We start from the raw sequence: 72,089 nt of genomic DNA, 5'->3' as shown, positions 1-72,089 counted from the left end.
TATTAAATGTCATAGTCTAGCATGTTGTTCAATTAATTAGGATCCTTGTAATTTATTATTAGTCCCAATGTTCAGTTCCCATAATTTATTCTGATTCCAACACTATGGAGGAGACTTGATAGATCCCATATATATAAATATATTATATTTAATTATGTTTTGTTTTTGTGTAATTTCATGTTTTACTTTAATTATTAATCACAGTAAATAGTGAAAAAAAAAATATTTTTTTAAAATTTTTATTATTAACTATGCTCTATTTCTGTAAATGTTTTATTTGTTTATCTTATAAATGTAGTTGTAAGTATTTACTTTATGCTGACAATGTGTAATAAAAAGTAAAATAAATGCTTAAATATAACAAATGACAAGTTTTTACATACAGGTTTCTTCCTGTTGTCTAATCCTACTCTGTACCATGTCTCCTCCTGGTCCCAATATATAAGTATCCTACTTTGGGTTAGTTTCGAAAACACAAATAAAGACCTATTAATTATTGTCCTAAATCCAAAATACTTTGGAATTATTTGTCTGAGGTAACTACATATGTAATTTTTCCCGGGCGTTGCATTATCTTTTAAACTGTAAAACTTATGAACGTTTAAAAAAAAAAGATTTTTTGTTACCCAAGTCACCTATTAACGATGTTGCCAAGACTTTCAAGGGATCTGATGAATCGGGAACACCAGCAAGGAAGACTCATGATCGTTTTGTGAGCAAAATAAAGCTCCAGACTTCCTGAAAGCAAAGGAAATGTAGCCTCCTAGCTTGTCGGATCTGAACCCTTTGAACTAATATGTATGTATGTGTGTATATATTAGTCCAATAAACGTGCACATAAGACTGTTGACTCCTTGTGGTCTTCCATTCTCGAGGCAGTGGCCAAATTGGACAAGGAGTTCCTCATCAAGGCCTGTGCCATGCCAGGTTCAAGGCCAGGTTGAAGCTGGAGGTGGTTGGTTTGAGGTATTGACTTCACTATGGACCATACATGTACGAGCAAAGGATTTGTGGATTGCAGCATTAATTTTGGGAAATAAATTGTTTTCCAGATTTAAAATCCTTAACCTGCATAAGAGTTAACTATAATTGCAACTTGTTTTCCTAATTAATGAAAACACATACAACAGCCAAATTTTCGGTAAAGAAGGTCACGAAATAAAATGCCATTACTTTGTTATCAATTAATCAAAATCTTCAGCAAAATAATAACATTTTATATATTTCTACGTATAATTTGAAAAAATAAGGTAAGATTACAATTGCAATTTGTTGGGTGGTATTGATAAATGTAAAAAACTAAAAATTACAGAAAAGATCGCATTATAATATTTATGAAGAACGCAAAGAGAAAAAATTGCTTTTAAGATAACGCAAAAATTATATTTGTTGCCTCTCATTTAATAGGAAACTTTAAGTAGTTTAGAAAAACAATTTTATTCTTTACAGCAGTATTTCATTACTGCGGAGCTAATTTTGACATAATATTTGGGTCGATGATTTCTTTTAAAACTTTTTTTATGAAGTATTTGTTAGAAATTTTCATGGCGTGTAATTAGAAAATACATTTCTTTATAACCTCGCAATAGCCTGTGGGTCTCAACACCAATGCCAAGGGGTCGTTAATTGATTTTGAGCGGAATGTGTTATCTAAAACACGGTGAAAACATATTACCACAGTTATTTAAATTCATAGTATGAAACTAAATCTAACTGTTTTTTAAGTAACTCAACAAAATGTCTGAGCCAGTATCGAACATGTTTTATTTCGGTGGCCCTACTGCTGTTGTTCCTCTCATCAGTATTTCCAAATTAACCAATTTTGGACTAGATTAGCCAAATTAGACAGTATATAGGCATTTTGTTACTAAGTGGCTTGATTTTTTGTAAGAAAATTAAGAATACCGTGTCAATGGGGGTCAAGGATGTTGGTAGGAAGTCAAAGAGGTTTGCGTTAGAGGCCATTCTTGACTCGAAAGCATCAATGATTCCGTATAAAGTGTTGTTGGAGTCTTATTTATGACCTCAAACATCATGGCGGCCGGATGATTTTCTTCTTTGATGAAAAAATTACGGAATTTAGTTACTTAATCATAGTCGCAATATATAGGAGTTTCTTGTACAAAGAAATGACTATACATATATACAAGATATTTTAAAAATTGATGTCGTTTCCTGATTGCTTGTTCTAAAATAGATGGCTACATTTGAAAGATTGGAAACCACTGGTTTAGACGATACCCCCTCCCCCAATATGAAAACCCTTACTATGTCCATATGATATTTAAGTTAAAAAGATCAAATGGTATTAATCAATATTATACTTCTTAAAGAATAAATTGTAATCAAACACCCTCTCAAATTCATAAAGCATAATAAATGTATTGTAGCAATTTTAATGAGAGTGAAATGCCATGGCATAACTTATGTATAATGAGATATTTGAAATGAATGAGTTAAATTGTAATAATAATTTTTATAAATGCGCCAAGCAATGAATTACAGCTGTTGCCAAAGTTACAGTAGCTATGCAACATACTTTAAACTTTGACTGTACCGAAACTTCATTGAAATATTATATTAATCATCCCTATTTTTTATAGTCGAATACACAAACTATAAAATCCTATGAATCATGAAATTATCGACTATCGTTTTCTTCCATCACTTGCCACGAATAGCATTTTCTTCCTTAAATAATAAAATGCAGGCAAGAGCGAACGTTGTCAGGAGTTGCTCCTAGCTTCAATTTATATTACGATGTGTTTTTAGTTACCAAGTTTTATATTATTATTATGCGGGTAGAAATCGTGTCCCGCAGTAGTTGTTTTTCCCCTTTTGAAGAGAGAGAATAATTTGATTTATGAAGGGAGGGAGCTATTTCATAAATCAGAAGTTTTAATTTTAAAATAGCGTTTTCAATAATAAGTTCTCTTAGTATTGCTGAAAGATTCAGGGAATTACTCATTTATTCGTCAATCATGCCTTCAAATGCCAACAAGCATTCTCAGTCCAAAAAAACCAAAGAAAATCCAGGGACTCGACACAAACCCAGACTGTCTTTAGTAGCAGTGGTATTAGGTAATTGAATATACATAACGTTGCATGGTTTTTTTGTATTTTAAAATGCAGGAGTTAGGCAAATAAATGTGTTTTGAGATCAAAGTCCCAAAACTGATGGATTTAGATTCCACTCATCTGAGATTTTTTATTTGGATCTCTGACGTCATACTATGCAATGTTAACCAACAAAAGTGACGTCATAGATTGATATATACCATTCAAACTTTTTTTATAAAATGATTAATTCTTATAACTAATATCATATATGAATGTGAAACGTTAATTATAGACATGAATGGACATTAATTACTGTATTAATGTCATATTTTATTAAAAGCTTTGTTATACATTTACCTCAATGATGTATCAGTTATGTTCTAAAATCATTCTTCCACTTATGTATATTTTTGTCTACTGTTCGACTACTGACTATGTTTTATTATGATTCTTACATGTAATCTATCCAAATATGTTCTAGGTTTGATCGTTGGAGTTGTCCATAGTCTTCATGTTTCAAGTCTCTTCGAAAATGATCGACATTTTTCTCATCTATCCACGCTTGAGAGAGAAATGACATTTAGAACGGAAATGGTAATGTTTTTACCAAAAATAGATCCTTCTAGATATTCTAATTATGTGTACCATTAACTTCGATGAGTCTAGCCCTTAAAATTCTCTGGAAGAAAAACCTTTCTATATTCAGATAAAGGTAGTTCTTTTTATTGGATGTTCGTTCTTTGTGGGGATTAAAATGGCTAACTAACCAAAACTATAGTAGATTTTCACGCTCATATTTCACCTAACAGTTTTGCTACATTCTATTGCATATAGAACGATAACCCATTTATTGTTGCAGAAAATGTAATAGTGGATGGGTTATCTCTGCCAACAACTTTTAATCAATCGAATATAAACGATTTCAGGGTCTTTATTACTCGTATTTCAAAACCATGGTTGAGGCACCAGACTTCCTCTCTGGCTTGAATAACCTTATTTACAATGACTTAACAGAGTATCCCAATACTATCAACACAATGAAGAGATTTAATCTCTATCCTGAAGTAAGTTTAAGTTATCTAAGAAGGTGTAACATTTTCTTTTTTATATTTAACTAAGGTTGCTTTAGGTATTGGCTATCGAATCTACAATTACACGACGTCAAGATTAGGGATTGTGACAAAGACATGTTTCAGAATTGACCGCGGAGAAGATTTATCTCCAGTGGAAAGTTGTGAAGGTCTTGGAGAGCCCATTTACTTTTACTTACAAGGAGTATGGATTTGCTCGGGATTTACAACATTTTTCATATTTCTAATGGGATATCTCATAAGTGAAAGTAAGATCGGGGGTCTCCTTTCCGTATTATCCTTCTTCTTCAATCATGGAGAGGTAAGGGGAATATTTAGAAAGGAAAGTGTTAGATATTTAATTATATATTTTACAGTGTACACGGGTTCAATGGTCTCCTCCACTCCGTGAGAGCTTTTCATTCCCGATTTGGTTGATGCAACAGTACTTTGTTACTGTGTCTCTTCAAAAGGATAGTCAATCATCTTCTATGAAGATTACTTTGAGTAGTTTGGTCTTCATTATGACTTGGCAGTTTGCACAATTTACACTCTTAACTCAATTGCTCTGTCTATATTTTATGTACGTCTCTGGTTTTATAGTTGAATCTGTTTTTAAGAACATTTTGAAAGGATTATTTGTAAGTCAATGATTTATTTTTCTACTTATGTACTATATGTACTACTTATGTCAATGATTCATAGTTCCAAATCTTTTTTCTTTAGACTGCACTTATTGCTGCTACAGTTGTAATGTTTGGAAATGAGATGCTCATCACATCATTTTATTTTTCTGCTCTCTGTTCAGCTTTAATCATGTGCTATGGCTTTCCATCCTCATCTGTGAAATCCATCCTACGAATCCCACTACAATTAGTTCTCTTTATAATCTCTTCAGTCACTTTTAAAACACTCTTATCGAATGTCCTTAGAGTTAAGGATGACGTAAGTCTCATTGTATAGACGGATTTTGATATAGGTACTAAGTTTATCATCTTATTTTGTTTTTAGAATCATATTTTTGATATTTTAAGATCCAAATTTTCCACTTTTAAGAACTTCCACACTCTGCTATACACTTGCTCCAAAGAATTTGATTTCTTGGGAACCGAAATGCCATTCAAAATCACTCTCACTTTACTTTTACCATCTGCGGTTCTGGGCGTATGTACCTGGTTGTACTCCAATAGACATAAGTTGTTGGCACGCATCTTCAACACCTCAGATGAAGTTGAGCCAGAAGCTATTTATCATATTCTTCAATCCCTTCCATTTTTATTTATGGCGTCAATTATTATGCGTCTGAAGTTATTTCTCTCACCTCAGTTGTGTATTCTAGTAAGCCTCTTGGCTTCTAAGAAACTATGGGCTTCATTTGGAGTCGAAAGGAGGGATAAACAATTAATAATGGTTTTCATTCTTCTTGGTCTCATGAGTATTAAAGGAGTACCTAATGTAAAGGAGCAAAGAGGAACCATGGGTGAATTCTCCAATCCTGAGTTGGAACAGTTGATCGAATGGATCAAAGAGGACGTTCCAGTAACTGGTTCTTTTGCGGGACCCATGCCTCTTATGGCAAATTTACTTCTCTCCACTCGAAGACCTGTTGTAAATCATCCTCACTATGAAGATGAATCTCTCAGAGCAAGAACCAAAGAAATATATAGGATTTATTCCAGAATAACTGTTAAAGAATATCTCCCAGTATTGAAAAAATTAAAAATTCAATTTTTGGTTTTATCATCATCTTGGTGTTTAAACTCCGAGTCTGAGTGAGTTCATTACTATTTTTTACTATATTTGTCAAATTTTAAATATTGCTTATTTATATATTATAGAACTGGTTGCGCCATGACGGATCTCTGGGATATTGAAATCCCAAGGACTTCGGCATCCCCGCCACCTTTATGCAAAACGCTGTGGAATAGTTCTAAAAAGGAGATGTTTGGTCTGACGCGTGTTTTTAAGAATAATCAATACGTAGTTCTCAAAGTTATGTAAAAGCTGTGATATCAATTTGAAGATAACCTATTATATCAATATATATGTAAATATATTGAACTGCCGTTTAAATTTTTAGTAATGATTACTATAAATACAGAGATATAATGGAATTACTTTCCACTTTTATTGGAGATACAAATATAGATATTAGAAATATTGTTTTCAAGGGTTGATTGTCACTCATCGTTGTAATTAATTGAATAAAGTGCAACTCATACAAAAAGTATTTTTTCCTTCAAAAGTATTAATTATTTCACGGTTTCATACTTTTTCGATTTTGATATTAAAAAAAACAAAAATCTTCCAACTTATGAATTATGAAGTAAATTAAAAATCCTTAGTTTTGACGTGAGTTCTTCATTTATTGTAGTATTTAAAACAATTCAAAATATGAGGGTTATGTAAAATAATTGCTAGAATTATTATCAAAAACCATTTAGCTAGTATGAAACAAATTTAAATTCCTTATTATAAATATAGGATAGAAAAATCATTGATAAAAATAATTATAATTATATTATTGTAGGTACCTTTCAAAGGGTGAACCAATATAAAATTTTTAGACTTCAAATAAAATATATTTAACTTTTGCTTAAATATATAATGATTGTAAAAAAATATTGTTTCTAAAAAATAGCCAAGGCATTTTTATTCTAAAAATAATGTAAGAAGAAACTATTCCAAGTTATCCGAATATTTACTTTCCGATATACGCCAGTCGTGTAAATATAAATCGTTAGTGAAAAGTCAAATTGTACCAAAGTGGAGATAATATAATCAATTATATACTTAATTCTAACAGCTATCGAATCAATAATAATAATCTTGAATAGATGAAAGTTATAGATCTAAATGGAATTCCATTTATTGAAAAATATTGTAATATTTATAACATTTCTCTATAATTTAGTGATTTTGTAAGACAGTGCAATTAAAATAAAACTTAAAACGTGAGTTTTTTATATATTGTAGTATTTAAAAGAAGTATTACTTAAAATAATTGATAGAATTACAAATCATTGGATTTATTTCAATTAAATGAATAATTAAAATAAACATGGGCTTCTTATAGAAAATATCCCCCGTCTAGCAAAGTTCTTCAAACAAAACTAAATAACCCTGTGTTAACTTTGTTTTCCAGTGGTTTTATTTATCGATCTATTAATGGTGAGTCCTCCATAGTTATTCCAACCACAGTGACAACCCTCCAATAACAAAACCATGATTACGGCTCCTCTTTATCACTGGTAAATAATATTGTTTTAACCTTTATTCTTTTTAATCAAAGAGTAAAATCTAATACACATTTCCGTGAAATTGTTCTCTCAATAAATATTACATAGAACTATTTAAAATTAACTTTTTATCTCTTTCTTAGATTGAACATAATTTGGAATGAACATTGACACATGAAATACCGCAAAATATGGAGATGAAACTATCAAGCGAATAATAACAACTGAGTGCAATTATTTTACTTGGGTATCAAAATGGAATTTGCATATTGAATATGTCCCTTAGGGCGACAATAATTTCAATTTTTTGGAAAAGTAAACGGCTTAGGTTAAAATAAGATTCCTAAACAACATTTGAAAAAGTTTGAACAGTTTTCGAAAATATTCAGAGGTAGTTCAACGGCCATAAAGCTTTAAAAATTTAAATTTTTAAGGGCAAAACTAAGGATTTGCTTGAATATAAATCTAAGCTTTTTTTTGTTAAAATAATAAATTGAGCTTACTAAATTTGCAATAAAATAATTTTTCAAAAAAATTTATACTTATATGTCCAAAATAAAGTCAATTGAAGTTTAAATTTAAATAAGTTTAAATGACCCCTCATTTATTTTTTTTAGCATATCGTAACCTAAATATTGGGCTGATAAATATCAAAATTTGAACTGACGTTTGATCCACATTAAATTCAGCAAAAAAATGTACATTTTTAATAGTGATCTTTTTATGACTTTTTCACGGAAAAATGCCCTTTTAATTCTATGTTATAGCAAAAAACTAAACATCTATGGTGTTTAAAATATTTTCCGAATTTTTAATTGTAAATTTATAAAATTGTTAATCAGTTTTTATATTATCAGAAGCAGCTAAAAGTTTGGGGCACAATGTGGAAGAGCTTTCGCTACATAGAGAAATAATTCGTCAAAACAAACAGACTTAAAAAAATCACATGATATTAAAGTAAACTTCAGTTCTGAAGTTCCTATTGTCATACATTGGGACGGAAAAATGATTCTAAATCTTATTAGAACAGAAAAAAATGATCAATAACTGCGTTATTTTCAGGAAAAGGAGTTTCTAAACTATTATCGGTGGACCAACATTCTTCTAGGACAGAAGAAGAACAAACCAATGTTGTAATTAAAGAAATGTTAACTTCGTCAAGCCTGACTTTTATTCAAGGCAGCCTCCAATTTTTTTTTCTTTAAAAAATAGCTGAACCAACATTTTTTTACTATTACAAATTACTATTTCAATTACTGTTTATGCGACGGTACTGTAGTCGATGTTCTATACAAATGTAACAAATTGATCTTCATTTTTTGAAATTTGAATCATTCATCGCTTCGCGCCGCAACGAAATTTACAATTGCATTTTATTTTCCATCAACGTGTCTTTATACATCATAACTCAACAATAAACATGTACCTAAGTTATATAGCCAGGTCACTTACTTGAATCTTAACTGAACAGTCATAATTTAGAATATTATATTGTTTTATATTGCTTTATTAAACAAGGATTTCTATAAACCTTGTTATTAACGACCCTATATTCAGATTAGGGAATATATATATATTAGAATGTACCAAAATGATCAAAGTTGGAAATCTGGTATCACCGGATACTTTTTATTTTGCATTTTATTGTTTTAAACAAGAAAATAACCCTCAACGTTCATTTGAAAATCTGTAAAATGTAGAAATAAAGGATTTTTTGGTCTTGTTTTATTAAAATTATTTATTTGAATCCAGTTACAGGATTTTTATTTTATTAAGTATTGTATTCTACTAACTTGCCTCATGGTGTAATTATTTTAGTTCGAAATTTGTTTCCAAAGAGTATATATTATCTTATGGTACTGCGTATAAGGCGGATTTAATTTGACGTTTATCATCATTTTTATTATAAATATATATCAATATACTTTTGTTGTTAATTTATGCCAAAATAGAAAGCCTCTTTTACCAATTCATAATTTTGGACTGCGAATACTGTGTACTAAACCCTTAGAAAAACGACTTTTTATTTATTATTCCTTAATTTCTAGTGTTAATTTGTTTTTATTTAGTCATATTTATATTTTTATATTCTATAAGCTTGATATTTTTCATTGATTATGAATATTTAATTCCTTTTTTTCGATAACCTTTCAAAAAAGAAACAATGAATAAAAAATTGCTTCTAATTATTTATTTGTTCCATTAATAGGGAAAATTAAACACCATTTTAATTTTGCTCTAATCATATCCGTCCAGTTTCTTTTTCCACAAATTTGAGCTGAAGCGTTGGTTACTTCTTCTACTGCACGCTCACAAATTTGTGTGTAGCATTGTATTTTGAGATAGTAGAACATGCTCATAGTACAACTAATAGATAAACTTTTGGTAATAGAATAGTGTGTGCCACTTTTTGTCAATAAATTACCGCTATGTCACTTAATAACTGAGCTCGATAGTCCTAAAAACTGAGCTAACTCGTTTTCAGGAATTTAAGACTTTAAAATTATAAATTGGTTGTCTTATTTGGTATAAATGAACAACGAAAGTATATTTAGTAATAATATATTTCACATTTGGTATCAAAAAAGGAGATTTGAATAATAAAAAGGAAGATAAATATCAAAATACATGTTTGTAATACGGTACTAAAAGGTAATATTTATTTATTGGAAGCATGTTTGAAACTAAAATACTCATACCATGAGACAAGTTAGAGAAAAGTTGTTGAAATACTGTTGCAAAATATATGTTTCATCTAGAATACTTATTAAATATAAAAATCCTCTAACTGAATTCAAATCAATAATTTTAAAGATACAACATCCAAATTTCCTTTTTTTCGATATTTTACTGATTTTCAAATCAAGACGCGTCCATGACAGACCATTTTTTTTGGACGTTTCAAGGTTATATTCTTGTTTAAAAGGAATAAAATGCAGAATAAGGATACCTTTGTCAATTGTGTATCTATCAGATAAATTAGGATTTATGATATTTAAAAAAAAAAATATTTTACCAATCCAGTAGCTCTTAATTATATTTTTTAAATACTTAATGATGGAAAATGAGTTAATCAACCGTCTAGAAATATTTTTTTTCGATTGCCTTATTAGTTTAAATCACCTTTATCTACTGAAGATCCATTTACTGATTTAAAATTTTACAAGGAATTATTAAACTATCAAAAATTGGATCAGGAAGTCGGTATTGCTGCAGTTGATTCATTTCTAAGAAAAAAATGGTACCGTACAGAAGAGCAGTTTGCATTAGCTTTATTCAGCTTACAGTTTCTAATAGCAGGTTTAACTTTAGCCATATTGTACTGTAAAGTTGTTATAAATAACTCAAACTGATATATTTATGAAGAAAAATACCTATATTAAACAAAAATTAACCTTAAATATAAAAGAAATAAAAGTTTGAAACACTATAAAGTAAAATGTTGATTTTTAATTGTATCAGAATGAAAAAAAAGGTCAAACAAAATAATAGAATTAGTCAACTATAATGAAATATATAGTTTTCATGTGCTGAAACCATAAAATTTGTAGCAATTTTTCCCTTCAAAATTGAGTACATGTTTAAACCTCTAGGGCAAGCTGAATTTTTAAAATTTATGCATGATTTTTGTTATGTTAGTTATATATTTAAAAACATAATAATAAAACATTATAGGTTTCAAGATACAAAACATTTTTTTTTTTGGGACACCTTAGACTATTTAATAAAAGACGTAACATTAAGGATTTGTTGCAGAGTTTTAAGTATAAGTCTTTATTCGACTCAGAGTAGAATGGAGGATCAACATGGGTGTAATTTTTGCTCATGTTCTTGTTTATTTCCTTCTCCCTTGTCACAGCTGATTATAGCTGAGACACCAGCTGAGGAATAGAAAAATCATTCTTTGAATTACAAATTACAAAATAAAACGGGAGGCTTAAAAATGCCAGAGAATTTTCTTCACTATGTATATCCATAGAAACTAAAGGTCGGTTTACAGTTCGAAGTAAGAAGAGGCGTCGCGGTGTGAAGCGTTCTGAGGCCTCATTAAACTCGGGACGCGCGTCTGGGATCTAATAAAGACGCGTTTCACTCCTCCAATCAACTCAACAATTTGTCAGATATCAAATTAAGGTTGTTTTTAGAGAAAGATCTTACTTATTATCCTTATCAAAATCATAAGAAGCCTCCAGTGTCAAAGTTTGTGTATATTGTGAGGTCAAATTAAGTTAAGATTGTTGATACAATTCATGACGTCATAGCTTATTTGATAGGTAGAAAGACTATAATGTGGAACCAAAAGAGATGATTACGAAAATTGAGAAATTGATTTCTTTTAATGTCTCGTATACCAAAGAGTTAGAATTTGCAAATTTTACTCTCCACCATCAATAAGTATAGAAGAATATATAATTGACCTTGTTTTTAAGTGCTATATTGGTAGTAAAATCATATTATGATTTTTAAATTGATTGAATTAATTGATTAGAAAACGTTTAATTTCATAGTTAAAAGGTATGGTCTCTCTTCTAATGCGCAAGAAAATAGTAAACACAAGATACATCCTGATCCTAGAGGAAATAGAAGTGTGAATAAACTGTCTAATGTATTTTGAATTCATTGTCCAAAATTATTGTATTTAAGATTATGATAGTATTTTATAATATTGATGCAAGTAAATGTGCATTTCATTTCTGTATTTAGGGTGTGATATTTTTTTTTTTAGCTTTTTTTTTTCTATGAGGGCATTTAAAAGAATCAAATGTATATTTTTAATTAAACTGGAGTCTTGAATATATTATTATTGTTTTTTATTGGTTTATATTATGTACTAATAAATTATTTTCAAGATTATAGATGTTGTTTTATTGAAGTCCTATACTCGTTCTAAGTTTATAATTTCCATGTATATCAATAACTTCATTTTGTTCCTTGGCTTGACTCCAAATCATGCCAAATATCAAAGATATATTTATTGAAGGTTTCTCCACAGCAGAAACGAGGCTGTGTGATTTCAATTTCCCTACTTCATCCCTCTTCATTCTATACCAGGTCATGACAACTTGGGTCTTGAAGCTATAGGACGCACGTACACTTTCTTTTTTCATACATAGACATTTGTACATAATATGATCCACTCTGCCAATATTTTCCAATGCAACGGTACTGTAGTCGATGTTATATACAAATGTAACAAATTGGTCTTCATTTTTTTGAAATTTGAATCATTCGTTGCTTCGCGCCGCAACGCCTCTTCTTAACTTTAAGAGTTATTTATAATATAATATTCCTTAACAGCTAAGAGAAAGGAGCGTAGCACAATGGAAACGCACTCGAGTATCATATCATTTACATACTTTAATGTGTAGGTTTGGTACTCGCTCGTACTTAAATGTTAATAAAATTATATAATTTTTGGAAATTGAAGGCAAAAAACAAGTGTTAACTGATACTCAAACAATAGAATAATTTGACATATTCAAGGAACACTAAGGAAAAAAAAAATTAAACCCATGAAAATAAACACATAAGGTAGATTGTTAGTACAGGTCATTAGGGATTAGGGGACCTGGGCCTCTATTTTTTTTTCCAGTAGTAGTATTTATTGGTTTATTAGTTGTTTGCTATCCTTAGTTACTCTGACCAGCCCCTCCCCCCTTAAAAAAACTATGATTACGGCATTGTAATACTAATAATACTTTTTTTATGATACTTTGAATCTTTAATAATAATTAATTAATAAAGCAAAGTTTTTTGTATGAATATATTTATGAAAAACGTTCACTGAGTCACTGTTTTTAGTGTTTTATGATGCATATCATCTAAATTTTTTCATTTAAGAAATAACAATGTAGTCCGTACTAATAAAATATTGCAGGTGCATGCATATAGCATGGAACGTGTATACAGATTGCACTTCACTGTATATAGACGTATATCATATAAATATGTTTTATATAAGAAATAATAATGAAATATTGCAGGCGTATGGGTATAACAAGAGTGGTTTTAATTTATTGGCCCTTTAAAATTTAAATTTAGTAAATTTAATTCATGTGCATTTTCAGTATGTGTTAAGTTTGAATTAAATATAAACGCTGTTATATTACTTTGAATTTTGTTTGTTTTTATTATTGAGCTCTCTAGAGACTAAAATACTCATAAGTCATCCCATGATTCTTTTCTCAAAGTATTCATGAGGAGAGAACATGTAATACGAATTGATATGTATTAAGTAGTTACGTGTGACTGTACTCATGAAAAGTGGAGAGTAACAATAAATGTTTGGTGGAGAGTTATATTTTATATCATTAAAGGGAATTTTGTCTTTTAGCCAACGCTTTATTTCCGGCCAATTAAAAAATAAAATAAAGGGAGTTCATTTTTTTTTATAGGGAACAGGACACCTACTACCTGGACGACTATCCTCGTCCTTTTACTCCGAAGCATTTCACTCCCCGCATCCTTTGCCCGTCATTTTTTATATAATTAATTGTTATAAATAAATGTTATGATTGTTAGGAGCGGTTTTTAGGCAATACTATTTTTGAGTTCGAATCAAAAAGTAATTACTAATTATAAAATGCAAAAATGATGAATAAATATTTTCATGTGAGGCGAAATAATTCGACTCCGAGTGTACTTTACCAAGTTTGTGACTTCTGAAAAGGATTGTTTATATTTTACACCAAGCGGATTTAAAAAGTGTCATTACGACACTACTTTTTACAAATATTGATCATGTGGTCTTCGTAACACCATTTGATTTATAGCTTTGTTTCTCCTCAGATACTCCTTTCGTTAGATAAATAAAAGGACTTGAATTCTTGAGTCTTGGGGGATCAATTTTCTATTAATGTCTATGCAGCGATGAGTAGTGGGCATTTCTACTTTATTAAGTCATCAACGGACGAGGTTTGTGAGACCAATCACATCTTCACTGCTTTTTTACAGCTTATTTATAATAAAAGAGATAATAGGTTAATTCTATCTAAATCTTTGGGTAGGTCACAGTATAGTATACTCTTATTCAGTTATAGTTGCCTCTACAGAGACGAGCATTTCCATGCACAAACAAATTAAAACAGGAAAAAAAAATGTTAAGTAAAAAAATATTGCTCGTAGCATGAGTTGGATTTGAGTCTTTCTAGATCTTAGATAAAGTATTACAAAATTGTCAATAAATTGTAGTGACAAGTGATAACGTCAAGAAAAGTTCGATACATCACTAATATCTACGTCATTAGTTAAAGTAATAATTACGTTTGTTGAAAGATTGTATGTTTGGCTGTATGGTTCCAATTTATTTTAACAGGGAATACAATGCTGGAAGGTAGATGGTTCATGGTTAGATTGTTTGGAGGAGTGAAATCCTAGGCGGTTTACTCACTGAGGGGTGAAATAATTGGGGGGGGGGTAAGTGCCCAAGAATCATCTTTATTATGAAAGCAAAGTTTAACTATGAGCAATGACGGATACTCTCACAACTCACAAGTAACTAGAGGATTCGGAATGGAATCGACTCAATAATGCTGAACAGGTTTTTTTTCTTGCCTAACGGCATAGATTTATTTACAAAACATTTTATACACTAACATAGGAATGAATTTTTTGAACAAATTTAAGAGCATATATTGATACATATTTGAAATTGAACCAATTATGTAGAACAATTAAAAACACAGTAAAAAATTCAAACACAAAAATTTAAATCATTTAAAAGAGAAAACAAAAATAAAATAACTAATCTGAGTTCCTTTGCTATATAATTTGATGGAGGGATAACACCTCGGAGGTGTATGTCTCCTTGGGCCCTTTTCGATTATATAATTTTCTGTGCCTTTGTTATGATAAGGTTAATAAAATATTCTTCTTTTGCACCATAATAACCTAAAAACTTATCACACCTGGTCTTGGACCTTAAATGTATCCAACAGAAACTGTGAAACTCTCCCATACAGATGCTTCAATATCTCACACTGCCCAAAGAGATTCACTAACTAAATTGAAAAAAGGACAAAAGCCCCTCCGATCCTTATAAAACTTTCAACCCACCTCCAGTGTTCCTGAAAGTAGGCGATACTTAAACCATTTTTTTTTTGTAGCTACTTGCAAATATTTGTTTTTTATAGCTTTAATGCTACAGGCTACATTTTTTATTTATTTCTTTCCTCTCCAGGTATCCAACAAAAGGGGACTTGTTGGTTTTTTAAAACATCATCTACTTTCAGAAGTAGACATCAAAGAAGCTTTCATCCGGAAAGGGACTAAAGGTCTTTGAACACCTCCAAATTTTGCACAAATATTATGTTCCGCCATCTTATTTATTAGTAGGTTAGAACCCAAGACATTTGCTGCGATTTCTACAGAGATTGTTTCCACTTCTGTGAGGCTCAGATGTTCTTTGATGCGTAGCTCCCAACCAAGAGATAGCTCCAGCATTTGGGTCATATCTCTCACTCCTTTGCATAGATGCTCAACTGTCATAGCTTAGAATATTAGATTGTTTTTATATTGCCTTACTAAACAAGGATTTCTATAAGCCTTGTTATTAAAGACCCTATATACACATGAGGGAAATATATATATATATATAAATACAGGAGACCCTTATCAATTGTATATCTATAAGATCAATTAAAGTTTATAATATTCTATATTATCCTAATTTATTTTATTAATCAACAGAAAATATGTATATTATATAAAATACGAGTTTAAATATAGAAGAATAATACTTATATATTATAAAAGTGGCTCTACATACTCTAGTTAATGATCTCATTGCAAGTGATTCCATTAAGATCCCACTCTGAATTTTTGATATATTGGAAAACAGATACTGAGACGTGTTTTACCAAATTAAAACAAAATATGGTTTGCTGCTTGGTAAAAGCGTCATTTTGAAGGTTGCACCAGAACCCAAAACTATTATTTTCAATTAAAATAAGATTTTGAATGAATATAAACTATAGTTTGTGTTCTTGTGCATCTTTTGAGGTAATTTTTGTAAAAAACGAGCTCTATGAGAGTAATTATGGCCTTTTGAAAAACACTGTTCCAACACATTAGGCCTAACTTTGAACGACCCAGGTGAGTCACAGAATCCTAATACTCCACACACTCTCTTTTTTCAAATAGAAAAGCCAGCTCACCAAAAATATTCAAAATCAGTCATGGTCATACCTAAAGTTGATAATATTGTAGAGAAAAACGCGTGCAAGGAGAAGGGGGAAATAAAATACATATGGTATCATTGTTTAAAATACTGATGTGATTATCATCTGCCTGCTTTATTATGATTTTTGAGGGTATAACGAAAGTGTTTATTAGTAAAATGTTTAATGAAGATATACTACGTATAATTGCCTTAGACGTTTTTTATCCGTTACAGTAGATTTGAAAACGTCACACTCCATGAAATTGTAATTCATTATGAACCTTATTCTCAGAATAATAACTAATGAACAGACACAGTAGAGTATTTCGAAATATATTTGAAGTTCCAAATTTAAAAAAGAAGGCTTTAATTAAATATAATCTACATAATAAAAAATATACCATCATACATTTATGTTAACATACACAATTAAACAATTGAAATCATATAACTAATAACAATAAATTATATATACAGAATATTGAAATTATAGATTGATCCAAATAATATTTTCTTGTTCAGACACCGGAATCCAGTTAAATATGTCATAACTTTAGGTTGCAAAACACAAGCGAGACGTGGAGTTTAATCAAAAAGATAATCACCCCTCTTCTTCATGTGGAAATTGCTATATACAATTGTGCACTGGATATATATATCTCTACCGATGAGATCTAACTAATTATTAATAATAAAGTAAATATCAAAATCATAAAATTAGGCAATAAATATACTAATAAAAAAAATGTTAGAAATAAATCCATCTTAAAGATTTAGAGCAAAAGCTAATTATGTAGTAATGTCCGGCGATATTAATCCGTATTAATACCATCAAAAAAAGATATTTTCCCCGTTATTTATGCTTATATAACAACCCATGAAGGATATACACAATTGCTAATTTTAATGCTACGCCCAATGTAACTACTCCCCGTTGTTGTGACTATTTAAGCAGTTGATTTTACCTTTTATGAGTTTTCTGAACACTATTTGTTGGAGCCTATCAACCATAGCTAAGCCTTAAGTGATAAAAAAAGTAATATTTATTGACTATGTAATATTGGAAACCCCAATGATCATACCCAAGTGCTTAAGTGAAGAAACTAGTGTCAGGCAAACTAATTGTGAACCATCCAAAGCTACTACCCTCGTTGTTGTGCCCATTTAAACACTTTTTTTGCCATTGAATGAGTTGTGTATGATAATTCTTGATATGTTTAGCTAAAATAGAATCATATTTTAGGGTTAGATTTAAAAAAAAATTGCATACTTACTGTTAGATAGTACAAAATTCAGAGTTCCATTTCGAAATTAGTAAATATTTTATACTTTTTACTGATAACTTGATCGTCATTTGGTGTAGATGACTCAAAACATTTTTATATGTATTTCTATAAGTGAAATCAGTACCAACATCCTCCATTAATTTAATGATGGTTCATCGGGAAGGGATAGGTATACCCGTGTATTTCTCCATAATTTTTTTGAACGTAGATGATTAGCAATGGATAAGGTTATATTGCATGCAATAAACATCTTTGTGAGATCAGAGTTCAAGTCTGACTTGATGTATTCATCATTAACTTGATTTTATAGATGAATATCCATACTCTTGATATGAGATGAGGATAATGAGTGGCGTGTAATTCTAAACAGGGGACTAAAGGCACATTTATATCGACAAATCCGACAAGCCATCTGTTTCTCATCCGGTAAGTATTTTCCAAATTCCTGGGCCTCCATTTTTAGAAATCCAGATAGAAGGCGACGTTATTTTAGGCATTTTATTCAGTTCTGTATCGACTATCAGCATCTAATATTATATTAATATTGAATAATAAAGGCGGGGATGATAACGTTCTTGATTGATAGAAGAAGAAGTATATTATTTAATCAATGATACCGTAAGTATTTCTTCTCTTCTCCTCGCACGCTTTTCTATTCTTAGCAAAATTATCACCCTTAGTCATACCGTGTGGGTGTGTACACTTGACGTGGAATGACCCTTCTGCCAACTACCTTGACCACAACCTTTGGATGCATGTCAAGGGGAAGGCCTACAGTGTTCTTCATCCGAACCCCGAGGCCATTAAAGTCACTGCAAGCTAGCACTGGGATGTCATAACAGAGAACTACATCAACGACATTATATAGCGACAAAAAATATGAAATGGTCAACCAATAAAATGAAGTGAGGATTAGATTTACGGATAGGGTCTTAGCGTATTCCACCTTTAGGGACTCAGGATAAAATTATTTTTTCTTCAATTTTTATTTTAACATATAAGATGTGCAATGATAAAATATTATCATCTTGATAACAACATTCTGCGCATGACATGTCCTTGGTCTGAAATCACGTTTATTACTGACGTTGTAAGTCGCCAAAACAAAACTGACCTTTAAAACCTTTTACACTACCAGGCTTGCCCTTTAAAACATATAAAAATCACATTTTAAGATATTTTTATAATTCAAAGCCAATTTTACCGTGAAAAAATAATATACATACTTATAGACGGAAATCAAATTTAATAGCGATTGATCAATAAACTTATGTACAACATTAATGTTAAGTATTAATGTAGATTAAAATCTTTTGAATATACAAATTTGAATTCAACCAATAAATTATCAGACCCCTGATAAGGCACGTCGTCACTTTATTAAATCACGGAACCTTTATACCAAAATAAATAGAAAAACCCCCAAAATTAGTTGGTAGTTATCCAATTCTAAGGCAATTCTTCCCAATTATAGAATTATTATTCAAATATTGTTTAGAAGTGAAGAAAGATTAACAAGAGATAATTCTAATTCAACAAAATCAACATTTAGAATACTGACTAGAGGGGAGGAGCAAAAACATCGACAGCTACTAAAAAAATACAGTGGATATTTTTGTGTTACCATTGAAGAGGAAAAGGGGCAGAAAAATATATAGCTGACGTGATTATTCATAGAATACATATTATGATTTTACAAATTTTTATATAAGTTCTCAAATCTATAATACTCTTTAATTCGTATCAATCAATTTTGTGTGGTAAAACAAATAAATGCTCACTTAATTCATACGACGCTAATAATTTTGTTAAAGAGAGATAATCCTTTGATTCATTCTGATACAGACCTCAAACAGGAATAAGCAGCTAACATTGATCATAGGAGCAGAATAATAAGATTGTGAATTACATATATTCAAATTTCTTTTATTTTATTAAGAAAAAAATATGATTTTGGGTTCATTGTCTTCTATAAATGCCTGTATGATAGCTTCTACATGGTAAATGTTAGAATTTTTTCACAGTCATCATTTATCACGAACATGGGTAAATAATGTTTCATAGTAGATACATCTAAAAGCATGCTTATTTAATGCCTAATCTGAAGATTAGGCACGACACAAATGAGTACTTGAAACCAATTAAGGTCTTATTTTTTTGGCATTCAACAACTAAAAAAAAATTAAAAATTTGGGAACAAGCTGTACTCCATGTAAAAAAAATATATTACATTAACTTAAATATGATGTAGCAAATGTAATGTAACGATAACATGGATATTATTTAAAGGAAGTCAACCTTAATATTGACGAATTAATTTATTAAAAATATATATATCTGGCATCTTGATCAGAGCCTCATTTATGATCTCCTATCTTCTTAAATTCTCAATGTATGGATATCTACTTAATGAAACTTTTTCATGGGAAGACTACATTGTTGATGTCAAACATTTTGAGGGCCTAAATATCCAAGTTTTATAAGAATGAAAATCCTTTATTTAATTCCTATTATCCAAAATAGTGAACTATTGGATTTGAAAATGAGACCAAGGAATGAAAAGACTTTAGCTTGACTGTCTATTACAAATATATTGCCTTGTTTTATTACATACTATCAGTTGTACCCTGCATTTTCAGAGTTGTTAGGGGTTGACGAACATACATTTTTTTCCATAATAATAAAGAACACAACACAAATCCTAACCTACGTTTTTCATGAGCACACTCACACGTAACTACTCAATACTTATATCAATTCATATGACTCATCTCCTCAGGAATAAAAGAATGATAATAAGAGAATAAGAAAAAAATTAAGAAGAGTACTTTATTCTTTAGAGCGCTCACTAACATAAACAAACAAATTTCAACATACCAGGTCAGTGTTTATATTAAATTCAAATCTCAAACATATACGTACATGAATGATGAATATAATATACATATGAGACCAATAAAAAAAACCCAAAAACAATGCTCTTGTTATATGTACACGCCTGCAATATTTCAAACGTCTAAATAGTTATTTCATACATCGAAATATGTTTATGATATACATAATAAAGCAACTGAGTTACTTGTTGTCATATATTAATACAGACAGAAAGACAAACTTTGCAATATTCCTCTTTGTACACAATTAGGAGTGAACTTATTCTCCGTTTGCTAGTATTTATTACTCACATTACTGAGTAGTCTTTACACTTTCAATAGATGAAGGTGGGCATGATAAGATTATTTGATGATCGAATATGGCTCAGAATCAAAAATGATTTTGTGTATATTGATTTAAAAATACATATTAAAATAAATATATACGAAATTAATTATAATACATTTTTATCTACACTAATGCTATTTTAAATGTAGAAGGTTCTCCTCTTTATAGTAGATATTCATGTGCTTCCCCCAGAATCATATGACAGGCAGCAGATATTCACAAGGATCTTAATTCAGCAATATATCACTTCTCCTTCCCCTCTTTCTTTCATTAAAAACTACTCAACTCCAATAATTATGTATATGGAGTAGGGGTTTGTGTTTATTTCACCTAGCAGCTAATTTAATGAAATGTCATGAAAACTAAGACGCTCACCTCCACATTATTCCTCAAATTGTCAGGATAACCACTTTCGATGAAGGGCTGAATAGAGGGGAATAGAAACAAAGGATGAAGTAGGAAAAAAAACAGATAGAAGGAGAGATTTATAGCAAGAGAGAAGATGAAGGAGGTTTTATAATATCAAACCAGGCTCTTAATTACCTTGGAGGAGTACAAAATTATCATAGGAACATGCTTGCTTATTTTCTACGTCTACTTGCTAAATTTTAGACTGATCTCTTCGACCATTTTGGACTCCATGTATGATAACACCAAAAAAAGACTATAAATATATATAAGGTATGATGTAATTTTTAGGGGAGCTCAAGCCTCTTCCCCCAAGGGATTCAGTGACGCCACTTGTGACCACGTTATTGCTCAGTTTATTTTCTTGTAGCATACAGGAGAATCATATTACTTTAAACTATGTGGATTAGTGATCTCAATGTTCCAATAAAATATAGTTATTTTTATTTCTATATCAATACGCCGTGACTCCATTTTAAAAAATGAGTGTGGCAACCATAAATGCATTTGTACTGTTCTACGTATTTATGTAATTTAATACTTTTATCCATACAACCAGATCGAATTTATAACCAATTGTAACATTAAAATGCATTTAAGCGTACTATAAATCAGCGTATTTAATAGCTATAATATGCATATGACTTCATCAAACGTCGGCCATAATTAACGTCAGCACAGTTTGACGTACAATCTAACTAAATGCTAATTTATTATATATCCATAAGACATATTTATATTAAATATTGTATCTCCAGTAAATCATTTTGTGAGCGATGTATGATACACATTAAGTGTAATGACCCCTGTAACAAGATATACAATATGTAGGGAGGTTACCACATCTATCATGCGTAGAGGTGTATAAAATATATCATAGAAAGCGGGAGTGAATTTTTGTAATTGCAGCCTGAATAGGGGTTTTGATTTTCTAAAATTGTTGTTATTATTTTTTTAAATAAAGTATCGTCACGTGAAACAAACAAGTTGGATGACAATGAAAACCTTTTTTTCATTAATATTTAGCAAAATAGTGAACAATTAATGTCAAAATGAAACTGTCAAATAATATGATATTAACCATACTCTATATAAAAAATATATCCCCCCTGTTGTCTTTATTATTATAGGTGAAGTAATGAGTTCTGAGCATTTTTCTACAGTTAGGATTATCCGATTTAAGTGGTTACAAACGTTTTTTCTGGCTAACCTTCATTTTCTGGGCAATTGAATAACTCCTCACATGTCTGTCTAACTCGACGATTTCCATTATTATATTAACATTTTTGACATCCACTTTACAAGAACGGAACTGTTGGAACCACCGCTCTGCTGTTACATTCGATAGTGTATTGGGTCCATAAACAGCCCTTTTTATGGGCCGCCTACTCCTTCAGTTCACTTTGGTTGTAATAATAATGAAAAATGTATCGAATTTTCTCTTTTATGGAACGCTGTACAACTGGGTTCACGAAAAACAAAACTGTAAATGAACTTTTTTCAAGTGTACGCTAAAAATTTAAGCTTTTTTTTATGCAATGTAATAATCGAGAGATATGGTTCACTGAAGACATCTGGAGAAAAAAGCTCAGAACTTTTTACTTAACCTAATATATTAGCGGTAGTATCCGGCATTGCCCGGAGTAATTAGGAGTTGGCTAAAAGACAAATTTTGGTTTAATAATATAAGAGATAACAAATTCTTGGTTTACTCTCCGTTTTTCATGAGCACTCTCACACGTAACTACTCAATTCTTATACAATTTCTGTTCTCTTCTCAAGAATGAGAGACTAAAAATAAGAGTTTGAGAAAAATAAATTAAGATGACTCAATGACGTTATTTCTTATATTAAAAATTACATCAGGGAGATAAGTACTGAAGTAAGTGACTCGAAAAAAATAAATAAATACCGTCAGGGCATATTTTTAGAGCGCTCACCAATAAAAACATACAAAATTTATTTCAATATACCAAATCTGAACATATATTGAAAATGCACAGGAATTATGATGTACACACATGAGAGACCAATACCAATACAGTATAAAGAAAAAAAAGCGAGCGTAATTGTATACAAGGAGCTCCAAGCATCCTTTAAAATGAATAAAATCTCAAAGGCGTTATGTCCAACTCTACTCTCTAAGTGTAGATTTTTCTACATGGCTATTTGTACAAGTTTGAACTTGTAATATCTCCATGAATATTTATTTAATTTATTTGAACTTTTGTTTTTGCTAAGGACGCTCATGATGATTGAGATAATAATACCTTATTTGTGTATTTTTTAGATATGAAGTACTTTTAATATTACTATTTGTAGCTATATTCATAGGAACAGAAACAATAATGGCGCCCTCACAATTTGAACGTAGTGTAAAACATTTTTGACTTTTTTCTTTTAGACATACTTTATTTTTATTTTATATCATATATTAGACGAATAACAAGGTACAAATCTTGAGACGTGTAAATCCTTATTTATTTAAAAAAGATCATTTCGATATGAGGGAAGCTTTATGAAATTTCTTCTTGTTTAGACAACAATTAAAAGTGTCTCTTCTGTTATTTTTTTAGTAATAACTTTCTGTATGTTAATACTTAATTGTTAAGTAATAGTCAGAGAATATATATGCAAATTTTGGGACTTATCGATTCATTTTTTATTTAAAAAAAAGAAGAAGATAATTTCAAGAGAAAGAGCTAATCCAATTTAAGAAAAGGCGTAAAACCTTCGGTCTTAATGGGTTAAGGAAGAAGAAGAAATGGGAAGAACTTTATTTAACATTAAAAAAAAAAATGCAACTTTAGACAAGGTTTAGACGCGAGCTTTGGTTCCCCTGGCTCATCAAATCATATTAATTTTATTTTTTCAATCTGTTATTTATTTATTCTTGAGTGAATAATGTCTTAAGTATAGAGTGAGTAGCTACGTGTGAGTGTGCCTATGAAAACCAGAGGGATTTGTCGGAGGTGTCCTTATCTTTTATATTATTAAATCAGAATTTGTATGTTTGTAGAAGCCTAATAACTCCGCCAATGCCGAGTACTACCACTAGTTATAAATATGACAAAAAAGTACATTAACGTTTTATTGTTTACTAACCAATTCCAGATTTTCCACGTACATATGGTTTTTTAAATTGTTGCTCGAAATCCATTTAAGAGTCGACGATGCGAGGTCCCCCGGAAGTCGATCCGCGAACAAATGGTCAATACTTGATGTATTTTCCATCGTCTTTTTAACACCTATAAAAATATATGTAGTATGGGATCAATCAGGAAACAAGGATGAGATGAAAAGATTTTCGTGGTTGATAAGAGCTCTCCAAAACCATATCAACTCGTACCAACACAGACAATGAAGAGAAAATAATGATACTAAAATAATATCAAGTCCTTGAATTATTGACTTTAGACAATGACTTATTTATCAGGGAACACACACACAAAATAAAAACAAACTTGGGTGGAGTTATTGTATTCTGTATCACATTAGTTACTTGTCTCGACATGGGATATTATCTAATTTTACCTTCATCACTCCACTTGAGAAGTTTTGGATATAATATAATATATAATCAATCTCTTATAATGTTATCAAAAACTGACAAGTATTTTATTGACTTCATTCAATAATATGTAATTATTACATGGCTACATATTAAAATATAAATAAAAGATTTTAACAATCGGATTAATCATGAGAATAGTAATCAAAACAATAAAATTAAAGCATTTTATTAAAAAATAAATATTAATAGCAATACGTAAATAATGATTCTATGATCCAAGTCATATATGGATATAGACACTGCTCCTAAAAGAATAAATAAGATTGGTGTACCTATCATAATAATAATAATAATTTCTTCCTAGCTTTTAGGTTTAATATCACTCATAGAAGGTATTATTATAATAATTAAATCAATCGAGTCCTTTTAAATAAAACTTGACCAAACATTTGATTATGCATATGTGAGATAAGTTTTAATTATTTCCGTCTAGTTAAGTTCTTAATGAATGAATGAACATTCATTTCTTCACAGATGAGATCCGCACACACATGACCTCACGAAGGAGAAAAAAAGAACCCAAGAAGAATAGTTCGTGAAAAGTTAAAAACATTTCGAAGTAAACAACTCCATCCCTGGAGTTATCTCGAAAAATGATGATTTATTATTAAACAATACTTCTTCTCCGTGGAAGGATTTGTTGCTCACTATCGTTCGTCGTTGAAGAAGAGGAACTTAAAAGTTGAGAGGGCCTTCGATTTTTTATAAGAAGCACAATAAACCAAGTTGCAGCCACCGAGGCAATGATATTAAGAATTCCAGAGGCACCAAGAATCCCTGTATAAACAGTTAAGACATCATCACAGGGTAAACCAGGATATTCTAGATGAGATCCAAATGTGTTGGTTCCTTCGCATCGACAACTTACAGGATGCTCGTGAGCAAGATCAATTAATTTGCTAAACCACTCTGGGGCCGAGACGGGAAGTGGAAATTCTCGGCAAATGGGTTTGAGTAGAAGAGAATAAAAGTGAAGGCTATGAAATATGGAGGCAAAGATTCCAAACATAAGAGACACGATGGAAATTATGATAGTGATGATCTAGAAAGGATTTAATATGAATTAGGGAGTATTTAGGACTATAAATAAGCTCATACTTACAATATGATGGAATTTAACGGGAAAAACGCAACCAACTTGACGAGTCCCCGGATAATGATGTCTACAACATGTAACAAGCATCAAACCTAGCCATCCGGATAAGAGAAACTGAAAATATAAGATATTAAAAATACACTAAGTGTTTGAAGTAGTTTTTGGTAATATCAAATTTATATTTAAAAGAATAGTTAATTAAAAACTTATCTGAAAATGATCAAATTGTAAAATAAATTAACTTAAAAAAACTTCACTTCGAAATATCAAAAGGACTCTAGGGAAAGAGCGGTCAAGGGAAATATAAACCGACATATATCGACACCGAATATAAATCAACAGATGCATCTGTCGATGGATTTGAATATTTTGATATGATCAGAATCTTGATCATATTTAAACAAAAGAAGCTCAGAAATGTATTAAAGAACTTCTGAGACAAAGTAATGAGAGCATCAGTACATACAATTTCAAATGTCCATGATGGTGATTGTTGATGTATCAGCCCTTATTTATTCGATCCGGTCCAATTCAGTCTTAGGGCCGTCAGTCTTTGGAATTTCTCATAAAAATATCGATTTGTTTATTAAGCCAAATAAGATATGAAATATTTTACCTTCTTTAAGGATCAACAAGTGAGACTGGACTGGACCGCGGTCCTCAGTAAGAACCGACACAACACTAATAGTGATCGTCATACGTTTTTGGTCGGAAATAAAAAAAACAATTTTTAATTGAATGCTTAATTTTGATGCTCTTGAATCCAAAAAAGTATAACTAAAATTAAATTTGATTTTAACGCCCCCCCCATCTCACACTACAAAAATTGAGCTGGACTGGTGAAAAGCAAATTTTCTATTTTAATAATCTATTTTGTACTTTAATACAAAATAAAATTGTTATACATGTATATACCAAATTAAATTTCCTTTTTTTTTGCTTAATGCGATTATTCCTCTCAATAAATAACTATTAATAGCCCATTAAATACTGCCAAAAAGTAAATAGGAATTTAATTTATTACTGTGTAGGAATTTTACAACTATGTGCATGTGATTCTTCTTCATTTTATCACATTTTTAAATGATTGATAAATAAATGCACCAGCTAAGTAGGTTTAATGAATAAACTATTCCAGCCATGAATCACATATACCCATAATGTATTTTTAACTAGGTATTAAAAGTGATGTCTGGAATGCAAAGATTAGTGATGAATAAAGAAGGATTCAAGAATAAAAATATATGTAATTGTAATAAAGCAAACTTTGTCTGTCTGTCTGTTTTCTGGAATTTTATTTTTGAGTGATGCGTAGAATAAGTTTCGTGATGATTCATATTCTCAGTTGCTAAGATATTATTGTTTAAAACAATTTTCCTTACAGAAAAAGAGTAAAGAAAAAAATCCTTATACAGAGAAAAGCGAAAACAATATTTTTCTAAGCTAATATAATTAATCCCTACAGCAAATTAAATTCCCAACGAGTGGCAGGACTGAGTCTTTAGTTTCCAACTCCATACATGTTTTATAAAAAATGAGTTGGATGCTAAAAAAAAATTGATAGTGAAAAAATGCGGGACGGAAGTACTACAAATAATGTTCGAAAAGAAGTGCTTTAGTAGCTTTGTTTGCATTATTTTTTATAATAATGTTTTGTGGCATTCTTTATTTATTTGGTTTAGTTCAGTATAGTCTTAGGAACGATCCTATCGGTCTTTGGGAGACGAAACCCCCGTACATTACAATCCATCATAAAAATAATTTTTATCAGCTATTCATCAGCGTGTCATACAGAATAACTCTGCAAGTCACTTGAGAGACGCTCGTCATAGTTTTGCCATGACTGATATATACAAAACCAGATAAAACATTTTCTTGTGGTCATAGAAGACGGAAAGTAACCGGATTTGTTGTCGAGCTATAATTGTAAGTCCTTGTTGGACTCGGAGTAGAAGTGAGGATCGACGTCAGAGTAATTCTTGCTCATGTCCTTCTCCCACTCCCTCCTTGTCACTGCTACGTCGATGAAACGTCATGACAGCTAAGCTACTCTCCTCTAAAACATTCTTTAATTGTCAGGTGTCATAGAAATTCGTCGATCATACTCAAGTGTCATTTTCTCGACTTCTACGTAAGCTAGAGATGTCAGGTTTGCTTTGACTAGTAACTAGGTAATTGATTATGCTTTAATATATCTAAATATTAATTAATTTCAATCACTCAAATTTCATTAATTATTGAATTAGGAAGTGTTTCGAAGGACCATCCGGTATCTATGTATCTGTCTGTACCCGACGTTTAATAACTCCGAGCAATGCTCCCACAAATATACATATAATATATGTATAAACAAATCTTAGATAGTGAGATACATACACTATTTTCTTCGATTTAAAATCTGAAGAGTTTCTTAATCAAGACATTCAAAGTAAAGTAAAATAAAATGCAAAGCATTGAGATTAAAATAGATACAAAGAAACAAGGCAATTTAAAAGTAAATCATATATATTTGTACTATATTTTAAATACAATTTCACAAAAAAGAAAGAAGATATTTGCAAATTCAATTAAGTTTGAAGGCATACCTACATATACTAATTCCACAGATGACAACATAAATATATTCACATTGCTAACATATTGTCATTTGTATGTAAAAAAAAAAAAAAGTAGACCTTTGATAAGGTGCTTCAAATCTTTCATAGTAGAAAATTCGCGGTTTTGATGGAATGACAATTTGGGAGAGGTTTTCATGAAGAGAAAAATATACATATATGCATAGATTAATGCCAAATACGTCTTAAAATAAGGCATTCTCTATTTTTACGTGGAGAAAATTGTGTATTTTTTTAATTTTTTTTTCACATAAAAAATATTAAATTTCTTATTTTTCTACTGAGGATTTCATAAATAATTCCTTTCCTGTGTATCTCCATGCTATTTTTCTCTCTATTCGAAATGATAAATCACAAACACATGGAGAACTACAAACAATAAACTGTTCCTAGGAGTGGTACACATTTTTTAAAGAATAAACATCTTTCAACAGACGTAAAAAAAAAAAAAATAGTTTTATTTTATGATGTACCTAATATTTATTTTGTGCAAAAAATGCAACGGATAATGTAAATTGTGGCATTGGTTTTTATAGCTAAATAAAACAAATAATTATAGGTTAAATTACCTCCGCCAACGAAGTTGAATAGAGGTTATGTTTTTTGGGAAAAATTGTTTTACGTCAAAAAAAAAAAAAGACAAGGTCAAGATTAACCCATTACATCCAATGATTATTTAGAACAATGAGAAACAATTCATTTCAGTCGTTCCTAGAGAAAGAGTTTTATATATATACTAGAAAAACAATTCCTAGGTCAGTTAGAGTATTTGTAATACAATAATGTTAGTTTATACTGAATCAGTGGAATCAGTTAAGGAAACATTCAACAAAATTTTGAAAGGTTTAGTTTTTTGGATTCAAATAAGCAAATTATGAAAAAACAATTTATAAAAAGACCCCAAGCCCGTTTAATTGATTAACCTATTGACAGTATCAGTGACTGAAAATGTTTAAAAAATAATCCAAGACAACAAAAAGCACCACAAAAACATTTTAATTTATATTTAGACCTTATACGTATCGAGATATTCACGTTTTTCTGGAAGGAATAATTTTGAATTGAATATCACTCTCAATCTGAGACAAACACTTCAGTAATGTGACGTCCCATTAATTAATTAATTATTTTCTTTGATATGACAGATAAACAAGAATTATTAAAAAAATATTGCATGCAGATTGATGATTCATACTTATATGTTGGAGTAAATAAATTAACCTACTGGATGGAATGGGCTAAAGGTCAGTCACAAAAAAGGTCAAAACCCCATAATATAGCATCACTTCAAAAAAAAAGAGATACAAAGCAGAAAGCATCTCTTTAACAAATAAATAGTGCATGCTGACACAGCCTGTTGGCATTATGACTACAACAAAGGAATCTTTACATCATCTCTAGAGCAAATTGTTATTGTTATAAGTAAGTTTGGAATCAACTTAATATTGTTAAAAACAAATGATGGATTTTTTACACTCCGTGGCACATATATAACACATATTAAATTTCATTAAATTCAACATTACACATTTTTTACTTAAACATAGAGAAGAAATGACGATAGGCGGAGGTTTGCGCTCGTCGGAGTGCCATTCTATTTTTATAAATACTAGGGTGGTCTGAAAAGTGTTGTGTTGGACAATTTAACTCGGAGTTATTGAGCCAAAAATAAAAAAAAACTATTATTTTGCATAGAAAAACACAGGAGTACAATTTGAAAGGATAACAGAAATGGGACCATCGATGGGAGAAGTGTGTAGAGAAAAATAAAATAACAGAAAAAATGTTGTGTATCTTTGTTAGGTCGGAAACTTTTCGGACCCCCTTCGTAAACAATTAAATAAATGAATATTCCAATCATTGTAAAAATTAATAGCTTAACAATAAAAGCAATTTTTGAAATTGCAAAGACAGGCCATTATATAAGCAATTTATACGATAAACACTGTACTACCCATTTCTATAAAAACAAGTGAAAAATTATGGTATGATATTTCGTAGAGATAACATGTTTCGACTACTACCTAGAGCTGTTAACAATCTATGATTTTTTCGCCTTTTATTTTCAGTCAGTTTTATGTATACCAAGGAAATTGCTTCAATATACACACTTTCAAATCATTATTAGCACAATACTTGATTTCAAACGCATCACTTTAAAATACATTATTTCCAGTATTTTTCTAAACACTTTGTTGTAACATAATCTAACTGAACATAATCATTTGCTGGTTTTGAGTTTATTTTGTTAATCGATTATGAAGTGAAGTGTTTACAAAAATACATTTTAACTCACTGTAAGTCCAGAGTAGTGAGGTACATCCTGAGCAACGAGATGAGGAGACCAAATGAGGGAATATCCCGCTAGAGCCGTGATAATAATACCAATAATAAACTGAATGGATACCAATGTAGTTCCTAATGCGCTTTGTTCCACAACAGGGGGCAAATACTTTCTTGGAACTGAAAATGAGATAGAAAAAAAATAAAAATAACTAATTAACATAATATATTGTTATGGTCGGAAACATGTAATAAACACTATACGAAAATTTTGTTATGCTCAATCACATAACTTCAAACGCGTCCGAATCATAAAAGATCATATTATTATTAATACATAATATATTATAGAACTATTAAAGTAGCATTAAAATATGGGAGAGAAAAATTACAACACACTTATATATGTATGTATATATATTTATAATGATTCACCTTAGGTAAGTATATAATTACGTGTAGGAAGGTGAAAATAACAACAGTTTCACCCTACCTCCCTCCGCCCCCCGAACAAATCATTTGACACGGAAGGAAAAATCCTAATTAGACTTGGCTCTCTCACTCTGACATGAATTGACTTTAAGGATAATTTATTCGGGGGATTAAATATGGAGGAAGGGAATGCAAAACTTTTTGAGAGATAAAAATTCATAAAATTATTAACCTAAACAAAGTACATACGGGGTGGGATAATTAAATCCGAATCACTTTGAATTTCAAATTTCAACAAGATATAATTTATAAATAAAAAATAGAATTTTAACAAAATTAATACTATAAATAGATGTGTCTCTGAGCTCTCTTAATCATTGATGCAGTCACCATGATGGTTTCCAGGCGGCGGCGGAAGACCAGACACCCACTGCGGATGTAGTTCTATGTCATGCCGTCACAGTGGGTTTGATGGCCTACTGCAGGCCAAAAGTGTCAAAAAACAGTCATAAGAGTCTTGGAACAAAGGAGCAGGTTTTCTTTTATTGCTGGTATCAAAAGTGGCCTCTATACCCTCACAAGGCTCTTTCCACCCACTTTTATATAGCTCAGGAGTGAAACCCGAGATCTCTTGCATGGGCCTGATGGACTTGAGGAGATTGGCTTTGGCTGTTTGCTTTAACTCCTCCGGATCCAGTTTGACCTTTTTGAAAGAGCCCTTCCTCCTCTCCAACGTTTCGGACTTTCTGACGGTGGAGATGGTGGTCCTGGAGACGCCCAACTGCTTAAAGTGCGCGAATGGAAATTCGATAATCACATACATCCATCATTTTCTCGGTTTGTATGTTAGCTAAAGAGCTCAGGTGTGTCTTGTTTTGTAACTAATTGCTTATGATTTAATATGTTGAAATAATAATTAATTTCAATCACTCAACCTGAAATGACCACTCGGTACTTAGCCGCTCCCCCTTTATAAGACATGTTTTATAAACCTTTAAGAATAATATTCAACAGTTGGGAAGAATTGGCTAAAGTTATGAACGGATTTGGGTACTTGTCTTCACCTTTCTCGGGGAAAGATTAAGAGATAAAACCACATAGTGAAAGTGACACTACTTGGAGACAAACCTATTACAATAGAAATTTGTCAATTTCATCTATCTATCCATGAGAATGCATTTAATAAAATAACTACGGTGATTAAAAAAACAACAACAAGGGCTACCATATAAAAAAGTACAGTAATATAACTGTCCTAAATACTTATTATACATTTATTACTGTCGAAGATCGGTCCGAGACCATTATAATTTTAAGTGGATCGAACCAATTCTTTTAAAGAAGTTCAGTCTGGACTGGTTCCAAAGAAAAATTCGGTTTAGACCAATTCTATAGATGAATTGTTGATGACGTCAGTTGTGTTTACAAATTGTGAATATCAACCTACAATATCGTCATAACAAGTTACATGACTTGTGTAAATCCTATTCGTTCAACTCAAATCAGGAGTTGAGAGAAAATTGGTCTAAACATACGTTGGGATCGAAAAAATCGATTAACGATTTGATAAGGATTAAATTTTAGAATACGGTCTAACATCGCGGTCTAGATTATTAATGTTAGATTAATCAGTCCAAATGGGTCTAGAAAAAAACACTTAAGACCAGGTGCTAAAGACTACGTTCCTAATCAGCCTTTTTCCTAATCGTTCCGTTCTTTATCACCATTCATCAGTTCCAAGGACCGATTAGCCGGTCCTTCAGTCCTAGCTATATTTTTATTTTCTTCACTACTAGCTGGAAAGAAAGAAAATAAAGAATGCTATCTAGAACAAGTGGAGTCGCTAGAGACTTTGGGGGTAGCTCAAGCCCCCCCAAAAGTTATTGTTTATCACATGTATATATATATATAATAAAGCTATTTATATAAGTAATGATATTAGGGTCTTATTAATTTTTGGGGCTGAAACTAGTAAGGCCTCCAGCTAAAACGTAGAATATAAGGTGCAGTGAAAATAAATCCATTATTTTTATTACTTTTTCCATTAAGGTTTATGTTCTTGGCAATCAAATCAGTGCCATACATGACGGTCGAACTCGACAATTTCCATTCCACATTTTCGACAATTGGCCTTGCAAATTTGACAACAAAATTAAATAGGTATATATATATATAGAATCGATAAAACCAAAATTGCGTGTAATTGACTGTTACTGGATCAGAACCAACGATAGATTTTCAGCCGTCTGGCTTGCGTTTTGTCCTTGTCAAAAAACAACAACTATAAAATAAGGCGTATTTTCTCTTTGCTGGTGTCCATCTTTGACACGCACTCAAAACAATTCTGAGTAAAAAAAATCACCAAAATGTTTTGTTAGTATGAAATCTCATCTTTCTAATACCATCTTGCGAAAACCGATCGCACTTATACAACACGAGATATACATAATTAAAGCTATCTATTGGAAAATGATCTATTTATTTTTTCAACACCTATTACTTGAGTATAATTAACCGTTCTAGTCAATAACCTCTTACTGTAAGTTTTAGGTGTCTCATCTCCTTGAAAAAGGTTATGATACAACTTCAAGTGCTGAATTGACGTAGTTAGTATTTAGCACTTGAAGTAACCATAAAATACTCATTATTTAAGATTGGGCTGCAGTCTTTTTAGTCTATTTAGCCCGATCCAACACTACTTAAGACCCAACGAGAGAGAAAAATTTGGTCTTGGACAGAGTCTCAACACTAGTATTTATACTCCTTTCTGTTAATATTCCTTAAAAAGTCCAAAAAAGAAATCAATGGACACACACACACACATCAGTAGAGATCAACGTGACAAATGTACCATTCTCAAATACTCAGTTGACCACACAGGACGAAGGATTTATGTGTAATACAATAACTGAATTCGTTTGTACATACGTTTGAGTATGTATTGTATATATTTATGATAAATTATATTATTACATAAATACTCACAAGTCCATTATTGTCCATGAACAAAATACGAAATATTTATAGTCTTCTCTTTTTTGCCTTTGAATGTACGTGTATGCTTACAGAAAACAGTAAGATTTTGACAAATAACAAAACAAAAAAAAAAAATATTTCCCTTGATTTAAGAGTTACTCTTTTTGTGGGACACAAAAATTTACCAAAATCATGTTTAAAAAAAAACAAATTGAAAAGAATTTTTATTTTTGACAGTTTATTTTAAAAATCAGTTGCCTATGATGTTATGATTTTGGAGGATAGAGTATGACGTTTTTCTGCTCCAGAAATATTTTAAATACCACTATTTAGAAGAGTTAATATAAAAATAGTTACAATTTCAACATATTAGGAATACTTGATTTACTTTACAAAGGTCATGAAAAAAATTTATATGTTTCTATATTATAGATCTACTAGCGTTAATAACAGATATTGCCCGGAGTTTTTGAGCGTCAACAAATAGACAGCCTTTGCTTTAATATAAATGATAACTATTGAAGAAACTTGTGTGTATTAAAAAAACACCCAAAATCAACATATTCACTCTGACACTTTGAAGAATGTTTCGGAGAAGAACAGCTGAGCTGTCATGATATTTCATTAGACCGGCTACAAGCAGCTTTGACAACAAAGAAGGGGGAGAAGGAACTAAAGAAGGACATTGGCATGAATCACCCCAATGTCAATCCTCAATTCTACTTAGAGTCCAACAAGGACTTACAAAGCCTCAAGGTTATTCTCCGTCTTTTATGAGTACAAACGCATGTTCAATCAGGTTTTGAATATAAGAATGTTGTAGGGAGGGAAGTTCATTATTTAGGAATTAAATAATAATGACAGCACCTAAATAAAAGAAAATTCATTCTTCAGAATACTAATTCCAAAAAAAAAAAAAAGCCCTCCTAATGATAACTCCTGAAGAAATCTTCAATGTAATTCCTCGTTTTTTATGAGTACACTTAGTTACTCAATACTCTTCAAAAATAATTTTTTTGAAAACACAGCTCAATAATTTTTTTAAATATTTTTGTATGAGCCAGGAAGTATAACCTCATCTACAGTTACATTCATTACGACAATTTGGGAGAGGGCCAAAAATATTGATATAACCGCACTTTTAATATTGGGGAACAAGTTAGGGCTTTAGGGCATGGCTGGTCCTAGGATTTTTTTAGGGGTCAAATTTTACACCCATTTCATTTTTTCCTGCTCTGATATGAGATGACTTAAAAAAATTAGCCCTACAATTCTAAAAGGCCTTTTTTATAAATAATTTTGGTTATTTTTATTCAAATAATGTTTTTTAACACACCCTTTGGGTCTCTTTTTCTAGCCAGTGCGATATTTATTGACTTTTTTTAAAAGAAAGTATTCCATCTATTTAAAAAAGTCATTTTTCTGGAAAAAACAGTATTTTTTTTTTTTTTTTAAGAAAGTATTCCATCTATTTAAAAAAGTCATTTTTCTGGAAAAAACAGTATTTTTTTTTTTTTTTTAAAGAAAGTATTCCATCTATTTAAAAAAGTTATTTTTCTATAAGCCCTCATTTCTATTTTTCAAAGGCACTATGTTAATCAAAAATTCCGTGTGGGATCCTAATTTTCCAACTGTGATACTCTATAAGGGTTTCTTGAGGAGAGAGCACATCATATGAATTAATATAAATATTGAGTAGTTACGTCTGAGTGTGTTCATGAAAAACAGGGAGTAAACAAAGGGTTTATTGAAGAGTTATCTTTTATATTATTAAAGCAAAATCTTTTAGCCCGACGCCTTATCACTCCGGAGAATGCCATATACTAGCGTTAGTTTTACAATAATTAAATGTTATTCTTTAGAATTTGTTTCCCCAAGAAATTGACATGGATTTGAAAAATATATAAGTCGGTTGTAAATGGATTTATGTATAGAAGAGAGACACATCCTACGTGAACAAGATTTTGAAATCTTCATAAGAGTCATCCTTCATTTTCCTCTTTAAAAATAAAAAAAATGTTTGAGTAATTATTATAAAAATGAAGCAATATTAATTACTCTCAACTTGCTTCAATCCATTGAGTGGGATTAGAGTCTCTCATTATAATAATAAATTTTCACCATATTCAAATACCTACATATCAACGTGCAGATAAAATATTATTCACGTTTTCACGAAAATATTATGTTTTTCATTAATTATTAAATAATGAGAGAAATTTTAGCCAGAGGGAATTAATGGTAGTAGTATCATAAAACTTTCATAAGAAAACGAAAATCAAATCACAGGACAAAATTCAAGTGGCATTTAAGAGGGTGCTGAAAAAAGATAATTCAACAACATGCAACAGATATTAGTATTATTATCATGATGATAATTGCTCGATAGAACAACAGTTTTTAAAATGGAAGGCGATACACAAGGTAAATTTTTACAAGCAGAAGAATAAAAAAAACGTTAAAATTGTGGTGATGTATGTGAGGCGGGGGGTCAGGGGTAGTTACATATTAATGACAACATACCGGGTAGTGAATAAGCAGTGATTCATACAAAATGTCCTGCCGCCATGTAAAATAAAAGAAACCAAAAATAACCTTTGAAATCTTGACAATTATAACAAATGTTTTGGAGGAGAGTTTTGAAGGAAATGAACACAAATCTCACTCCGTATATAGGATGGAATGATCCCGGATATCGATCCTCAATTCTACTCCGAGTCCAACAAGGACATAAACTTTCATGAGCACACACATTAGTTTCTACTTCATAATTGGATGTTCCCACCTCAAGAATGAAATAATAATGATATCAGCTTAGAACAATACAAAATCATGTTCAGATTGCCAAATAGAAAAAGCTCTATTTAAAAAAATCGACATGCCAAAGCTGACAATTTATGAATGTTTTGGGGAGAACAGCTTAGCTGTCATGCCAGCTACATTAGATCAGCTGTAAATAGGAATAAGGTAAAAATAAAATAAACAAGGACATTCGAAAGAATTACTCCAACGTCGATCCTCAATTATACACTGAGTCTAACAATTATAGCTTTGTAACAAATCCTCTAGGTTACTCCTCTCAGTCTTTTATGAACACAGACGAATGTTAAATTGGGTTTTGAATATGACTCAATCCATTTGGGAAAGGATGTTCCCTTCTCAGGAATTAAATATGAATGCAACTGTGCTAAGGAAAAGAAAAATCCTTCTTCATATTTCTAATTCCAAAAAAGAGGGCAAACTAAAAAATATACATACGATTAACGTCACTATTTATACAACTTTGCTGTGATTGTTATCTTTTAAACAAGATATTGTTAACAAATATACATACATCACTTCTGGAAAAAGATGGAAACAATAAGGTAAGAGATTGCAACTTTGGTCATGACTAGTGTTGTGTTGAACCTTGTTTAGGACTGAAGACAGCAGTTCTGCCGGTCCAGTTCAGTCCTAAAGCTGATTAAGTTCGGTCTTTGATGACAACACTCAACACTATTAATTCGATGTATTAATATGATAATACCATTAGTTGATGGTGCGTATTGCCAATTCTCACGTGAAATGGTTAGTTAATCTGTTACTTCTTTTAGCGATAAATTGTAGAAAATAACCACTTTTTTCGGAACTGTCTTAATTTTGGGGAATTGATCACAGCTTAAAAAGAGCATATTCACATTCAACCAATCAACGTTCGGAACACAAGGAAAGGTTGAAGGAGTAGAACATCGATAGCAGAAAATAAAATATGTACAATGCAATGTAATTTTTTTTTGTAACAAATGGACTGAAAAGTACATGGCTTCACACGTAGATGGCGTTATTTAAAAAAATACATCGTATTTGGTTAATAACGATCTTCAAAAGAGAACTGTCCAAATTTCATGACAATCTGTTCCTTAGTTTGTGAGTTATTGTGCTAAGGTTGACACTACTTTTATTATTAAAAAAATGAATCAAAAACAATTTTATGTCTAAATCTTACACTGCCCTGTTTCTTCCAATCAAGCTAAGGAATGACCATAAAGCGAATAAAAAATAAAAGGGCCAATTTTGGACAATAAAAACAACCGTATTTTCTTTGTTAAGCCCTTGGACTCTTCAGCCCATGTTTTAAATGAGGTAGCATCGTATTATATATATATATGTATTTTTGAATTCAATCTAATTAAAGTGAATTAAAAATATAAAAATCCTTTTTCTCTTTGTTCATTTACATGTATGTACTTTCGTTTATGCTTGTTTCTCACCTATGTGCACCTAATGAACGTCTCCTCCCTTCAAAATAGAATTATAAATAAGTAAGAAATCAACCGTAACAAACTTTCTTCAAGAAACAAAAGAAATGGCCTTAATTTGGAAATAAGAATCGTGAATACAAAGCAAAATGAATCATTAAAAAAAAATCCAACCATGCGTGTCTAATATGATGATCTCTCTGTCTCTATCCCTCTCTCTCTCTTTAAAATCCTACTCGAATTAAAATTACAAAAAAAAATAAAAATGACTAATCAGTAAACAGATGTTTTAATTTGTAACCCAAATAATACATCTAATTAGAGATAGGACGGGTCTTGGATACAAAGTATCCGTGTACGGTATAACAGGACTATCCTCAGGGGCCTGTCTCCCCAAATGATTTTTTTTTAAAAGAAATATTTTAATATGAAAAAAGGGGTCTTTAAGTGGAATCTGAGTCCTTAAAAGTTTTGTACCTTGGTGTTGTATACGTCCTTATTTATTTGTTCTAGTCCGGGCTAGTCTAAGGACCGGTCCTTAGGACAGTCAGTACGATAATTGATTTAAAAAAAGAAATATAGTGACCTCAAGAAAGAACTAATAATACCCAACAACTATTGAGTAATAATTCCGTACTAGGGAAGAAATGGCTAACTACCAACTGATTTGTGGCCTGTTTTTTGTTTCTTTTAGGAAAATAGAGAGCCAGATACGATTAAGGTAACAACGTTACCAATGTTATTATAAAATCGTTATAATGATATCTAATAGTTAAAAGGTGAATTAAAAAGTTCGGAGTGTTTTTTCACTTTATTTTGACCCTACAATTAGCATAGTTAGTACCAGCCTTAATCAAACAGTTTATTTGACTAATCTTTAGTTCCTGGGCAATTGAATGAGTGTTTACATTTTCGATGATTGCCTCATCTTCAACGTCCATGTTACTTCAGTAGAATCGTTGAAACCACCGCTTTGCTGTTGCATTCGATACTCTATTGAGTCCATGTACTTTTTTGTCCCCCTGCTCCATCATTTTACCTTGGTCGTAGTGATACTCAAGAATGTATCGAATTTTCTCTTATTTTACTTCCAATTTAGAATGCTGATACACAGAACTCACTTCAACAAACATAAAACTGTGAATTAACTTTTTTTTAAGTCTACACTTAACCTTTAAGCTTTTTTTAATGCAGGATATTAATCATGAGATACTAAATACATCTAGCGAAAAACGCTCCAAACTTTTTACTTAACCTAATATATTCCAATTGTAGTAACATTGAGTTATTCATTGTTTCGGCATCAGGCATCCGAAAAAATGTAACTTTTATCCGGATCTTATTTTATATAAGTCCCAACTTGGGGCACAATGCTTAGAAAATTTGAGACACTTATCCGCCGAATATTTACGTCTAATGATCCGAAACGACCGTGATTTGAGAAAATGTTACTATAAAAAGGAGTACAAATTCAATATAATAACTATATTTAACAACTTTGTTCCAGGAATAAGTCAACAGCCCTTTGTTATATGACGTATGAAACATCTATATATTTGATACTTTTGTACATGTCAGAAGCACCTGTATTTCTATATGTATAGATATAAGAGCTGAAACACATGTGACACATGTAGAAATCTATAGCAGGATCCGTTCAATTAAGGGAAACTGTATGTAACTAAGTCATTATATTGCTTTAACAACATGTTTGTCATCTAAAATAACAACACGTACATTGAATTCAAATGAAACTATTAAATATGATAATACAAACATTACATCTCGAGAAGTCTCAAATTTTATGGCACCCTCTAGAAGGCATTTTCACTAATATATGTAGTATGGGGAAGCAAATCCTGAAAATTTCTACCTCTTTAAGTTTAGCTCAAAGTAGACAGAGTAGTTTAGCTTTGAAACTGAAACTAAGCTGAAAAGTCCCAGTCTTAACGAAGACAACACTTTTTTTTCTCTCGTTCATTTAAAAAAAATTATTATTATATTTTTATTCACTTTATGGTGTGCAGTCCCCATGACACTTTTCAAGCCATTGCTAAGCTTGAACGGTGTAGTTCAAGGACCGCTACAACACTAATGATGACTCAAAGACTGTTCTATGGGATGGTTGTTGCGTCCAATTGGGACGCGTCGTTTCGATTCCAGATGGGCCGTTAAAGTATTGGACCGCTACAAAATGGTATTATACGTTCTAATTAATTATAACTTCTAAGAGTATGAATAGTCTGATAGTAAAATACATAGTCTGAGAGATACAATGAAGCATTGGAGAAGACATAATAACACTAATTCAAAAAGTTGCATCATCATTCCAAGATGATGTTTGCCACAACTCACCTTCCAAAGTATTCATTTCTAGAAGAAAGTAGGGAGAAATCCTCCTATAAAGTATTTTTAAAACCGTTAAAAGTGTAATATGAAGCAGGGATGTAACGTCTAATCCATTAGGGATAAAGAATGAGGTCATTAAAGTTACACAAAAAGCCTATATTTCATTTCTTCTTTTTTTGTTTTATAAAGACGACTTCGTGACATGGCCAGAGGATAATTACTAAGAAAACAATATCCTTTCAATACTCTAAATATTATAACATCAATAAACATAAATTTCAATATCCTTTATTAATTGATTAATTCAATCAGGCTTCGAGATTTTTTACAAGAGTAAACAAGATACAAGAGTTTTTTTTTTGTCCACTGAGGTTATCATGAATTACTCTATAACACACTTTGTAATCTCCATGGATTCACAAGGTGAACTCTTTGAAGAAAAAATTGTATAAGTTGCGAGGATAAATGATAAAGTGACATCATCTGTAATACCTTCAAAGTGACATCTCGCATGGAAAAAACAAGTTTTTTGATTTTTAATCATATTTAGACAAACATTGAACTTGCGTAAATTGTCGTTTCGTTTAAAAAAATAAAAAAATATATCGACGAATGAGCAGGAATTTTTCAAAAAGAGAGGATGAACAGATAAAAGTGTGAGAGGTTTCTGTTAATAATTAATTAATATATACAGTCTGGGGAACTAAATTGGAAACATTTACCCCTTTGACACACGGATTCTTATCTTATCAGTGTGTACTTTTTGTGCCCACGGGTTCACGCAAATTTTACCTAAGGGCATTTTACCCTAAAGCCATTTTGCCTCAAGGATATTATGACTTCAAATACTATATATATATATGAAGTTTATACATCGTTATTGTTTATTTTTGGTAGAAATTGATGTTCCCTTTGAACTTTTAAATCAAAATATGTAATGTGTATTACTTTAAAATGTTTATTTTTTTGTTGGAATAATCTTTGAAATATGCTCTTGCCTCATACTCTTCAATCCATGAGTATTTTTTAGTATGGCATAATCCATCAATTGTAATGATAATTACAAACGGAGAAGTGATTAGTAATTCTTCAATTCGAATCAATGTCATTTTTTTATTTTTTATTATACTAATTTTATAATCTTTTTTCTCTCTGGTTCGAATTCATTAACATTGTAAAATTTTGTTGGTGTATGCATTAAAATTTTGGGGCATGATTTTTTTAATAGAAAATAACCATTTCCTGCGTTTTATAGTAATACACATTAAATCTTTTGATTAAAAAATTTCAAGGGAACCTCAATTTTAATCGAAGTAAACAAAAAAACGTATAAATCTCATTTATTATATATATTAAGGCAAAAAATCATAGAGGCAAGATGTCCTAAGGCGAATTGATTTAAGGCAAAATTACTTAGCGCCCTGCGAACCACTACTAGGCCATTTCGTAGGCCACCTGTTGAGAAACCCTAACATAGATAGATCCTTGATGTGGTCACCTAAGTAAATAGCTGTATAGTTTTACGGTAGTATGACTCCATCAAAAGTTATTTGTATCGTTTTTTTTTCTTCTTTACCTTATTTGTAGAAGTCCTCCCATAAAAATTAAATTTCTTTGATATTGTGTTAAAATGATTATGATATCAATATATATATATATATATGGTGGGAAGAAGGAATAGTACGAGGGACTTTTTTTTACATCGTCATGGCTTGGCTTTATTTTCATATATGAAAGAGTGTAATCATTTTATTCTATGAGAAAGTGAGTCCGTAAATAATTATTTATTCGATCAATGCAGTAAATAATATTTTCTATTGGATGGGATTTGATAAATGATGAGAGAGTGTATATACGATGCCAATTGGGACGACGGAAGTGCCTTTGTTCCTAGTTAATGTTTTCTATATAATATATTATGTATACAAATCATGGACGTTAAAATGTCATGAGAATTTGTTTTTGTAGCTCTTTCTCTCAAATAAAGGGAAATATTCCTCAAATCTTATTCCTCATAACTCTAAATCATATTTTGTCATTTACGTGATTAAAGTTAAAACCCATTATACAGCCTTATTATCAATCTCATATCTTTTTCATAGTTTTTTTTATTCGTCTTTTTATAAGGGTTTAGTAGGTGATGATTTATATATTTTTTTAACGTCGTTGAATCTTTCCTTGGCCACATTTTGGGTAAAGATATCTTAATTAATAATATTATATTATATCAGATGATATTTTTTTCCCAGTACGGATGAAAGAAAAATTTGAAGGAATCATGGTTTTTAATGAAGAAATAAGAAGTCATCATTCTCCTTTGTGGACGCGGACTTCTTTTTTTATTATTTAGCAAAAGTACGGTAATAAATACTTTTTATCATTCGTCTCAAAACCTTATTTTGACACAATACTCATTGGACTGTGTGGGAAGCGATTACTTGTATCTTAATACTTTTTTATTTTAGCTCATCTTTTTATGGTACCTCTTGGTAATTGAAGCACTAGAATTTAATCCAGATCCAAGCTGGAGCTTTCATGATGCTGCTGATCCAGGACACGACTTTGGTACGCACAACATCGATTCAGACCTTGAAGTTAATCTTCAGTCACTGTTTAAAGATGAAGGGCGGCATAATGTAACCCTAGCTGCTAACAATGCCAATAAGGATAACTTACTTTGAATAATTGCCTTCATGATCCTAGGGACTTGTGGGTTAGGTGACTACAAAAATGATCTGCCTAGGGTTTCACAACAGGTGGCCTGCGATATGACTTACTCTTGTCTTCACTACTTATGTATTCGTACTTAAAAAAGTCAATTTAATTGAACGATACAACAATAACAAAAGTGTATCAAATGTGGATGTCGAAAAATAATTAAAGGACTTTAAGTTTTTTGCAAGTTTCGTCTAATTAATTGTATCACATATCCTTTCCTCCAAAAAAGGAAACAGAAATTAGGGCCAAACTCATCTGGTAGTTAGACAACTCTTCCTAACTATTAAATTATTATTCAACAACTTCTTGGGAATTGTACCTTATTTAACAAATGAGCGTTCAAAATGTGCTTGCTAAAAAAAAATCATCATTGTAACCCCCGAAAATTAGAAGAATGTTTTGGAGGAGAGGGGCTTCGCGTTTCATTAGATCAGCTATAATCAGCTTTAACAACGGAGGAGGGGGAGAATGAAATAAACAAGGACATAGGGAAGAAATACTCCGATGTTGATCCCAAATCTACATTGAGTCCAACAAGGACTTACAATTATAACTCCACAACGAATTCTCAAAAAAAATACACACGGTTTACATCCCTAAGGATGTCTTTGTATTCGGTTAGGAACTACAAAAAGCCGCTTCCTCTTCCGTTATCATATTATTTTCATCTATGCTGATCATCATAATCTATTAATCCCACTTGCTCAAAATTATGATAAATCAAAGTATTCAGATAAGCCCATTAAGGCAATATATTATAGATTAATACATATGTATATTATTACATCTCTTAACGACCTCATTAAATATTGCATCGTTTAGTAAATAATATACTATGTAGATGGATAGATATGTATTATAATATCTTAAACGTAGGATCATTCATTTACATTTTACAAAGAGATTGAAGAAGAATTGAATAACTTCATACATATTTGAACATCAGACAATTAAGCAATGAATATTTCCATGAATAAGAAAACAATGGACTAACAAGTTATTATGTATGTAAAAATGATGTGATCATAGTCATAAAATCATAGCCATTTAAAAAGCCCATTGAATCGAGTTGCCCTCATCAAAGTTATGTTCATAGACTTGCGTTTCAAGCGACCAATGAAAAAATAACTAACTGGTCTAGGCATATGATAGAGCCCAAACCTCCGCCTTAATTCATTTTCCTTCAAAATGAACATTCATTTGAGTTATATATCTCAACTTGTTCAAAAGTTATGGTCGATTATGAGTTTTTAACATTTGATGTGGCATTGACCTTTGCTCTTACCCTTACAAAATTTAATTTGAGTTATGCATGTATATCAATTTGCTCCTATTAAGCTGTGAATAATTTTCTTAATGTTATTAAATAATAAATTCATAGTTGGGAATAATTGGCTAACTACCATTGGATTTTTGGCATTTTTTCAGTTTCTTTTCGGAGGAAAGGTTGTGTGATACAATAAAGGGTGAAGACGTGATATAAATGTTCATAGTTGAAAATAATTGATGATGAAAATCGAGTGTATTTTGTGCATGTTAAAAAAAAGAAACCCAAAATCAACATAGTAATCCTGACAATTTGAATAATGTTTTGGAAGAGAGCAGCTTAGCTTTCACGAAGACTTGATCGATGAGCTAAAATCAGCTGTGACAAGGGGCCGGGGAGATGTAAATAAAGAAGGACACCCTCCCAGGTCGATCTTCAATTCTACTCAGAGTCCAACAAGGATGACTTCGCAACAAATCCTTAAGACACACAAATGTTCTATCAAATTTTGAATATAGTAGGAAAATAAGTTCACTACTCACTACTAAACCGTACTGTTTATTGACCCAATACAGTATCGGATGCAACGATTATTCCGTTCTGGTAATATCGACGTCAATAAAATAATGGAAATTGTCGAGTTGGACCGGCATGTGAGCACTTATTCCATTGACCAGGAACTGAAGATTAGCCGGAAACCCGTTAGGAATCATATAAATCGAATAATCCTAAAACTATTAATTTTATTGTCAAAATAAAGCAAAAAAACGCACAGAACTTTTACATCATCTATTACTACTATAATAAAAGAGGGCCTAAGTTTTTGTAGTTGCTACCTGAAAATATGTTTTGTTTTTTCTTCATATTTTGAAATTGATCTCGTTATACTTATAAAGTTGTACCGCGAATGTGTTTGCTCATTAATGATGGAGAGTTATAATTGTAAGCCTTTGTTGGAATCTAAAGTAGAACTTCAGAGTAATTCCTGCCTTTGTCATTGCCAAATATGGAGTGGGGTATGATTTTATTTATTTCATTTCATAGCTGCGAGCTGTCATGATATGAAACATCATGACAGCTAAACTACCCTCCTTCCAAATATTTTCGGTTTCTTTTTTATCGGTGGATACTATTATTTTCATCAATGAAGATGTTATCAGTTCCAAGTTTGAAATGAAGGAAATGGATCATAAAATGATTTATAAATTGAATCCAATCAAACAAGACAACAAATCCTTGAAATATATAATTGTACAAAATAATATGTAGACGAAAAACGCGTCATCAATTAAAAGTAATTGAAAATTCATAAGACTCGACTATTTAACCTCATTTGTAGTAACTGCTCTTGGGCATCCATCATAAGCTGAGTCAAACTATGTGGATCATTGAGTTGTTGTTTTTTGTATATATCTACGTACATACGTGATACAAGTCTCAAAAGATGTTGTTTCCCCAGTCATGCTGTGCTGTATAGGAAATTAGTTAGTTTCTATTATTTTCTAAAAACTCTTGAGTATGTAACATAATAATAAGGAATAATCTGCGAAAGATTTCTTCAAAAAAACATCTGTCAAGGTCTAAAATGAGATGTAATTGAATCCTTCTCCTAATCCTTTGCCTCATTTCAATAACAAAACATGTTTGCAGGTACTTAATATATTCTGAGTAGTTATACATACATATGCTAGTCTCGATAAAGTATAATCATCATCTCTGTTTGAAACAGTAATCCTACATCAAACATCTATATGAGAAACTTACTTACATAGTATTGTTATCTTTCATAACAGGATCCTGAATCCTAATGTAAATGATTTCGTTTATAGTATGGTGTTACCTCGCTAACACAAAAATATACAGTGTATATACGCTTGTCAGCTGTGGATGTTCCTCCTGGTTTTGCATTTAAATCATTCAGATCCACATTTATCTACAGAGATGGGCCCAATTATGTCCGATAGAAAAGGGTAGTTCTTTTAAACGTTAGAAATTTTTTCTGGCCTTATCCCATCCCCTGCAACCCGATTTTAATACAAACACACTAATGGAGAATAAGTCCGATACGAATGTTAGCCTATCACGTCAGTGCTTCCTTAAGACGACATCGTATATCAGGAAAAATAACGTGGCTCACCTTTGTACAATTTAATTGGTAAAATAGATAACGGGTTTTTGCTAACACGGCTGGGTGCACTACTCCATTCGTCCAAAAACGAATATATCAAGCAAATAATAAGATTCTTTTCGAAAGTCATTTATTATTGATTTGAATGATGCCTGCTCCCAATTTTAAATAACAATAATAATTATTAGTCTACATGGGTCTATATGAATAACTTATTCAAATAAATAGCCTGTCAAATCGTGAAGCATTTGTTATGATTCCTTTATTTATTTTTTCTAAAGGATGAGGTCTGTTTTGTCATAACATTATGTTCCTTAAGAGGTAACATTGGAAAATATATATTCATGACTAATATATTACTCAACAATATCTAGAAGTTTTTGCCAATACAAAAATGACAAACTAAAAATCAGCATAGTTATATTCAAGGTTATACACGGTCCCGGTTCTTCCATTTCACCGGCTCAAGTCTCGGTTCAAAGTGTTACGGTTAAGGCGGATTACTATATATATACTATTTCCTTCCATTTTGAAATTGGAGACAGCAACAGCGGATAGTTGAAATTCAATTATTCCAACCTTTTAATAATAAGGACATAAATTCGCATAAGTGCAATGAAGCGACGCTTCACAAAACGCAAAGTATATTATTGGAGTAGGTAGAGAAAGAGATCTCGACTCAATCGATCACAATTACTCGAATACGTAGAATTAGACAAGCATTGGAGTGTCTGTATATTTCTATTTATGTATGTTTATAGTAATTTACTGTTTCATGAGTAAAAGGATTTGATGGCTTGGAAGTGCATCTCCATGTCCCTTAGTCCAAGGATCGACTCCGACACTCTCACCCGGAATACTTTATAAGAGACAAGCCCACAACCTCCACCATATAATGAAAAATTCCATTTACTTGCATCCTCCTCCAAAGTGCTAATTGAGCGAACATCTCAAAAACGTATTCATAATCCAATAATATATTTTTCGTATTGCTAAGTTATTTTCTTATTATTAAAAGCTTGCTATATCTGAATTTCAACTATACACTGTCTCCAATTTCGAGATAGAAAGAGAATGTATGACGTGAGGGCAAACCTATACAATACCCTTATAATCTTCAAACATCCACAACACTAAGTAAAGAAGTTATGTGATTAAAAATATTTCTTGTTTGGAGAGAAAAAGTCGTGTTAGTCCTTTCCGTGCTTCCAAAATCTAACATATTGTCAAAGTATGTTCACTCCTACAAACAAGACACATTTTAATCACAAAAACCTTTCATTTTGACAGAAAAAGTTGTTGAGGTTTAAAGATTTTTTGCAATGTATATATATATGCAAAGCTTTTAAAAATATTGTCTATACACGTATACGTGTACAAAGTGGGGACCCAAATCTTATAGTATAATTTAAATACGATTTTATCCCCTGCTACTTGTAATTACGAGGTTTCATTACACAACAAAATGACAGCTGAAACAAAAATAAAAATGTTCTGTTTTTATTCCATATCGATAAGTATAAAAATGTGGAAGCAACTACAAAAAAGTCAAAGTGTGTGTGATCTCCCCGCTCCGATGTCAGGGTCGGGAAAGCTGCAAAGTCCATTTACATCTGCATCCGGACTGCCTACAACATCAAGAAGTTTATTATAGCCAAGGAGAACAAAAACTTATGCAGCAACAATATGGCTGACTTTTGGGCAGCCTCCAAGTTGCCTCATCCAGCCCTAACCTCAACCCCTTGAACTTTGTTATTTGTGACGTCTTGGAGAAGAATATCTGCCGCACTTCTCATCCAAATTTGGGGACCTGCTATCACGACAGCATGGTACGCCATGGATACGTCCTTCATCGTCAAGAGCTTCCAATTTCTTCGCCGTTGTCTCGAGACTGTTGTTGATTGTAAAGTAGGTCATATTGAATAAAAAATACAGCTAAGTGTAGTATTTAAACATAACACAAATTGGTTTCGAGTTGTTTTTCCTTGATTCGATAAAAATGACGTTTTTGGGTTCCCACTCTGTACACAGATGATAGATATTATAACACAGTCTTGCGGTTTAAACTTTAATTTTCCCAGACTATAATATTATGAAACAAATTTTGGCAGAATATTTCTGTTAACTATTTTTTAATTTTAGAAAAAAACAATTTATTGAACTATTTCCAATAAACAAATATTTTCCTGCCTCAAATCGAGTTTGTCGGAGCAGCCAGACCAGTATGTCTTTGCTTAAGATGTAATACGAGTTATTTTCTGGATATAAGTAACTTGAAAGGACTCCGATTATATTAATAGATATAGAGACATTGAGTTTAAACAAAACTTCAAAAGAAATAACTATACTTCAAACTTGTCAAAGTGTATGTACAATGATTCAAAATGTCTACTTAACTTACTTAACCGTATCAATAAGTGTATTATTAGATATATTAACTAAATGGAATAATAAATTTATGGAGAACTAAGAAACTACGGGCTATCAAAATGCAAAGGAACAGTAAAATAATATAGAATTATGAACATTTTATGTAGGTAGGTACTACTAAAAGTTGTCAAGAGTAATAAAAACTACCGTCATTTCGTTTTTAAAGAATCATTTATAAGTTTTATGACCAACAGATGGGGCTTTTTATGGCTTTTGTGCATAGATAAAGTATTCATTCATAAGGTAATTGTTCAAACATTGAAACACAACCCTTAAAAAAACAATAACAATGTTCGACTTGACACAAAAATTATTAACAAAGAAAATCCTACGGTAATTATTTAGAAATTTCCGTGTTCCTCAAAAGTTCTATTTCTAAGACAACAGCAATTACAAATCATAATTAACCTCATAATTAAGAATAATAAAAACCAATAAACACAATAATAATTACTCCAATTAAAGCATATTATCTTTGAAGTTTTTTTTAGTACACTATATATAGGTCTATCCATAAATTTATGTCGAACAGAGATACCCTAAAAGATTTCAGGCATAATAAATGTTAACTTGCTTGATGAATATAACTCTTATAATGACCTTGTTGCAATGACTTTTATTACTTTATGGGAGGGAGAGAGATTGAAGGGGGCTATTGAAGAATTGAGTTATGCTTTGATGCTGTAATCAGATGTTGTGCATGATCAACATTGAATTTTTACAAAGAGGTATGTTTCATATTTTCAATCCCTAAACATTTAGTCATACCATTACGACTTTATTTGGAATAATATTTATCTATTTAAAAGAATAAAGCGTGATGTCAGCATTGTTGATATCGGCCATTTTCGGAGCCTAGACGACAAAGTTTTATGAGAATGAAACATCAACTTTCATTAACATTAAGGAAAATAGTGAGATATTTATTGCATGTCAAAATGGGACCAACGAGTAAATGGACTTAAAACTTACTGTCTAAGTGAAATACATCCCTCTATTGGCTAGTTTTGTTATATATTTGACCCTAAATTAAAATTATGCTATTATATCTTTATACAATCAATTTTTCATATTATAAATAAAAATTATTTATTACAATATAAATAATAAGATATTTTTCACGAATGATTCTCATACTTAAATTGGTCTGGAAAAATAATAATTTTTCAAATCTAGTCATATTATTGGGACTTTCAGCAAAATTTACTTTTAATTAATTCAAATCTCATTCTAAATCATTGACATCAAGTAGTATTCAATGCAAATACTAAGTATTTTTTTTATTCTAAGAGCCATTGGATAATGTTCCATGAAGATTTATTGGAAATTTATCCATTTTATGCACTAAAATATCACCTTAGATACCCCAAAATGACGTCTCCTTTAATTATGATGCAATTTGTGACGTCAGTGAAAATGCTCCATTGTTCAAATAGAAATAATCGCACTCCATTGGTTGTAATGAATATCATAGCGGAATTCTAAATAGATAATGAATATATTATTATACGTCCATGCCCAACGTGATGATGATTGATATCTAAATAACTAAATAATTGCAGTCTAATATCCCTCAAAGCTATACGTAATTAAAGACACATAATATGTAACACCCATGTCCTCGGAAATTATCTTGATTTGTTTATCCTCCTATTACGATAATTATACCATAAGAGCTATTAAAAGTTTTTAAAGATTATAATTCATAGACCAGATTTTCCTGCAGGCCCAAAATTCCTCTCAAACAATTATCTGAATGATTGATGAACACCAAGCATAAGTCTCTCCCAAATCTGCAGATTGTAAAACAACTACTTTTGTCTCTATCAAACATATTAATTACACGAGCGTGATATTCACCAAACTTTGAGCACATATTCAAATATAACAAGACAAAGTAGAATTAAAAACTCAAATTAGGTAAATGATTGTTTTATTTAGGGGGTATGTGCAAATAATGTGTAAGCAATCCTTGATATTTGACCAAAGGCGTCGTTCGTTATTTAAAAAAAAAGTAAAAGAGCAGATTGCTTTTAAATGTGATGAAATATCCTACAATCTAAAAAAAGATCTTCCGACAAAATTGCTATGAAAATAGAAAATCATTAAACTCAGAGTATGATGACTATTAGTGTTGACTTAGGCCCGGAAATGATAGACCGATCTGAGAAATTTATGATTTTAAGTAAACCAAACTAATTCAGTCCTGTTAAAAAATCCATCCAAAGAAATCTGTCACATACAAAAAGACCGGGGTTATATAGTGTTGTGTCAGTCCTTCTGCAGGACTGAAAACCGCAGTCCCGCGAATTTAAATCTTGGCCCGGTTCAGTTCAGTCCTGCATATTAACCCTGAAAACTTAAAAAGTATGTCCTTGATGACGTCACCCAACTTTATTTCTTGTTTTTTTTAATTAGATGTAGTACTGACGGTCCAAAGGACCGACAATCTTATTGGATAGTCCCAAGGACTCATAAGACCGGCCCTAAGACTGGACTGAATAAGTAAGGATTGCCACAACATTAGTTTAACATATAATTAGTTTATAACGTCATATATCTTTTCAAATTATGAATACGGTACAAAGACGTCATACGAAGTTTAAAAAAAGATAGCTCAGAGGAATTTTCATCCCATCGTTCCTCCTGGAATATGGAACAATTTGAGCATCTCTTGAGATGGATGATTAAGTTAAAAGTATATTCCTTTCATTCCCTTTATCTTACTTTGGTCCTAACTTTTGGAGAACACAAATATGCACTTATTCCAGTCTTAATGAATTAAGACTGATCATAGGCCTTTGCAATTGTCAAATTAGAAGCATATCTAATGGTTCAAATTGTTACATATTTTAGTTCTATGGTATTTAGAGACTATATTCTTCCATATATTAATATATATGGAAGGAGAAGATTCGGAAATATTCTGAATGTTATTTGTATACAACATAATTTGTTCTAGAACGTCTCGCGTACTTCTTAGATCTTCAATGTTACCCAGATAAATGGTAAGATCTTTGTTTAATAGAAAAAAAAACATCTATGACGGTTGATAGAAAAAAAAAAAAAAAAATTTGGTCTCTCATAATTAGTATTGAATCAGTCTAAAAAACTAAAAAGACTGCAGTCCTATCTGTCCGGTCAAAATAAAATCTTTTAATCCTAGTACCGGTCCTTATCAGTCTTTTATGGAAACTACAACAGCTGAAATGACGTACTTGCCGAATCCTTTAAGCTGTTCAAGATAACATCTTTCAAAGAGACATACTTGGTGTTTAAAGCAGAAAGTGTTTGGCTAAAACTTATTATTACAGGTTCTAGCTATCATTTATTATTTTCATCCTTTTTATACTGTTCAATCCTATCTAGGAGAGAACAAAAGTAATATAGATAGCTAGACTGAAGGACCGACGTATCGGTCCTTAGGACCGTTTAATCGTAAAAAAGATCGGATATATAAAAAAAAAGATGTTAAGGATAGGAGGGGATATTGATTAGGACATCAGTACTAGGATTGATCCAACAGTACTCATTATACACGAGACCAAAAAAAATCGGTCTAAAAAGTGAGACGGAAAAATATCGCTCCACGCTCGGAGACTACAGTCTAGACCAAAAAAATTGCTCAAGCAAAAATCACCAAAGTCCGAACCGAAAAGAAAAATCGGACATAGTCTCAACACTAATGACAACATAGACACAAAGTGACTCATCCTCATGATTTTTTTTGAATGGGGGTACACAACTCCTACAACTCTCCTCTAATATCTACTCCATACTCTTATTAGAAAGTCTTAAATATATTTTACAGCATGCTAAACATATTATGATATAAATAAACAAGTCTCAAGAAATAAATCGTGATCATCCATCACTTCTAGGATGAGCCCTTTTCGTTCTTTGTTATCTTAAATAATTATTTGATCGAAATCCTCTTTATTCCCATGGATCGTATAATAAAATACGCCACTCTGACCTTTATATCCCCTACTAACAATCTAAAGGTTAAATATATTTTCTTCTGTACATATACGTAACGAGGGATCTTATAAAAATAAATAATATTGTAATCAGCAAGAAGTTGATTAATATGAAGTAGACATGCATAAATATTAGCTTTAACCTCATTAAAAATTAAAAGTTGTCAATTTTGATATATATATATTTTCACGTGACGTCAGGGTTGTTGATGTCAGCATTTATGGTGAGGCATTAATAACCCAGTTTTCTTTAAACTATGAAAATCATTTACATATTTCATTAATAGTAAGGGTAGAGTGTAATCAATAAACTAACTAAAAAACGGTTGTTGCGTCTGACGTTCTTTTCTGTTCATTATTTAATCGGTTATCGTGGTGTTAACTTCTCCCTCTGAAGTATGCAGCATTATTGCCCATCTTTGGTATAATTGTTTTAAAAATGCATAATAAAATAAATATTAATGAATTTAAATACAATTGCCATAATTTTCCTCCACTAATGTTATAGAAAGTTCTCTTCTTTGTGGGAGTAATTCATTTCAAATCAAATTAAGGGAAATAATGAACTTTAAAATCGGACCAACAAATAAAAAGAATTATACCTTATCCTCTATTGCCTAGTTTTATCATATATATGCCCCTAATATACATTGAAAATATGCGATTACATGTAAATATTTATTTATTTATTTTTATTTCTAAATTGTAGATACAAATTAACCAAATGGAAAGATATTTTTCTCTAATTATCCTACTTTTCTCGCCCCTCCTAATTGATCCTAAGAAAATATAAAATTGTAATAATCGACGCATTTTTAGGGATTTTCAGTACATCCTACTTTGATTTAATTCAAATATCACTCTTTATCATTGACATCAAGTAGTATTCAATTTTGATACTACGTCTATTTTTATTCTTAAAACCATTTGATGGACTTTAATTACGATTTAATGGAAATTAATGCATTTTATATAGTAAAAATATTAAATTTGACCAACCAAAATGCCATTAATTATTGATACAATTAGTAATATGACACTTTGCCGAAAACCTTATTGCCGAACTAACACTCTACTTTATGGAAGCTTTGTCGAATTAGCACTTTGCCAAACGGACATCTTACCGAAAAAATAATAAATTTATTTGATGATGATTCATGTTGTATCTAATACTATGTAATTATCTATTAGACTACTCTAATGACAAACACATCTTGATAATTGTAAGGTCAGAGACAACCTCGGGATAGAGAAGTGTCAATTAAGACTTTATCAGATACATAGGAGCTCCAACACATTCAATATATAAACGATCGATCTATAAGTATTACCAATTTAATCTCAATCATTTATTGATTCTTCTCTTCTCTTATTTTTTTTTTTTTTTTTTTTTTTTTACATTTTTATCTTTCTAATTTATTTGTTTAATTAATTATTGGACATTTATCATGATTTTTGTACTAATAGCAGTTTTAGCCAACTGTTGAAGCATCCTTTTAACGAAATGAATTCAACTATTAATTAATCAACACTTAATCTTTTCAATTTGTGGCTAATAATTAAATATTATTTCCTTTAAGACATGAGTAACATTATTACCGCCCATAGAAAATTGCCCTAGTGAAAATTTCGTCTTTTCTAAACACAATCAGAATAACTCCTCCCAAAACTTGTTTTGAGCTATGGCAGGGACACCATGCAAGTTAAAAACCACCTCCGCCACTTCACAAAGCATTTAAGCCCTCTCTAAATACTTCTAAAAGAAACCCATGCCCATGGGTTGATTAAAGTTACGGCTAAGATACGAAGCAGGTTAAAAACCACTGCAACACTTAGCAAAACATTTAATCCCCTCCAAATACTTCAAAATTAACAACAGGCCGATCGTCTTTAATCTGATTGGTGTCTTTACCTAGAGTTTTATCAACTTATGGTCCCAGGTTCATTTTAAAGTATTTTTAGGGGTCTTAAATGCCTTGTGAAGTGAGGACGGTAGTATTTAACTTGCTTGATGCCCCTCAAGTAGTCTTAATCAACCCATAGGGCCGGAGGTTATTTTGGAAGGGGCATAATTGCTTTGTGACGGGAAGACATTGGTTTTTTTAACCTCCATGGTGTGCTTCTCGTAGTCTTAAACTACACATGAGCTTGGGGTTCATTTTAAGTATTAGGAGAGGGCATAAATGCTTTGTGAAGTGGGAGCAGTTGTTTTTAGCCTGCTTGGTTGCTCTGCTATTTCACAAAAACTAGTTTTGGACCAAAGTATTCTACTTTTGTTAGTAAATGACTGGAAATTTTCCCAATGGCAATTTTCCAAGAACCCATAATTATATAGTATTACAGCATGAATCATCATCAAATATATTTATTCTTTTTTTCACCAATGTGTACGTTCGGCAAAGTGTCCGAGCACGGATGTAATTTATGATGTGAGTAAAAACGCTCTATACATAACCTTTAATAATTATGCCTAATACCCATATGCATAAATAAATGCCCAAGTAGAAATTAGCAAAGTATAACTCCTACATTATATTCGTATAAACAGGTAGCAAAATATCAACAATATGAAATAAGGAAACATTAAATATTGATGTGTTCTTGAAATAATGACTTTAAAATTATTTGATGAAAAGAATAAAATATTTTTTTTTTACTTGAGAATGAAAGATGAACCAACGTGTGGCTTAAGGGCTAATAAATGAGTGCGTGCAGAGCTACTAAAGCAATAAACTATTATCAAAAGAATAGAAGGTAATGTTGAGTCCACACTCCACACACTACAGTAAGAAATAAAATCATTATTCTCCTAAAATGAACCGTCGATAAATTGCAGAAATATCATTATAAATTAAGCTTGTATCGTTCCTTGATCACGACTAGCCTTTTTATCCACTCTCAACAAAGGGAAAATTTGAAGAAAAAAAAAATTATGATAGCTACTGTTCCCAACTGTTGATTATATTTAGAGAATAGTTCTTAATTATTATATACGGATGACATTATCAATGGCAGAGTTTGAAATGACAGGAATTTTAAAGGAAAGCCTTAATGAAAATAAATTAATATAAAAATCCAAATACTATCTAATCCTTTTTTGAGTTCATATTACGTAGAATCAGCTGCATTAAATCACACAAGAGTCAACTAATGAAAATTAATTAAAACAACGAAAAAGGATAATACACTCCATCTTTGTTTATTTAATAAGGAGAGCCGTGGATATGGACTTTAAATTGGTTCTGTCCTGGAAAGTACCGTAACCAGACCTATATCCAGTGATGCAGAAAATATGAGCTACTTATGTCAGAATAAAAGAAACCTGGAGTTTTAGAAGAATCACATTTAAATTATACTACATTTTCAATTTTTTCTTTTTTTTTTGAGGGGGGTGCTTAGTTTGTTGAATTTTTGCGAAAAAATTTAAGAATTCCGCTGCATCGAATGACTAAAATTTTAGAAAAGGAATACAAAAATTTTTCTCCCTTATTTGTAAATATTTTTTTTTTCTTTCAAAACGGAAATTATTCAAAAATACCTTCATTGGGGGGTAGGCTACAGGCCCTCCAGCCCACCCTTGCTGACTTATGATATCCCTGATTACGTTATTTCACAAAAAATGTGCCTGTATTATTATAAAAAGCTTAATCAGCAACAATTTTTAGTTCTTACTGTAAATTTAGTAGCATACGGCTGACGTCATTTCCCCCTCCCCCAAAAAAAACATGAGTATGAGCATGGAGAAAAATTGAAACACCTAAATATAGAGTTAATAAATGGGAAATGAATGCAAAAAAACAGATTTAAATTACTACATTTTTTTTTTTACTTTTTATGTATTACATTTAGTGTTGTGACGATCCTTATTTATATGCAGGACTGCATATCAGTCCTAAAACTGATAAAGTTCGGTACTTGATTACGTCACTCAACTTTATTTCTTTTCTTTTTTTAAATCAGTTATAGTACTGATAGTCTGAGGGACCGATTCTATGACTAAACTGGACCAAATAAATAAGGATTGACACCACACTAATTAAATTTACCCAAAGAAAGCACCGAATGACGTCACTATATAGAGAAAGAGTTCTTTAATAAATATGTTGAATTTCCATAAGTTTTTCTTGTTGCCTAGCCTTGTTCTAACAACATTGTTAGTTCTACCTATGGCAGCCTATTATGTTCGATTCAGACATGTACTTGTGAGTTAGTGCGGGACGGAACGGTACATCTAAATTTTGGAAATGCACCATCCCTAATTATAATCTATGAATCACTAACATTAATCATAACTATTCTAAACATTGAGGAATCTTGTTTTTTTTTTTTTTTTTAAATAGGAAATGACTAAATGAAAACTTGTACTAACATAAACAAAACGTGCTAACAAATAAAAGTCATGCCCCCAAAAAGTAGAAGAAACAATTATGAGTACCAAATTGACAAATAATAATTAGTTATATGATCAAGAATTAAAAATAATCTTCTTCAATAAATTATATTATTAAGGACGACTAACAACTTACTTTCATCTTCTCCATAAATCAAGTCAAGGTATAATTAAAGATGAAGAACGATCATAGTAATTGAAATTCTGTGTACGATGTTACTTACATTGTACAATGGGTTCTATAATCCTTTTATCCCTCCTTATATAGTTGTTAAAGTACAAACTATCAATTAAGTGCACTTAATGTTTGATTGTTACAAGAGGAACAATTGAAATTCTAGTTATCAGATTTATTCACTTTTTGGAATTAATGTAACAATAATATGGGGAATCGAATAAAGATGTAATTGAATTTTATATGCATGTACTACTTTGTACATGGCTTAAACATATGTTTGAAGACATCAATTGATTATTTTATATACAGGGTATAACAACGAGCTCAGGCGCTTTTTAGCAATCTATTTTAAATGAACATAAAATTGTTATTTTTTAAGATGTATTCAAACAACAAAAACGGAGCTGCAGATACAATAATTGAGAATATATCTAACTCAATGTAGGTGACCTTAATAACGGCCTTGAGTCGGTTCCTGAACCGTACGCAATCACTGGAAACTGGAACACGATCTAAATTCTTGCATTAAAGGACGATGGAGTCTATCAGGGACTTCTTGGTGATGTGAGGTCATCCGTTGATCTTTGACTCAATGTAGTTTCAGACAAAATAACCCATCAGATTCAGGTCAGGGGGAGGGAAGACTCCCTGAGGGAGGTCCTTTGTCTCCACCAGAGCCTTCATCAACTTCACAATCATTCTCCTGTCGATCCTTGTCATCTTTGAGACCTCAACTTAGCTAATGTCCAGATCGTTGTTCACCAAAATCTTCACAACAGAGCACCTGCCCTCTGCTTCAAAAAGTGTAAGAGGCTTGAAATCTTTTGTTTTGACTCCATGGCTGTGTTTTGGTTACTAAGTTCACCGCAAAAAAACATTAGAAAATTTAGTCATCACACCGGATTTCGTTGTTACACCCTGTACAATACCTACATTAATCATATCATTTAAAAACAAAGTCATAGTAACTTCTTCAAAGAGTGATATACATCTTAATATATTACGTAAAGTCTTTATTATATTATTAATGATTCAAACAGCGACACTTACTTTATAAACACACAACACAAAAAATCCTTACCTGCACCGCCTGATGATCGTGAAAGAACAAGCATTCGAGAATGTCGTAGAGAGCTTCTAGTAGGAGCATGCCGAGAGCCCAATTTTTGATTGACTAAGGATTGAGGGACGGTTGTACTCCACATATTTGCTTGTGAGGGATGTCTCTCAAGACGATGATAGGAAGCAGCAGAGCTTCTCTTTAAGTCTCCTTGAGATGATCCAATGCTCGCGTTTCGAGTTCTTTTACTTGAGGCTCTAGGAAGAGTAGAACAGGACTGCGAGTATTGACCATTCATTTTGACTCGCATGGTTATCTATTTATTAATTATTGTTATTGCTACTATGAGAGTATGGATGATGAATGATAGGTGGCTTCAAAAAGGTTTTAGGTTGTATTTTATGACATTCAATAATGAACAGGCATGTTAGGTGTTTATAATAAGAGCACAGCACTAGCTAATCTCACAATATACAAATAACTCATTTGAGTTCAAAATGGCGTTTGACTCCTCAGACTTCCTCTCCAGTACTATTAACTACTTATAAATTGGAGAAAAAAGAGGGATCCTTTAATGAGTGCGCTCAGACCTGTGTAAAAACTTACTGCGTTGAGCGCATTTATCTATTTTCACGCCGTGTCAATGAATTTATTTGATTTATATTATTGTAAAATAGTAAAATACTAACAAAATATTATTAGTATTTTAAATGCACTTCTAGCTAGATAAGTAAAATACTGGCAAAAGTGCGTATGAAATATTTTTATCCCTATTACAAATATAAGTTCAAATAATGATGTAATATGATTATAATTGAATTGATATTATCTCCTTATAAAATTGTGGCATTTAAATATACCAGGTCCTTCATATAGGCTTAAAATCAATCCATCCCTGTAATCGATCCTCATTTTAAAGCGCCTTCTCCAAGACATATTTTTTACTAATATCAGATTAGTGTTAAAGATAGGACGGATCCAGATTTTCTCGGATCTGCGTCAATTCGAATACGTAGACGTATATATATGAGTAAATTTTGGGTACCCGCACTTATAGATCTATATTCGAATTGTTTTGGCATTTTACTCGAAGTTCAGGACCTAAATAAAATATAATCAGGATTAAAGTTACATTTTTACTAATTACAGATGGTGAAACAATTATTAACCCAATGTTATTACAATTAGAACATTGTTAATTATTAGTTATTGTTAAAATTAATCTTATATTAAGATTGGAGACGTGTACATTGTATCTCTCAACCTCTCATCCAAAAAGATAATGAAATATAAAAAAACCCAAAATCCGTTGGTAGTCGGCCAATTATTCCAACTATATAATTATTTGTCAATAGTGCAGGTTTTTCCAATAAGATGTCTTATTTTGATATTCAAAGAAAAATAGATTTCTTTGAAATAAATGATCGGATGTTTATTTCAATATAAAAAAAAAGTATGCTATTATTAATATAAAAAAATATTAGCTTACAGAACTGTATCCTTTTTATGAAATTTTCCATGATCAAATCTCAAATTGGCTGTTGTATGCCCTCAATAGCTTCACGAATTCCATCTTTGATATCTTGAATCGACGCTGGGCTGTTGATGAAGACATTATCTTTCACGTGGTCCGAAAGGAAGAAGTCTTAAATCAAATTTACGGTGAATGGATCGCGCTAACAAGAGATGATGAATGATTTTTTATGGCCAGAATTGAATGTTATTGATCTGGACAACGTTTACATTCAATAAGATGGTGCTACGTGCCAGACATGCAACGAATCCTCATTCTTTTACGGGAAAAGTTTCAAGACCATGTTATCTCTCGAAGAGGTGATTGCAATTGGCCACCGAGATCTTTTTCGAAAATTTATTCACTTCTATATTATTTGTCTTTTATGAAAAAGGGAATTCGTTAGAATTAATGTAAAAAATTTCAAAACAAGTTTGGTAATTATAAAAAAGATTTTTTTTTTTTTAAAACTATATAAGAGGACAACACCCTCATGCAAAAAAAAAAATATATATAGTCACGGGCACCCCCGATAACGTCATTTAGCCAAGACTATTCTATAGTAGAATTGATATGTTTGCAATGAAAAAACTGAGTTAATTAGTTAAAGCTAAATTAGAAGAGAAAAAACGGTTGCTGCGTGTGCTTTTTCTTATTTTGTGTTCATTGTTATGGCCGTCGTGGGTTAACTTCTACCCCTGAAGTAATTATTATTGCCTAACTGCGGTATATATATATATATATATTTAATAAATAAATATAAAAGGTTGGAGAAAAAGTAATTTCGTATTTTTGCCTCTATTTTAATGCTTGATAAGAATATTTACAATCATCTCATTTAAGATAAATATTCCCTATTCTGTTCGATAATATGTTGCCACCGAGAAACCAACTTCATAATGCCCTTCTTGTAGAAGCTCTTGTTCCTAATGGCAAAAAACTCGGACAACCAATTTTCAGAGGCTTCTATTGTGGCCATATTTGTACCCCCCAAGCAAGTGGACCATAGAAAGGAACAGGTAGTAGTCACTTTGTGCAAGGTTTAGAGTGTAGAGTGAACTTCCTATCGGAGCTCATGGAGCTTCTGGCGCGTCATGAAAGATGTGTGCGGCCTGGCATTGTCTTGATGGAGTCTTTTTGTCTCCTATTCACCAATGCTGACTGCTCCAATTCGATGCCAGCTTCTAACAGTTGAGTTGTTCACAGTAGAGGCCAAAATTGAGTGGCTGGATTTTTTTTTGCCTTTTCCTTACACTCTTTTATTCATTGCAAAAATGTCAACTCAGCCAGGAGGGTCTTAACATTTTAGGACTTAAAGGGAAAATATTTATGTGCGGGCCTCTTTTTTTTCGATTTTTTTTTTTTAAATAAATTTGAACTATTTTTTAAGGAAATATTTATATATGAAAAATCCCCCTCGTAAAGAGTGAATTTTTATAATACCGGTAAAAATGAACTCATTACCCTCCCTAGTGTTTTGTTGCTCTTTATTTATTTAGTCTAGTACAGTACCGTATAAGGACCCGAACTTAAGGCTATCCATACTCGAGCTGATCAAAAAAATAAATAAAGTTAAGTGAGGTAATTAAGGACTGTTTTTAGAGTTGATAAGCAGAACTAAACTAGACGTGACCGAGACTGTACTAGACGGGACTACCGTTTTCAGTTTTAAATAAGGACCGAGACAATACTGGCCCTTAATAAGATCCTGGCTACATCTTTAGTATGAATCATAAAATTAATTTTTAAATATTGTTATTTACTTTAACTGTTTGAATTTTAGAGATAGTTCAAAGTAAAATATAAATATTGTATATTATGTGAAATTTGAGACACTCTGATCTCCATAAGACTATCAAATAAAACCCTTTTTGTGTTTATCTATGATCGAAGAAACTATTTGTAATAAATACTTTGTATAAAGATACAATCACTCTGTTTTATTTATAAGCGAACAGAGCCTATGTTTATTTAATTTCACATATTATTGTTATTATAAACAAAATAAAGACAGGGCAGGGCGTCTATAAGAACTAAGCCACATGCTACCTGTATAAAATATAGCTAGACTACAGGATATATACTATGATGTGTATAAAAATAATTATAACAACGAATAAACAGGGATGAAGAAGTATTTAAGCCAATGCAAATGAGTGTACGATGTATGAAATATATTACCGGGAGCGTATTGAAAAATACGCATTTTGAATCTGGAATTTCATCAAGTTATAAAATCGAAAACTAGGGCAGCTACATTAACTTCACTTTGTTCTAATGTGTTGAATCCATTTTTATTTTCAAAGAGGCCTCCAACGACATAATGGGATTGATGGGTCACTGAAGGCTCTGACAGGTCCTAATAATGTAGTTGGGGCTCATGGAGTTCTGATGCAGATCAACAGAACCCTTGAGAGATTCAGTGCCCTTGTCCAGTAGGCCCTGGTCTTGACAGTCGGCCAGAAACAAAAGTCGAGCAAGTTGGCATTTCCCATTAATTGCATTCATTTTTTTTTTGAAGGGAAGTCTCAAAACAAAGAGTTTTTCAGCTGATGAAACGGATTATTAATTCATTTCATGTGTTTTTCTTATTTTTCCCTTTTATAAATATCCAAATTTCACCCCGTGACTTCATCCTCTCACCAGTTTGCAAATATGTATTAGTCAAAGTACAATGAAAGTATTTTTTTTTTTTTGAGCGAAAATGCATCGTGTAATTATATTTAATTACCTAATAAATAAGTTTATTCATAGTTTCTTTTGACGTCATTCAAGTCACGTTATTTGGTATGATGCTCAAGTTTCTAAAAAGATGCCTCTTATATTTAAAAAAAAAATTATATAATGGATCATGGTTGTTTACTCATATTATTGCATAAACAAAGCGACAGAGAGTGGCACCGTCTTGCAGCAAAATAATACAACTTCCTGATTGATAGTATTATTTAATAATACACAGAAGTGTAGGGCAACATCCCCCCTTCCCTAAATCAGGGTAATTTTGTTTCAATCAAGAAAAAAAATTCATTCGGAATATACCATAAACAAATTTTAAAGGATTTATTTTCTAAAATTTCATTTAACGAAATTCAGGGCCCAGGGAAAATTTTAACTTTAAAATATTTTTTTTTTTATAAAACTAAACTCCCCAAAAAAAAAAAAAAAAATAGAATCCCTGCGAACGCCCCTGATAACATATACCTGTGTATGTTACTCAAATAGTGAAAAATTTAGGTTACGTTCCTAAGCTACAGAATGTGAAACCACCTTGCAGATAATATATTAGTTTGATAATACCCTATTGGGACTGTTTAATGTACAAGAAAAGCTACTAGGGCGCCCTCTGTCATATCAAAATCTGACATGATCCTACTCAGTAGCATCATTGTATTCTTTGTATACACTTTGCTTTGAGCTTTGAAGGACAGGAGGGATTCAATCGATCGCAATTGCTCAAATAAGTTTCCACGTAGAATTGGAATTTGTACTGTATATTTCTATTTATGTATGTTAATAGAAATTGTCTGTTTTGGGGGTGAATGGATTTGATGACTTACAAGTTCCTCTCTATTATACCTGATACGTTCATACTGTAATGGTTCATGCTAGATATAAGAAAATGTCGTAGTGTTTTACTTAATGAGATCCTTTAGTCCACAAATTGACTCTGAGACAAACTTAAGATCCTCCAAAGTGCTAATCGTACAAATATCGGGATACATCTTCTCCTAATCTATTCTCCGGTTCGATTATTCATTTCCTTATTATTAAAAGGTTGCGATAATTGAATTTTATCTACACACTGTCACTGTCTTCAATTTCGAGATAGAAAGAGAAAGCATGACATGGGGGAAAACTTATACAATGTACCGATTTTTTTTTTTTTTTTTTTGACAAGATGATAATTTCATAACAGGATAACTACAAAAATTTCGTAAATTTAGGGGTGTAATGTATTTGATAGCAACAAGGGGAACCAACGTTGTCTGGGCCACTGGCCACAAGGATCATTCTAAAAAGTATCAAAAAACTTTTTGCCGTCCATTGAACTCGAAAATTCATGGCAAGTGTACAGTACTATCAAATCCATTAATATTCTTCAATTTTCACTTAACCATGTATAATATTGTATATCTCCTAATATTACTTTTAAAGTATATAATATATAACTATTAATAGCCAATAATAAGTATACATTATCTATAATAATAATGTGAGACTGAAATTACACACGCATTGTTTAGTAGAGACGGCCATACTTTGACCGTGGGAAATATCCGCTCATAATACAAACCTTTAAGTAATACACATTGAAATAAATAGAGAGAGTTCTATAAAAATTAAAAACCAAAAGATATATAAGAGACATAAATCTTATTTATGGACTATGAATAACCAATAAACCATTTCATGGGTAATTGAGTTTTTTGTTGAAAGACTTTCTTTATCAAAAAATATACATACATATATTTTATTGTTAAAATTATTGTGATATATTAAATAATAATTGTAAATAATTGTAATAATTGTTGTATCGTTTCATCAAGCCATGAGACTTATAATCGATCCCATTCTGTCCCCAGTGGAAGGAGGAACATACATCATATTTTCAGGACTGGGGCTGGTTTCAATATGTTAGACGTCATATTTATAGTTGTAAAAATTATGACATTGGACGAGTGATATACTTTTTGACGTTGCAACAGTGTTTTTATTCTCCAAACCTGTATATATAAAGAAATTACTAGTACATTAAAGACAAAGAGGATTTGTTGCAGAGTTATTAGTTTTAGTCCTCATCTGAACCATGAGCATTGTTGTACACGGATTTCATCTTAGAGCTCTGTGTATGTACTTATTAATAAGTAACCATTTCCAATCAAGGATATTTAATAATTTCAAAAGAAGTGTAGGCTTGTCGAATTTTTGTTCATCTAAAAGGAAGATTGATGACCAAAACTAATGAATGACTAAGAATGGAAGATTTTTAATTGGATTTTGGTATAATTAATTATCCATTGTTATTGTTTGCAGACAAATGTTTTATACAAAATGATGATGAAGTGCCATATTGTTCAAAATTTAAATCCGTGAGTAACTTCTAGTGTTGAGACGGACCAAGAACGAACCCCGTTTCAGTCTAATGTGATTTTTTCTAGATCATGTTGCACCGGTATTTCAGTCCGAAACGGTAAGATATACCGTGGCCCGCAATTTAATCATTTTCAAATAATGAACTGTGATTATTTTGGTCGCAATATATCAGGAATAGGACCAATATTAAGTCAAATATAAGTAATTGATTCAAATTTGAATTACAAATATTAGGCTTATTTTCTGAAGTATTTAAGTAATTTTGAAGTACTTGAAATGTATTTAAGTACAAGTGCAAGTTCTATTACGTATGAAAAATATACGAGGATGATGTGAAATTTTTTCGATCGTAACGTGAAGATGACAGGACTTGTAAATAAAATCTAGTCAAGTATATCTAGCATCTGTTGACAGTGACTCACAGAAGTTTCAGCCAGTTTGTCTCAATCCCATTTGATGAGTTAGTCTACTTTTGTACGAAGTAAATTACTAAAAGTAAGCTATGAAAGTCCTTTCAAAGAAGACACTTTATTGTCCAAAATGAAGAGGACAGATCTAATCATCTTCAGCTGAGAATTCTAATTTGTTATATTGTCAGATTGAAACCGCTTTTCATTTTTCAACAAATCTATAGCAATAGTAGATCGAAAGTACTTGTAAGTACTTGCTTATTAACGTATTTGTAAGTACTACTTTTTAACCAAGTATCAGTACTCATGTTTCATTAATAATTCAGTATAAGTACTAAGTTATAGTACTTAAGGACACTTGAGTATCAATGTATAATCCCTCCAATATATAGACCGATTTTCTTCCCATTTCCTATATTTAATGATGGCAATCCATTGAGTTCTTTATTGGCCCCGTTTTTGTTTTTTTTTGGATTTGGTAATTTGTAGAAACTATTTTCTTTTCCTTAATAGTTGTCATTATTATTTAATTCCTGATTAGTGAAAATACTTTCCTAAATAGATTCAATAATATTCAAAACCTGATTGAACATTAGTGTGAGCTCAAAAAAAAAAAAAAAAAAAAAAAAAAGAACCCTGAGGATTTTTTGCGGCGATATAATTACAACTCCTAGTAAAATTGGGGATCGACATCTGAGTAATTATAGGAAATGTCGTTGTTTATTTGCCTCAGCCCTTTTCCTTTGTCACAGCTGATTGTAGCTGATCTCCTCCAAAATATTCTTCAAATTCTCAGGGTTACCATATTAATTTTCCGTGTCTTTTTTTACATGCCCATTATACACACAATTTTCATCACTATCTATATATTACCTAGTTATTAGTGTTGAAACTCGGTATAAGGCCGATTTTTTTTAGTTGAATCTTTTTTGACGTAGTTGGACCAATATTTCGGTCCAGACCGGGATGTTAGTCACTAGACATAAAATTAATTGTCTTCAAGTAGTGGACCCATTTTTTTACGAACTCAATCTATGGGTCGCTGATTTTATTCCCTATACTACTGAAATCTGTGTTGTACAAATATAATTTGTGCAACGCATTTAGCTTCATATGACGTTATTGTAGGTTGATGTTCACATTTTTGAAACACACATGATGGCATCAAGAATTCATCTATAGAATCGGTCTAATACGAATTTCAAATAAAACTGATCCAGATCGAATTTATCTTTAGTTTCTTTAAAGGAACGAATTAGTTTGGTTCACTTACTTAGAATTTTCTGACCGAAGCTCAATACGAGTGCGTACATATTTAGCCTAGGAACATCAAATCATGGATGCACAAAATACTAAATGAGGTCACTTATGAATGAAACTCCGCATTTAATAATATGTCTCTCAGTAATTAAAGTTTTCTTTTTAGAGAGTAGCCAATTACACATTGACCGTTAGAAACAAGACATTGTTCTCAAACCCAGATTCAAGGGGAAAACAGCAAAACAATGCAATTATGTTATTTAATTATACCTCATGACACTAAAAACATTGCTGCGTCGTAATACATATAAAACTATAGTCCAATGCAGTATGCTCTATTGGACCTTCAAAGCTTATTATAGGTAGGATGTTAGATCCGTAAAAAGAAATGAAATCTGTAGATCACCTACAAGAGGCTATAAAATAATTAAGATATTGAATTTCACAATAACTCATGGTTTGGTAGGGGATTAAAACATATGAGCCAAATCATTGCATGTCAAGCAAATCTCTATCTCTTCTTCTTCTTCAAAGTATGCAAGAAATTAGGTTTAGAGTTCAAGATTAAAGTCTTTATGGGTCATACGTCAAGATAGTAAAAGTATTGCATTTAATTATACATCACTCCACGTTTTTTTTTTTTCTTTTTTTTTTTACAAATGTTTGAAATGGCTAAATGTCAAATTTAAAAAAAAAAACAAAAACTTAATTACATATATATGTTTGTAGATTCATTTGTATCAACCGTAATCGTGTACGTAGAGTTAATTGGAAGTAATATCTAAGCGATCGCTACCTTCTTTATACCTAATCAAGATTGAATTGTTATACCTAAATATACATTTATCCATGTTGAATATCTCATTTAAAATTCCCTTGTAGTTAGGTATTTCTTAGTGATGGGTTTCGGTCTGAAAGTTTTAGACCCGTCATAGATCGTATAATTTTGTTTGATTGAATTATAGAGCGCTGTCCCCGCTCTAGATATAGAATAACAGCAGCAAGTAGGATATATTTACAATGTGGGGGCCAAAACTTGAAGTAGCATGACTTAATTACGTAAAATATGATTTTTATGGAATCAAGAGAAGAAAACTCAAAACCAATTTGTGATACATTTAAATAATATTTTTAGCTATATTTTTTCCTCTCGATATGTCCTCGTTTAAAAGCAATAACAAATGCCTTGACATGCCGGCGAACAGATTTGTAGGTCTTGACCATGAAAGACATGCAGATAGCGTACCCCTCTGTCATGATGTCAGATCGGAGCGAATCCAAATTTGAACAAAATATGTGTGAGACATTCTTCTCCAAGAAACTCCGAATGGCAAAGACTAAGGGGTCAAGGTTACGGCCGCAGAAGGGTCACATGTAGGAAGGCCAAAAGTCAGCCATATTGTTGCTGCAGAAATTTGGTTCTTGTTGTTGTTGTTGCTTCGACTTTTTTAGATTTAGAGGGATGGGATAAAATCAAAACTTATTTAATTCTGTTTGAGATGTTTTTTGGTTGCGTAATGGTCCTCTAAACTATAAATAATGCGGATTAAGTCGTAATTAAACCCCACTGCAAGTTTTGGGTCCTCCACTATTTAACATCCGGCAAGACTTGTCTGCAAATGCACGGCACTAGTATCGTGGCAAACCCCAATAGGATTTTAAACGATAATTATGACTGAATATATTATGAAATGTGGAAAACAAAACTTATATATGAAAGTTAAAATCACAAGAAAAAGATACTATGGAGTAATTTGAATTTAGAGACATAAATTTGTCTTACTATAAGTATTTACAAGTTGAGATCATGTCAGGTTTTAACCGGATGGAGGGCTCCCTAGTGGCTATTCTTGTACATCAAAGAGTCCCTATTCAACTTCTTAAAAGTCCATCTCTTTCTTTTCATTTTTTCTAAAAATTTAATTCGTTGTCATGGAACATCTTCATAAAAAAATACATTTTTTCCCCCTTCTTCTCAATTTCGCCAAAGTCTCTTTCTACATTGACCAAACTAGATAGGTCCTTTAAAGAAGTTCGATCTAGGTTGACCTTACAAAAAAAAATCGTTGAAAACAAAAATTGTGAACATCTACTTACAATAACGTCATTTGAAGTTAAATGTATTGCATAAATCATATTTGTACAACACATAAATTAGGAGTGGGGAGAAAATCCGTACATAGATAGAGACCCAAAAAAAACTTGGTCTATATATTTTGAGACCCAAAAAAAACTTGGCCTATATATTTTGAGACCCAAAAAAAAATAAAAAAAATCGGTCTTGGACCGAGTCTCAACACTAGTATCTCTTGTCTTGCATGGCCTCAATTGATGTATACATTAAATAGATAATAGAACTTTTCATCAGTATCCATATAAATTTATGTTTTTAATTTGAGATGAGGTGCATGGCTTATCAGAAATTCCTTCCTAAGAAGTCTTAAAATCTACAAACTTGGTAATGTTTTTTTGAAATATATTTTAAAAGAGAAAATGTAATATTCCCTCTTGGACACTTATAACCTCGGGTAATTTATGCTTTATATATATATAACTTATTTTAATCTCCAATAAAAATAAAGATGCAGAAATATTCATGGTCCTCGAATGATTATATTATAAGAACATGCATTCGAATTGTAATATAAAAACTTTTTTTATACAATATCTCAACATATATTTACCCAGCTCTCTTCAAAAACAATCTCTTACATAAATCAGCAAATATACATTCATATTAATCAGGCTTTTAAAGTATGAAAAAAAGAAAAAGAAAAAAAAGATCAAATATGTTACATGATAAAACAATTTGTAAAAGTTTTAATCTTTCAGTTATTTCAACAGGAATTATCAAATCGTGAAATTTGATAGGATGTATACATATGTAATAATTAAATGTACTATCTAAAGAAATGAAAAATATCAGCGGATATTTTTTTCACTGATGTCGCAGATTATAAATATCAGATTGTTTTCATATGACGTCATCATTGCTGATGTCGGCCTAAATAAGGGATCCTAAACGATGGAATTTTATAAAATAAATTCCTTTTTTTATTAAAACTAAGGAAAATGATGAGCTACTGTTGTGTGTTTGGGTGTCAAAATGGGCTAACAAAAAATAACTGTACTTTACTGACTATGAAAAATTTGGCCTCCTAACGTCCACTTTATCATTCACTAGTAAGAGTACCCAGCATTATTATTTACCCGTCAGAAGGCTTTGCATACAAAATGTAGAAGATTACTACCCAGAAACCCTCAGTGTTACTCACCTTTGTCATGATCATACTCACTCTTAGTCACACAATAAATAGATGACAGATGCTATCTCATCAAGAATGAAAGAATAGAAATAATAGGTCGAGATAAAAAAATAATAATATGTCGTCATGACTAATGAAAAGAGCCAGGGAGTAATTTTGTATCTAAAGTGCTACCTGGTTGAGCCTTAGCTAAACACGCTCGATGCTACATACAAAACGCCTTCAAGATTTCATTAATATTTCTCAGATCAGAAGTATGAATATAATAAATTTTCATTCAAACATACATATATAAACATTTGTTTTTACTCACTAGATGGCCTTATTTTGAATCAATATTACCTTTGAAAGACTTTTTCAGGACAATTAGAAATATATTTACCAAAGCAACAGTCCGTCAAATATTATAAGCTCACTGAATACTCAAACTGTATTTCATGGTCTCATAATGAAAAACCTTAATTCCCTCAATAGAACATCCATTTAGATTGAAAGAAGCAAGAGTTAATGTTATTATAAATACTCAGGAGTGAAACTTTGTTTTATTAATTGAACTGTTTGGAATTGTTCGGCGCCGATAAACAGACACACTTTGATTTAATATAGAGAGCAAACTTGAGGATTTTGAGAAGTAGTTATAATTGTAAGTCCTTGTTGGACTCAGAGTAGACTTGAGGTTTTCCTTCTCTCTTTCCTTCCTTGCCACAGCTAAGTGTAGCTGATCTAATGAAACGTCAGGAGCGTTATTCTTTCTTTCCTTCAAGCCATTCTTCAAATTGTGAGAGTTACCTTGTTGATTTTGGATTTAACATGCTCATTAAACCCACGATATTCATCACTGTTGATGGTCCTTGATATTGATGGAATGAGTGCTTAATGAACTAAATTTATTTTTGCAAAATGAATATTTACATCACGATTCTATTTTTGATGAATATAAATTATATATTTTTTTTGTTCCATCTGAACAATAAATAATTACATGATGTAGGAGGCATAGTCAGTGAATCAAATTGAGTAACTTTAATAGTAAACAATCCATGAATAATGCAAAACTTAAGAATCAATCTACACAATAAGTTTGGACATTAGGGGGAAAAAAAATTTGCCTAAAAATCTCTTTAAAAACTGTTTTTAAACATAATGAAGGTTTCTAAATGTGTAAAAAAAAATCATACTATGTATTATTTATAATACATTTAGCTAATTGTCATTGTTTTGTACATACTTAGAGATGAACATTTTGTTGTCCTCTGTGGATGTTTTTGCTTCTTTTCCCCTAATCAGTGTTCTGAACGTTGATTGTTTTTTTTTAAATTAGCTCTGTCTGTTTCAGCTGTGAAGACTTCTCGACGATGATTGAATTGCCCCCTTTACTTTTGCCAAC

At 31.2% G+C, this 72,089-nt stretch overlaps 2 protein-coding genes across 5 annotated transcripts; one reads left to right on the top strand and one right to left on the bottom strand.

The window, feature by feature from the left end:
- Positions 1-2,729: 2,729 nt before the first annotated feature.
- On the top strand, positions 2,730-6,360 carry LOC121125992 (protein C-mannosyl-transferase DPY19L1). Of its 4 annotated transcripts, none has more exons than XM_040721269.2 (9): positions 2,753-3,081; positions 3,542-3,654; positions 3,727-3,772; positions 3,920-4,124; positions 4,180-4,452; positions 4,508-4,771; positions 4,857-5,075; positions 5,142-5,902; positions 5,969-6,360. In XM_040721269.2, the coding sequence occupies exons 4-9, from the start codon at positions 4,014-4,016 to the stop codon at positions 6,129-6,131; spliced, it is 1,791 nt and encodes a 596-aa protein (XP_040577203.1). In that variant the 5' UTR covers positions 2,753-3,081; positions 3,542-3,654; positions 3,727-3,772; positions 3,920-4,013; the 3' UTR covers positions 6,132-6,360. The 4 variants fall into 4 exon arrangements, with proteins under 4 accessions (XP_040577205.1, XP_040577203.1, XP_040577202.2 ...); XM_040721270.2 differs by having other exon boundaries at positions 2,823-3,081; positions 3,987-4,124; XM_040721271.2 differs by lacking the exon at positions 3,727-3,772 and having other exon boundaries at positions 2,730-3,081.
- An 18,676-nt stretch (positions 6,361-25,036) lies between these two features.
- LOC121126128 (uncharacterized) lies at positions 25,037-59,782 on the bottom strand. Its single transcript, XM_040721434.2, has 4 exons — positions 59,181-59,782; positions 31,027-31,193; positions 26,122-26,229; positions 25,037-26,061 (listed from the first exon to the last, which is right to left on the bottom strand). The coding sequence occupies exons 1-4, from the start codon at positions 59,467-59,469 to the stop codon at positions 25,627-25,629; spliced, it is 999 nt and encodes a 332-aa protein (XP_040577368.1). The 5' UTR covers positions 59,470-59,782; the 3' UTR covers positions 25,037-25,626.
- Positions 59,783-72,089: the final 12,307 nt, after the last annotated feature.

This window comes from Lepeophtheirus salmonis, chromosome 11 (genome assembly GCF_016086655.4).
Source record: "Lepeophtheirus salmonis chromosome 11, UVic_Lsal_1.4, whole genome shotgun sequence".
Classification (NCBI taxonomy): domain Eukaryota; kingdom Metazoa; phylum Arthropoda; class Copepoda; order Siphonostomatoida; family Caligidae; genus Lepeophtheirus; species Lepeophtheirus salmonis.
The sequence above is the reverse complement of the archived record's forward strand: the minus strand, read 5'-3'. Positions and strand labels throughout refer to the sequence as shown.

Coding starts and splice junctions, on each gene's coding strand:
- LOC121125992 (XM_040721268.2), top strand. CDS start 2,982: ATGCCTTCAAATGCCAACAAGCATTCTCAGTCCAAAAAAACCAAAGAA. Junction 4,453..4,507: donor TCTTCTTCAATCATGGAGAG/GTAAGGGGAATA, acceptor TATATTTTACAG/TGTACACGGGTTCAATGGTC. Junction 5,076..5,141: donor TCCTTAGAGTTAAGGATGAC/GTAAGTCTCATT, acceptor TTTTGTTTTTAG/AATCATATTTTTGATATTTT.
- LOC121126128 (XM_040721434.2), bottom strand. CDS start 59,469: ATGCGAGTCAAAATGAATGGTCAATACTCGCAGTCCTGTTCTACTCTT. Junction 31,194..59,180: donor ACGATCATCAGGCGGTGCAG/GTAAGGATTTTT, acceptor TCTCATTTTCAG/TTCCAAGAAAGTATTTGCCC. Junction 26,230..31,026: donor CTCACTACTCTGGACTTACA/GTGAGTTAAAAT, acceptor TTATATTTTCAG/TTTCTCTTATCCGGATGGCT.